Below are 68,725 nucleotides of genomic sequence, written 5' to 3' on the forward strand. Positions count from 1 at the left end.
ACGATTTGGTATCCTGGCACAACAAAGGGACGCAACTCAAACGATGAACACTGGACACGAGGAACACCACATCGAGCATCTGTAGTATCAGCAGCTCCAAGGTTTGGTCGGGACAGGCTCTCGTGAAACAAAAAACTGTTTCACATGAAGTTACACAAATATTAACGAGAAAAAAACTAAATCCTACATTTGATATAATCGGGGAACAGAGTTTGTTTGTTTGTTGATTAACGCCGCACTCATCGGTATGCAAACTATATGAAAGCGGTCTGTAAATAATCGAGTCTGGACCAGACAATCCAGTGATTGATATTGTGAACAACGATCCACGTCGATGGGGTACGATAACACGTCATCAACAAGTCACGTAGCCAGACCGTCGATCCACACGGTTGTCTCTTACGACCAGCATATGTTCTTGAGGACAAATTCTAATCTGTGATTGTTTGTTTGTTTGTTGTTTAAGGCCGCACTCAGCAATATTCCAGCTATATGACGGCGGTCTGTAAAATAATCGAGTATGGGCCAGAGAGTCCAGTGATTGACATCATGAGCATCGATACGGTGCCATTGGGATACGATGACATCCATCATTCAAGTCAGCGGGCCGGACCACCCGATCCCGTTATCAAGGGAGTCACCACGTGACCTGCCACATGTAACCGGCTCGGATTCAGGATACTGTGTCTGAGTGAGGTATCCATGGTAACATGTAGCTTGGTGGCTCCGTGAGCTTGAACTATAAAACCAGCATTAATCTGGACGGTTCACTCCCAAAACTTCTACATGCCAAAACATCTACAGAGAGTTGTCATGGCTGATTGAGTTTACCTATTGTTATAATGGTATAGCCCTCCTGTAATTAAGAAGACTCATTAGCTTCTTTACGATGTTGTTTTAGAAAGGCAAGGAAGGGTACTTTGGGAAGATTAAATAGTTACAGATGTACCTAATGAAAACAACTTATTTGGAGATAAAGAAGATTATAATAAAAAGACCCGTCACTTACAATGAAATTAGTTCCTTGATGCTGTTGGTCATCTTCTCAAACTTGGTTAAGAGACTTGAAATATAGTAATTTTAGTGCTGTATGTGACAGAGTGAGGCCAGTTGTGACATTAAATTAGTGTGTGTACTATTTATTTATACCAGTGCTTACATTAAATTAGTAAGTAGTCTAGTGCAAAAAGTGTGTGTACTATTTATTTATACCAGTGCTATATGAGTAAATTGTCTTCATTGTCTTCAAATTGTTTTGTTTTGTTGTATGTTGTACATTTAATTAATTGGACTGTTCAAATCAATGCCCAACAGGTAATAGCCAGGAGATTAGTGGTGCAGTGGACCATAAACTTTGTTGTTTTAAGCTGTAGAAGTTTTGGGAGGACACCATCTGGACTGGAACAGCTAGCTACCAAACACACAAACGAGCGCGCGCAAGCAAGTCGCTAATTGCAATAATCTTGAACGCATCGTTGAACCCCATTTCAACCTCGACCGCCTCCGTGTCCTAGTGGTAGAGCGTCCGCCCGCGTCATATCAAAAGACGTTAAAAGATGGTACTTGTTGTTACCCTGTCTAACGCTCGGCATGAAGGGGCTAAAACAAGGAGTGGTCGGCTCGGAGTCAGTATACTGCGTCTGAGTGGGGTATTCATGTTAAAATGCGGCATGGTATCTCAGTGAGCTAGCACTATAAATCGGCATCAGACCGGACTAGTACAAGCAGCCACACAAACACACACACATACATTCACGTCGCTATATAGGTGCAATCTTGGACGCGACGTTAAACCCCATTTCACCTCACCTCACCATTTCAACCTCAACTGTTACTGCCATTCCCATCACCACTCCCATCTTTCCGTAACCTACAAGAATGGTTGGCCAGGATGGCACGAGTTGGTCACGAATGTATTGCGGCACGAGGCACGGGAAAAGCGGACTGTCCCTGAACCAGCAATCAGAGTACACGAAGCGCACGTAAAATCAAGCCAAGCATTGCCTACCTCCATCTTCCAAACCTGTCCTTTTCGCTCATCACCCACTCGCCACCACCGATTATCCAGTCTAATGTACTTCATTGAATTGTTAGCTGATACGCTGGATAATTGAGGATGCATGAGAAACCCTGTCTGGAGTTATGTCCCTTTGACAACACATTTTTCACACCGCTTGACCACAAATACTTTTATTCATTGTTGAGTATTATAAATCAAGAATATGCATAACTACACTGTGAGATAGAGGGGGCGGGTGATAGAGAGTGTGTGAGATCAGAGAGAGTGGGGGAAGATAGAGAGTGTGTGTTATCAGAGAGAGAGGGGGTGGGGATAGAGAGTTGTGAGAGCACAGAGAGTGGGGGAAGATAGAGAGTGTGTGTTATCAGAGAGAAGGGGTGGGGATAGAGAGTTGTGAGAGCACAGAGAGTGGGGGAAGATAGAGAGTGTGTGAGATCAGAGAGAGGGGGTGGGGATAGAGAGTTGTGAGAGCAGAGAGAGTGGGGGAAGATAGAGAGTGTGTGAGATCAGAGAGAGGGGGTGGGGATAGAGAGTTGTGAGAGCAGAGAGAGTGGGGGAAGATAGAGAGTGTGTGAGATCAGAGAGAGGGGGTGGGGATAGAGAGTGTGTGTGATCAGAGAGAGGGATTCTAACATGATTCTAAGGTACCACGTGACCTCTTCGGACACGATCCCTTCGGCTCGAAGTATGAGCCGGTTCTGAGGTCATGGTGACTACAGACCACCTGCCTGCCTCGCACACTGTGAACAGCATGGCGTGCGTGAGCACAAGTTTGAAATCTTGTGAAAAGCAGATTTGTCATAAAGATCGTTTTACTTTACGTGCTCACAAATAAACAAATATTAGGTGAGGACTGGTGATAAGAAACAATATTTTGTTTAACAAAACTTGGAATCAGAATATTAGTTATTGTTCTGTCGTCATAATTCGCAGGATTATTTACCGAAATTCATGCATGTTCAATTACCAAACCATTCTTCGAGGCATCCAATCGGGTGGCTTGCCGATGAATATGCATGAATTGTCGCTATTTTAAACGTCCTGTAGTTAATTGCTTGGGATCAAGACTTCCTGTAGTCGGACATACAGGCACTGAAATAAACATATCCAATACAGCCCATGCAAGTCTCTAATAGTTGGCAAGTCTAGATTACGGCAGTAGCAGAAAATGAAGATTCACCTGGCTCCTTATTGTTATAATTCATTAAGATAATTTAACAGCTGTTCTTTTTCTGTAACATATTTTCACTTCAGAGACTAGATGTTAGTCTAGACTTCCAGCATCCTGAGTGGCTCTGGTGTGTCCCGCGCTGTCTGCGTTCTGACCTAGATGCCCAGTAGTGTCAAAACAGCTGTATGGCTGATGAAACAGAATGCGGGAGATTAGTGATATCGAACACCAGTAAGCCAGACCAAATAGATGCGAGCGATTTTAACTTAGCGTACCACAGTGATATTTCAACAGCCACGAATCGATCTTAAAACAGCCAAAACGAAACCTCTTCGATTTTAGATTACATTTGCAAGTCCGTGATTAACCCGCTAAAAGTTACTACAGCTGCACTTCTCATAAGAAACCTGACCTCGCACGACCTGTCAACCACAGTCAGCGCTAGCCTCGCAAATTAATACTTATTCAGTATCAAACAATGGGAATTCGCTATGACAATCACTTTCCAGAATAATATGTGAACACGGAATATCATAACCTCATCTGAAATGGAAAATAATTATTATGATTTCGTTCTTATAATCATAAACTATTGTTTGAAAGTGAACTAAAGAAACTATGTTAAATATGCTGAATAAAAATATTGTCAACGAGCGCCCGACAAAAATATTCCACCACCAAGGTGAAATCCAAGTAATTGGTTCTCGTTGCAGTGAAACAGGTGCGTCTTCGTTATACCGATTTTCCTGTCACTTCCTCGTTTTAAGAGGATGGCTGTTTGCCGGGCATGGAAGGAAGTATTCCATTCAACGTGTTTTAAAGTTCCACGTCTTCCACCACGACCACAACGGGAACGACGTTTGATGTTTGTTGTTTAACACCGCACTCAGCAATATTCCAGATATATGACGGCGGTCTGTAAATAATCGATAATAAAACAGACAATCCAGTGATTGGCATCATGAGCATCGATCCACAATTGGGATACGATGACATGCATCAACAAGGTCAGCCTGACCACCTGATCCCGATAGTCGCCTCTTACGACAAGCATAGTCAGTCGCCTCGTACGGCAAGCATGGGTTGCTGAAGACTTATTCTTCACCAGTCACAATGAGTGACTGAGTGAGTGAGTGAGTTTGATTTTACGCCGCTTTTAGCAATATTCCAGCAATATCACGGCGGGGGACACCAGAAATGGGCTTCACACATTGTACCCATGTCGGGAATCGAACCCGGGTTTTCAGCGTGACGAACCCTGACGAGCGAACGCTTTAACCACCAGACTACCCGACCGCCCCCACAATGGGAATACTCTATGACCAGTAACATTGCCGTTGATTGATCACAAATGCACGTGCATGTATACAGGGTTAAATGTAGTTACAAGGAATTACATATACATTCATAAATATATTTTGAATTTAACTATTTCAGAGATCATAAGGGTTTATATTTTCTCCCACTAAATCTTTAATAGGACTACATATAGTAACAAGTCAGGTTTGAAATAGTTTCAAATGAGTATAGCACTTTGTTGCTTTCACCGACATTTGCAAAATATAGAGACGGCAGACACCCATCCTCGTTTATACAGGGAATTATGTCTTCATTCGATTGTGACACATACCCATGACTTATTAGCCACTATGGCTTCGTTTCGGAAGTGAGAACCGAGCCGACCAGATCTCGTTTTAGCCCCTTAATGCCGTACCATATTTTAACGTCTTTTGGTATGCCGGAATCTAGCCTGTCTCACAGTCCCTGAACCATATTATTTTCCCTTCCGCGTTGCTCTTTCTGTAATGCGCAATCCCTAAAAGAAGCAAGTCTAGATTTTCCTCAGGTTCTCAATCTCTCGTCTCAGTGAGGGTCGTTTTCTTAAATGGAGTTATTTGTTTCTTTCAAAACTACGTATATATTTTCATTGACTCAGCGTTAGTCTAACGGGGATCGAACCACCGACCTTCTGTTCTCCGGACGCGGTCCGTAAACGTGACTGCGCTGAAGACAAACGTGACCTTATAAATATGTCGAGTGTCTACTTCAGCAGTTAATCATGTCAATCACCTGTGATTAAGTTGTGCATACCAGTTAAAGAAAGCCCTCGCGGTGACCTTATCACTAACTAGGCCCCGTCACTGCAGCAATAAAGCAATAATTCGTGAATCTTGACGCAGATAGAATAAAAATGTCAGCCGCTCATAAACCAGTCTCCTGTAGCTGCTCTCTTCCAACTGTAATTTGTATGTCACAGGGCCTTAACATTTGACATGACCTTTACACTGCATATCTAAGCTATTTGTCACAGAGATGCGCACATTTTAATTACCTCCAACGACATATATATGATAAAAACACGGAGTATTACACAATCAAACATATATACTTACTTCACACGTAAACCTGCTTGTACTGGGGCACTAAGCCATAACTGTGTGTTTGGATATGAGTGAGTGAGTTAAAATTTAACATCGCATCGACATTATTGTTTTAATTATTTATTTGTTAATTTATTTTTTTTTTTTTTTTTTTTTTTTTTTTCTTTAACATTTTTTATATTTTTATATATATATATTTTATTTTATTTTATTTTATTTATTTTTTTTTTTTGGGGGGGGGGGGGTGTTTAACGCCGCACTTATATCAAGTGTGGCCCAGACAATCCAGTGATTGAACAAACCACGTCGTTGGGATACGGTGACACGTCATCAACAAGTCACCTAGCCAGACCGCTCGAACCACAGCGTCGTCTCTGACGACAAGCACATTTGATGACTAATTCTAACCCAGGATCACCACGTGGAAGAGGCACACGGAGTGTGGGCTTCATTTAAATAAGTACACGTGACAGCTGAGAAACTATATCTCCACAGATACCAGTATGACATTTTGCAGCAACGTAGAACTTAAAACTAGTGACATCGGACCTTTTCACCATGCCCACAGATTAACGCTTAGTCTCTGAAATAATATAATTTCTAGACAAACAAATATAGCCATATATATATATATATATATATATATATTCAAAAAGAGCCCCAGTGAGATGGGAGATTCGGGAACCCGATAAAACTAAAAAAATCACCTAGTCCAAACCTAGACTTGCTTCATTAGGGATTTTGCATTTCAGAAAGGGCAAAGTGGAAGGGAAAATAATATGGTTCAGGGACTGTGAGACAGGCTATCACCCCAGTATATCGACGATTGAATAGACATTTGCATGTAACTTTATTGATAAAGGTTGATTTGGGGGCACCCACTTAGTCTTCAGTTTGTTTCATCTATAGTTCGTTTTTTTTATAAAAACTAAGTTATCCACCGGTGATTGGAGGGGTAATAACCTGAGCCCTTCAGAAACAAAATAGACCTGCCGTGTAAAATAAGATAAAGAAAAATTAGAGAGAGTTGAATATATTTATTTGATACAATAACCAAATATTTGATTTCTAAAAACAGTATCACTGAAGCTGTGGGAGTCTTGACTACATGACATTGCATTTCTCCTTATCGGGGGCGACACGTGCACATGTACGTCAGAATATCCGAAAGGGCCGTCTTGAATGTATACTACTTGGATGGGAAAGATATTCACAGGAGTGTGTAATTTGAATTGTTAAAGGGTCATTTCACTACCCGCCTCTAGCAGACCCTTCCCATTGAACCATGGCCTTATATCTTTTGTCGCGCCCTCTTCAGTGAACATGTTTGATTTTATTAAGATTACAGTTCTGCGTAGTAAATTATGCGTAGTAAATAAGATTGATGCTCACTTTTATCGAGAGAGTGTGAGAGGGGGGGGGGGGAGGGGGGAGGGGGGGAGGGGGGGGGGGAGGGGGTGCAGAGTTGCGCCCTTAGGGCACGCCAGAAACCTATGGTTGTGGGTTCGAATCCCGGTTCGCCCCGATTATGTTTCTAGGTTTGTCAGTACCATACCCGTGCTTGTGGGTTTCACCGAAGTGGTAAACGTCTGAGACCTGCCTCACTTCGGGCTTCCCTCCAAAATTATGCTGACACGCAGCGATATAACTGTTGAAAGTGACGTTAAACACAACTCACTCACTTTGCGTCACCCAAAAATTGTTAATAGCTAGAAACCTTATGATATACTAAAAGAAGCCTCGGTGAATAACGAAACACTACATTCTACAATAAACGTGACATAACCTCACCAGTTTAAAGTTTATCTTTGGTCTGTTTTGTGGAAAACTCGACTGTCCATATATCATCTTATCATAACAACACACAATAATAAGAGTGTGTGAGTATGGTAAACGCCGCTTTTACCCATGTCGGGAATCGAACCCGGGTCTTCGACGTGACGTGCGAACGCTTTAACCACTAGACTACCCGACCGCCCACACAAGAATAAGAGAGAACGCTTATTTGTAGTTTTATTGTTTGTTTTATCCCTATTCACTACTCATTTGTAGAGATAGGCCGAACTTTGTTGTCTCTTGGGACGACCAGTTTAACGACATGCGCGTTCCATACAGACTTGTTTACCGTACAAATGTTTACAAACAAAAGACGCAGATCTAGACCCGCCACATGTACACCTGTCATATCTTTAATGGACCACAACTTCCTCACAATGTAACACATAAGTAGCGCGCTGTCAAACTCACTTACAATCGATCTCACAAAAATGCTTCTGCGATCACGCCTAGACTTGAAGATTTTCTTGAAGCTCAAGGCGGAAACCATCGCTATATGATCCGCCATCGCTCGAGCGCTGTGTTCTGAGACCTACAGCATCACTCTCGTCCGGGCGCGTAGACTCCACTATAGCTGTCTTTATCGCCCACCGCCCCTGGGAACGAACAGGTTGTCGTTTAACCTAGAAAACATGGCAGATAATGAGTGTTATGCACATATTGGGAGTTTACGACTGACGCGGTACCTCAGCTGACGATACAGGTAGGTTAGAATATTGTGAATACACCGACAAGGTGCGCGTGAACGTGTTATTGGTAAATCCAAGTTTCCCGATCGTGAGCGTTTGAACACACACGTGCACGGTTGACACCGAGTCTAACTTGAGCCCCCTTGTGTTGATAAAGAGCCTGTGAAGGAGGTCATACTGTCAACAGTCTTCATATTTGCTGACAGGTATGTTATTGAGGGTGTAAAACTCCTGTAGATTCAGTTCGGGTGTTGCAAGAACGCCGACTGCCAAACCGGTGTTAAAGCCATTTTGATCCTTATGAAATATTAACCAGTTCACAAAGCAGTGCTCTAACACTTGTCCGCCCGGCTATATTGTTGCATGTCGTGTCATAATATAATGCCTGGCCGAAATGCACGAACTGTATCTACAGCATGCACTCAAAATGTTGTAAATCTGTGTCTTTTCTCTCTCGAAACGTTGACATGACACCGGCCGTCTGACGGCCAGGAATGTTATGTCTATAAATAGGCTTCCGGGTTGAAAACAACACGACGAGGATTTCAGACGAGATGAGCATGGTAAATCAACTCGTTAAATATGCATACGTTATAAATGCACAGTCAGTATAAATGAGTGTTTCATGGTAAAATTGGATGTAGCTCCCTAGTTGCTACATTAAAAAACAACAACATTGATAGTAGGGCAGGGGCGGGTAACGCGGGTACTCGGGTCGGGTGGGTCTTGAGTAGGACCCGGGTACCCACAGGACTACCCGAACCCGTGGTCAGTCAAGTGATATATTGTTTAAGGACAAAAATTATCCAAAACTCTGTGGTATACTATAAGTCACTAATGCTCCCATTTCTTTCTGACAATGCACCCATTCCTTCTGACTTTTATATGTTTGAATATAGATAAAACTTCATGCAGTAAACTTCATTGTGTGCATGACCGGATTATTTTACCCGTATATCTAAGTACATTTTGCCAGGGCTACGGTCATACTGTTCCAAATCGGACAGTTTGTACCTATCTCTAGATATCTACAGCGGGTACCCGGGTAGGGTCGGGTAATGGGGAGGTGGGTACCCGGATAGTAGTAAATTTGGACTCGTCCCACCCTAATTGATAGGGTTGGTTGACAGCAAAGATCATATTCTTGTCAGAAGTAGCGTTATTTCTTATTGAGGTGGAGATGTTTGATAGGGAAAAAGGCATACAATGTATTTCAATCAAAAGGCTTTCCGTGGCAATACGTCACCTAAAATGCTATAATATAATGTTTTGAGGAAAAAGAAACCAAGGTAAATGCAACTGAGATATCGTATCATAATCTAATACAATCTCCAAACTGTGCATGACTATTAACACTTTTAAATGAGCAGTCGGTATCAAATACAAATATATTCATATAAAAATACTACACACATTTAAAGTTATGTAATTAGATGTGGACAGTGTCATTTACGATTCCATGTCTTATTTCCTGTATAAATCTGGTATCAGTACAAGCGACCCGTGAAGATCCGGGGTAGAAAAGGTCTTCAGCAACCCATGCTTGTCCTAAGAGGCGACTAACGAGATCGGGTGGTCAGGTTCGATGACTTGGTTGATGCATGTCATCGTATTCCAATTGCGAAGAGTGATGCTAATGATATCAATCACTGGATTGTCTGGTCCAGACTCGATTATTTACAGACCGCCGCCACAGAGCTGGAATATTGCTGAGTGCGGCCTTAAACAACAAACAAACAAGCTGAACCACCCTAAGACATTGCTAGGTTTTTTAAACACTAGTCCAGAGGACTAGCGCAAATCGTATTTCACTTTTCCTCGGAGTTTGCAGCTAGTCAAGCTGGAAGATACTAACTTGATTTCTATGTTTACAATTTCTATCAGTTTTATTCTGCTCCCAAAGAAAGCAATTCAGAATTTAGAAATATGGCCGTCAAATATTGCTATTCAATGAGGACTAACATCAATGTTGTTTTACGTATCCCCAACACACTTTAGTAGTCTCGGAATTTCGAAGGCTGCTAAACGCTTCCTTAAAGTTGTATACATTCCGTATCATATTAGTCCAGCTTAGAGGGATTATCTTAAACTTTTAATCCAAAACGTTTAGTGTGCATGAATTAACAAACAATACAGGATATGTGTATAAGCAAGATGCATCGAGGGAGAGTATCATTTCCTTTTTTTTTTGCCCCAAAACTATATTATCTGCCCTAAGTATATAGACCAATATTTAGTTTTAAACACCATCATGTAAATTAATAACATCACTGTTCACGAATAACTGTTTGTAGCAATTTGTCTGTGTGGATGAGGTGAGGTGAAATTTGATTTAACGTCGCGTCCAAGATTATTGCACTTATATAGTGACGTGCCTGTACGTGTGTGTGTTTGTGTGGCTGCTTGTACTAGTCCGGACTGATGCCGATTTATAGTGCTAGCTCACTGAGATACCATGCCGCAGTTTAACATGAATATCCCACTCAGACACATGACTCCGAGCCGACCAGTCCTTGTTTTAGCCCCTTAATGCCGAGCGCCAGACAGGGTAACAACAAGTACCATCTTTTAACGTCTTTTTGTATGACGCGGCCGGGGATCGAACCCCGGACTTTCCGCTCTCCGGGCGGACACTCTACCACAAGACCACGGAGGCGGTCCTGTGTGGATGATGCAACGCAGATAGTAATACTAGTAGTATAAGCATGCTAATTACCCATAAGATTAGAAAATAACATTGTGCAAATATCACTTCACGCGCACCAGTGTATTGTTTCCGTCATCAGGATGGCATTGGTGATGTCATTCAAATCTGATTGTGACGTATGGTCTCAGCTGAAGGTTTTTGACGTCATTCTACAATTGTGGTTTTCTGACACGACGGTCATGATCGGTGCATGTTTCTAAAGGGGAGCTCAAGGGGATTAAGAATTTCTATAGTGGTTAAAAAAAGAGATTATTACAATCGCATGTGTGGCATGTATGACCCACGCTCTCGTTCAGGAAATACAAGAATTCTGACACTCGTTTCGTAAAATCAGTATGAAACTCATGCTTGGATAAGAGTCTAGATATCAGCCGCCACTAAGTCATGTAGTACTGGTATATACTGTGGCCTTTCAGCAACTTCGATTAAGTGATACCTTCAACGACGTCATAGATGACTTAAAACAGCCGTGTACAAAGCTTAAGGATCAGCCGTTATCCTCCCGTGTCTGGAATATTGCTAAAAGCGGCGTTAAACTACACTCACCCATAACGACAATGGATAAGAGTAGGCGAGCGAATGTTTTACTCAGCTCTACTCAACAGTGATATAACGTTAGACAACCCAGTGGTTGATAGACTGAGCAACGATGTACTCAGTCGGGTATGATAACACAGAATTTCATGTTTTAAAGACCCAATGAAATGTGTGTCAGATGGTTACAATGGGCGCGTTCAACGTACCCATGCGGGAACTGATTCGTTTATTCTGGGGGTTAATTTAGGCAGTCGTGACATGGCTCGGTTTTCTGTTGTTGTAGTCTTGTCGTCCTGGGCGCCGGTCCACAAAGCAACGGTAGCGCTAAGACGATCGTAACTACTACACGCAGAGCTCCAGATAAGCTGCGTATCTGCGTGAAATACGCATCAGAAATGCAGAAATACGCAGTAAAATATAATCCAAGCGTATCAAATACACAACGAACATTACAGATACGCTACAAAAATAAAATTTGTGCGTATCATCAAAATATTGTGAAGTAACCCTGCGTATTCGATTTGCAAATCAGCAACTTATTTTGAAATTATAAACGGGCATTCCGTCAACCTTGCCAAACTCCACGATGACAGTTACAGCATGATCATTTGCCATCACACTTTCTTGTGGAAGTATCGTGGTATTTTTCAGTCCTATAAAGCTCTCGAACCCACACGACACCAGTTTGCAGGGACTAGATGAATAGTGTTAACTTAAATACCCACTTGTGTAAAAACTTGTGGGTAACAGAAATTTGAATACGCAGATAGAATTACTGATACCCAATGATTTTAAAATGCATGGGTAAAATACCCACAACACCAAAAGCTTATCTGGAGCTCTGACACGTTATCATAGACTTACGACTGTCGTACGCCACGATCGCTTCCGGGGTAGAATAGGTCTTCAGCAACCCATGCTTGCCGTAAAAGGTGACTATGCTTGTCGTACAAGGCGACTAACGGGATCGGGTGGTCAGGCTCGCTGACTTGGTTGATGCATGTCATCGATCTCAATTGCGCGGATCGATGCTCATGATATTAATCACTGGATTGTGTGATCCAGACTCGATATTATTTACAGACCGCCGTCATAAAGCTGGAATATTGCTGAGTGCGGCGTTAAACAACAAATCAACCAACCAACCAACCAACCAACCAACGCCAGGATAGCTTTGTGGAACGGGATCCTAGTCGCAATGCCAGCTTTTTCACGTGATTTCCTTCAATCTCGATCTTATCTTCTTTCTTTATATCACGTGAGTGACAGTGGTGGTTGCCAAGGTGATGTCAAGCTACCCTCTCTCTTGTTTGGTATATGGCGTGTTACAATGGGGTATTGACATGCGAGAATATGATTTCAGATTTGTAGATATGTGAGTAGCGTCAAGGACAATATCCTTGTCACACACATACTGTATATTACATATTACAGTGTTGCGTATTCTCTGGCGTACAGGGGAGACAATACCCACTGTGAACTCCATCCCTTTTGTTATCTTGAGAAATGAGTGACGGCTACTGTAGGCTGGCGTGAAAGTTTCATGATATATTGCTGTGGTGGTATTACGTAGATTGTGATTTATATCTCGAGATGAGTCAGTTCGAATTAGGGCGTTTCAGCCTGTGTTGTTTTAATCCTCGGGGGGTGGGGGGGGGGGGGGGGGTGGGGGGTGGGGGGGGGCGGGGGGGTGGGTTGTTTGCTCGTCACGCTGAGGGCCCGGGTTTGCTTCCTCACATGGGTACAATTTGTGAAGCTTATTTCTTGTGTCACCCACCGTGGGGAAATGCTTAAAACGACGTAAAGCAATACTCACTCACTCACTCACTCACTCACTCTACAGACTGATAAAGGGAACTCTGAGATCCGCAACTAAGCACATATCGCTATTCAGATAATCCTTCAAATTCATTCTGCTTAAATCACACCAAACACAGACGCCCAACCACGGCTGACTGTGTATATTCGTGACAGAGGTCGGTGTCAAGAAATATCTTGATTTGTAATTTGGACTTATGTCCTACACATCAGTATGTATATTACATGAAATATTTGTGTCGACCATATCGAATACGTGTTTATTCAATAGCAGGCTTTGTCATGGACAACTTGAATAACATATGTTCCTAGAATTAAAGTTACATGATGAAAATATAAATTCCAAAAAGGAGCTGTGTAGTTTCATGTAACTGAGAAGGGGATGAGTATAGGCTGCTAGAACTGAGAAGGGGGTGAGTATTGGCTGCTAGAGCTGAGAAGGGGATGAGTATAGACTGCTAGAGCTGAGAAGGGGATGAGTAGACAGCTAGAGCTGAGAAGGGGATGAGTAGACAGCTAGAGCTGAGAAGGGGATGAGTATAGACTGCTAGAGCTGAGAAGGGGATGAGTAGACAGCTAGAGCTGAGAAGGGGATGAGTAGACAGCTAGAGCTGAGAAGGGGATGAGTATAGACTGTTAGAGCTGAGAAGGGGATGAGTATAGACTGTTAGAGCTGAGAAGGGGATGACCATAGACTGCTAGAGCTGAGAAGGGGGTGAGTATAGGCTGCTAGAGCTGAGCAAGGGATGAGTATAGACTACTAGAGCTGAACAGGGGATGAGTATAGACTGTTAGAGCTGAGAAGGGGGTGAGTATAGGCTGCTAGAGTTGAGAAGGGGATGAGTATAGGCTGCTAGAGCTGAGAAGGGGATGTGTATAGGCTGCTAGAGCTGAGAAAGGGATGAGTATAGGCTGCTAGAGCTGAGAAGGGGATGAGTATAGACTGTTAGAGCTGAGAAGGGGGTGAGTATAGGCTGCTAGAGCTGAGAAGGGGATGAGTATAGGCTGCTAGAGCTGAGACGGGGGTGAGTATAGGCTGCTAGAGCTGAGAAGGGGATGAGTATAGGCTGCTAGAGCTGAGACGGGGATGAGTACAGGCTGCTAGAGCTGAGACGGGGATGAGTACAGGCTGCTAGAGCTGAGAAGGGGATGAGTATAGGCTGCTAGAGCTGAGAAGGGGATAAGTATAGACTGCTAGAGCTGAGAAGGGGATGAGTATAGGCTGCTAGAGCTGAGAAGGGGATAAGTATAGACTGCTAGAGCTGAGACGGGGATGAGTACAGGCTGCTAGAGCTGAGAAGGGGATGAGTATAGGCTGCTAGAGCTGAGAAGGGGATAAGTATAGACTGCTAGAGCTGAGAAGGGGATGAGTATAGGCTGCTAGAGCTGAGAAGGGGATGAGTATAGGCTGCTAGAGCTGAGAAGGGGATGAGTAGACTGCTAGAGCTGAGAAGGGGATGAGTAGACAGCTAGAGCTGAGAAGGGGATGAGTATAGGCTGCTAGAGCTGAGAAGGGGATGAGTAGACTGCTAGAGCTGAGAAGGGGATGAGTAGACTGCTAGAGCTGAGAAGGGGATGAGTATAGGCTGCTAGAGCTGAGAAGGGGATGAGTATAGACTGCTAGAGCTGAGAAGGGGATGAGTAGACTGCTAGAGCTGAGAAGGGGATGAGTATAGGCTGCTAGAGCTGAGAAGGGGATGAGGAGACTGCTAGAGCTGAGAAGGGGATGAGTATAGACTGCTAGAGCTGAGAAGGGGATGAGTAGACTGCTAGAGCTGAGAAGGGGATGAGTAGACTGCTAGAGCTGAGAAGGGGATGAGTATAGACTGCTAGAGCTGAGAAGGGGATGAGTATAGACTGCTAGAGCTGAGAAGGGGATGAGTAGACTGCTAGAGCTGAGAAGGGGATGAGTAGACTGCTAGAGCTGAGAAGGGGATGAGTATAGACTGCTAGAGCTGAGAAGGGGATGAGTATAGACTGCTAGAGCTGAGAAGGGGATGAGTAGACTGCTAGAGCTGAGAAGGGGATGAGTATAGGCTGCTAGAGCTGAGAAGGGGATGAGTATAGGCTGCTAGAGCTGAGAAGGGGATGAGTATAGGCTGCTAGAGCTGAGAAGGGGATAAGTATAGACTGCTAGAGCTGAGAAGGGGATGAGTTTAGGCTGCTAGAGCTGAGAAGGGGATAAGTATAGACTGCTAGAGCTGAGAAGGGGATGAGTATAGGCTGCTAGAGCTGAGAAGAGGATTAGTATAGACTGCTAGAGCTGAGAAGGGGATGAGTATAGGCTGCTAGAGCTGAGAAGGGGATGAGTATAGACTGCTAGAGCTGAGAAGGGGATAAGTATAGACTGCTAGAGCTGAGAAGGGGATGAGTATAGACTGCTAGAGCTGAGAAGGGGATGAGTATAGGCTGCTAGAGCTGAGAAGGGGATGAGTATAGGCTGCTAGAGCTGAGAAGGGGATGAGTATAGACTGCTAGAACTGAGAAGGGGATGAGTATAGGCTGCTAGAGCTGAGAAGGGGATGAGTATAGGCTGCTAGAACTGAGAAGGGGATGAGTATAGACTGCTAGAGCTGAGAAGGGGATGAGTAGACTGCTAGAGCTGAGAAGGGGATGAGTATAGACTGCTAGAGCTGAGAAGGGGATGAGTATAGGCTGCTAGAGCTGAGAAGGGGATGAGTATAGGCTGCTAGAGCTGAGAAGGGGATGAGTATAGGCTGCTAGAGCTGAGAATGGGATGAGTATAGACTGCTAGAGCTGAGAAGGGGATGAGTATAGACTGCTAGAGCTGAGAAGGGGATGAGTAGACTGCTAGAGCTGAGAAGGGGATGAGTATAGACTGCTAGAGCTGAGAAGGGGATGAGTATAGGCTGCTAGAGCTGAGAAGGGGATGAGTATAGGCTGCTAGAGCTGAGAATGGGATGAGTATAGACTGCTAGAGCTGAGAAGGGGATGAGTATAGACTGCTAGAGCTGAGAAGGGGATGAGTAGACTGCTAGAGCTGAGAAGGGGATGAGTATAGACTGCTAGAGCTGAGAAGGGGATGAGTAGACTGCTAGAGCTGAGAAGGGGATGAGTATAGACTGCTAGAGCTGAGAAGGGGATGAGTAGACTGCTAGAGCTGAGAAGGGGATGAGTAGACTGCTAGAGCTGAGAAGGGGATGAGTAGACTGCTAGAGCTGAGAAGGGGATGAGTATAGGCTGCTAGAGCTGAGAAGGGGATGAGTAGACTGCTAGAGCTGAGAAGGGGATGAGTATAGACTGCTAGAGCTGAGAAGGGGATGAGTAGGCTGCTAGAGCTGAGAAGGGGATGAGTATAGACTGCTAGAGCTGAGAAGGGGATGAGTATAGGCTGCTAGAGCTGAGAAGGGGATGAGTATAGACTGCTAGAGCTGAGAAGGGGATGAGTATAGACTGCTAGAGCTGAGAAGGGGATGAGTATAGACTGCTAGAGCTGAGAAGGGGATGAGTAGGCTGCTAGAGCTGAGAAGGGGATGAATATAGACTGCTAGAGCTGAGAAGGGGATGAGTATAGGCTGCTAGAGCTGAGAAGGGGATGAGTATAGACTGCTAGAGCTGAGAAGGGGATGAGTATAGACTGCTAGAGCTGAGAAGGGGATGAGTATAGACTGCTAGAGCTGAGAAGGGGATGAGTAGGCTGCTAGAGCTGAGAAGGGGATGAGTAGGCTGCTAGAGCTGAGAAGGGGATGAGTAGGCTGCTAGAGCTGAGAAGGGGATGAGTATAGACTGCTAGAGCTGAGAAGGGGATGAATATAGACTGCTAGAGCTGAGAAGGGGATGAGTATAGGCTGCTAGAGCTGAGAAGGGGATGAGTATAGACTGCTAGAGCTGAGAAGGGGATGAGTAGGCTGCTAGAGCTGAGAAGGGGATGAGTATAGACTGCTAGAGCTGAGAAGGGGATGAGTAGGCTGCTAGAGCTGAGAAGGGGATGAGTAGGCTGCTAGAGCTGAGAAGGGGATGAGTAGGCTGCTAGAGCTGAGAAGGGGATGAGTAGACTGCTAGAGCTGAGAAGGGGATGAGTATAGACTGCTAGAGCTGAGAAGGGGATGAGTAGGCTGCTAGAGCTGAGAAGGGGATGAGTAGGCTGCTAGAGCTGAGAAGGGGATGAGTATAGGCTGCTAGAGCTGAGAAGGGGATAAGTATAGACTGCTAGAGCTGAGAAGGGGATGAGTAGGCTGCTAGAGCTGAGAAGGGGATGAGTATAGGCTGCTAGAGCTGAGAAGGGGATGAGTATAGACTGCTAGAGCTGAGAAGGGGATGAGTAGGCTGCTAGAGCTGAGAAGGGGATGAGTAGGCTGCTAGAGCTGAGAAGGGGATGAGTAGGCTGCTAGAGCTGAGACGGGGATGAGTAGACTGCTAGAGCTGAGAAGGGGATGAGTATAGACTGCTAGAGCTGAGAAGGGGATGAGTAGGCTGCTAGAGCTGAGAAGGGGATGAGTAGGCTGCTAGAGCTGAGAAGGGGATGAGTATAGGCTGCTAGAGCTGAGAAGGGGATAAGTATAGACTGCTAGAGCTGAGAAGGGGATGAGTAGGCTGCTAGAGCTGAGAAGGGGATGAGTATAGGCTGCTAGAGCTGAGAAGGGGATCACAAAGGAATGAGGTGAATGTTTTATTAAATATATTCTCACGGGTCTGTAAGAGAAAGAAAATAGAAATCATATCAATGCAAAAACAGAAACTATGTGAACACCGAACTCACAATAGATATGTGAACCCTTCTCACACACAGGAGTCCCAAAGAGGGACAGGTCAGCCGAAATTGCCTAGGCAGAAGGCGACCTCTTAAACACTTATTGCAACAACAACAACAAGAGACGACGCGGTGATGTATTGTATGGCCACCTGCAAGGCTAGATGAACGTATGCTCAAGCATTGTCCTATGCATAGATAATCAGTAACAGATTGTGTTTATGGAAACTGCATTATTCATGCCACGCAGTGTTGAATCTGATAGTGTGTTATGTTATTTCATGTTATAGCCAAACGCCCTCGGGAATTCCGAATTAGAATAGATCCCAGCAACCACATATGCAGGTCGCGGTGACTCGATGGTGGATCGGTGGTCAGGCTCAGTGGCTGCGTTGATAGCGTGTCATCTTAACACGATAATCGTTGCTCGTTGTATCAATCACTTGATTGTCTGCCCCAGACTCGATTATGTTTAGGCCACCGTGCAGTGTCTGAAACTCAGCAGAGTAAACTTAGAGCTTTATGGACCAGCACATTAAACAAAATGTAGGCCCAGTAGAAAAAATGTAGGCCCAGTGGAAAAAGTGTAGGCCCAGTGGAAAAACTGTAGGCCCAAACATTTTATCAGAAGCTTGGAGTCATACTCCTGAAATATAAATAACAAAGCACAACCCGTCAACCAGAAACTTTTACTGCTGTCACACCGAGTTCCCAGAGACTCTGTGCTGATGGGTGAAGCCTACATTTATCACGGAAATTATCAGCTTGTAAAATATCTTTACGACTACATGTCATTTGAAAGGTACAATCCTACTGTTTATAAATATGAAAGTTATGTTTATCACATTATTTAAATAATGCTTAATTAATAATTACTTTAATAAACTGCAGGCCGTAAGGTCCTGCTGAAATTTAATACTATCAGCCCGAGAATAAATCTGTCGGTCTCGGGCCTACGGGCTGTTGTCTATTGCGAACACTGCCGCCGTGATATAGCTGGTACATTCATGAGAACGGCGTTAAAGAACAAACAAATACATCCGTATTGAATCATATATTGTCATTACAATATGTTAGTCTTTTGAATATCGGTCTTTTCTATAAGATTGTGCCATGACAGAATAACTATAGTAATATGACAGAATTGGTCTTTAAAGATAGTCATCAAGTCATAGTAATAGACTGGAAGACCTGAAGTAACACGTGACTTAATTAGCCCAGAATAGAAAGCCCTCTCTTTACACCGCAACACAGTACCGCTTCTTGATTAAACGTATCTCAATTTCTTAAGTAAAAATATCTCCAAGATAAACTGTTTCGAGTACACACTGAAGCGTACCCTGTGTTTTAGCAACGTGAAGGAAACATCAATGTTTTTCATGAAATGACTGGCTTCCGTTTAATGCTTCAGTGATTCGGAGTATCATATGGTATGAATTTTGAATAATTAATTACTGATAGTCAGAATTATTATTGACTGACATCCGTAGGTTGTCATTAGGCAATACGGAACTGCTTCGCATCTTGGAATCAATATGTAACTGAATTTCGAAGTTACCCAGAGTGACTGTAATGAAACTCCGTTAACCCGGACGGTGCCGCTACCACTGAAATCATGCGGATATACAACTGTCCGGTTTAATGAAACATTAAAGGGTTTAATACATGTTCTTTATTGTTGGCGATGGGTCCAAGGTATTTATCGTTATAGAATGGAGACATATTTCAAAGCAAGCAATGATAATTTAGGCCCTAGTCGCTGCATAATCGACGCCATATTAATCGATAAAAATATTCTGTTCTTGCAGTGAATGAGATTAAATTAATCCACATGCTTTAAAATCTATCCAAAAAAAAGAAATAGTTCGCTGGACATACGGGTAGAAATGCATGTTTTGAAGCAGTTCCTGAAAAGGTATCCCGTTTTCACAAACTAAATATAAACATTATTTATGACAAGTTCCTACTTCCTCGGAGACATATTTCACATGATGATATTTTTCCCTATTTCCTATTATTAATCACACACCGAGGATACATTGTACGACATTGTAATCATTCAGCAAGACAGGACTGTATTATAGTTTTCACTTGTCATTATACACGATGACAATAAGACACGACGACAATACTTGTGAAACAATTTGATCGAAATATAAAAAGGACGAAAATATGATTATTCGAGCGATGTTTGACCAAAAAATGATACATTTTGATTACATTAATGTAATTTTGAACCATCATGCTGCAATGTCACCGCGTGACATTGCGGCCTGTAAATAGTCACTTCCGGGCCAGGCAAACTAGTGGTTGAGAGCATGAGCACCACCAGCCTCAGTTGTACATTTAATGCATAAATCTGTAATATCTCTACTGGTTTGGTGTACAAACTTGATTAATTTGGAGGATCCGGGAAGGAGATAAGCTGACTATCTAGAAGTTTCAAACATCGATTTGATACCTGTAAATTTCATTCGAAACCGTCAGCGTGAGTTTGTGAAATAAGTACTTTCAAATAAAAAAATTCGTTAGCTGTGATGCGATCATCCGCGAAATGAGTGTCTATCGTAGATTTGAGACCGCTGGCGGACCAATCAGAATGCAAGATTTTAAAACGCAGTGGTGGAACGTGAAAGACAACACATCCTTGTATATAGGAGTGTGTAAATCAAGTCAGAATTATGATATCAGATGTAAAGCAGATACGTATATGAGAGAGTGGACTAAACCATCCTCGATTATCCATTATATTATATCCTAATTCTATTATGAATGCTAGAAATAGTCGCACAAACATATATCAGTGATTAGCTAGAAAGATGCTGTGCTGAATAGGTGATACGAGAGATGAATATGGTGATGCCATTTCCGAAATACAATGGCAGCTAAGAGGTCCATGATATTTATCGCCGGACTTCTTATAATCCTACAAGTGTTAATTGATCAGTGACCGACCCAAACTTAAATTTGTCAGGCCGTTTGGTCACAGTTAACCCGATTTATACCCGTGTCGTACCTATGTGTTTTCTTACACTCTTACAAAGTACCACTCACGGGCATCCCTGGATAGAATTGGTCCCCAGCACTTTATCTGTCGTATACCCGTGACGGTCCGGGTTAGAATAGGTGTTCAGCAACACTTGTGTGTCTTAGGAGGCGAAGAAACATGTAAGAGGCGACTAACGGGATCGGGTGGTCAGACTCGCCGATTTGGTTGATGCATGTCACGTATCCCAATGGATCAATGCTCACAACATCAATCACTGGATTGTCTGGTCCAGACTCGATTATTTACAGACCGCTGTCATATGGCTGGAATATTAGCGTGTGTGGCGTTAGACAACAAACACACACTAAAGTACACAGAAAGGGTACAATGACCCAACTGCAGCTTCCGTAACAAACCACCACCACCACGTGTCGGGAAGACAGCAGCTGTGTAATCCTGCCGCTGACGCTGAATTATCCATACACTTACCATATTAGCACCATGCTACACGTGAAATATGTCGGGGGGGGGGGGCGTGGGGGGGGGGGGGGGGGGAATTCGCGTTACGACTGTAGCATTGAGCCAATTATGGAGGTTTCATTTTGTATGATCTAATTAGAAGGAATAGGTTCTCGTTTTCAGGAAGACCTTTTCGTGCAGTCTTTGATGCAGCTGTTGAAACAAGATCACATCAGCTGATTGGCTCTATCACCGTGGCAGACACATTGACACGTTTTGGACAAAATATCGGGAATCGTATTCCAGACTATGCTGTTTTCTCAACCTGACTTTGTCTCTGTGTGGGCAGATTCGTGTAGTAATCGCTAAGGGGGTCTAACTTCGAGGCATTTGGCAGCGGTAACAAGTTTTAATCAGATCACAAACACTTTTATATGTGCATGCACGTAGCTGTAATATTACATATAAGTTTTTGAATTTATTAATGTGACGTCAAACCCAATTTCACGTCACCTCATGTCTTCCCTCTGAAATGAACCTGTGGGTATGTATGCGTGTTTGTCGGTGGTAGGTTGGTGGGCGGGCGGCGGTAGGTGGGTGGATGGGTGTGTGCACAGTTGTAACTTAATGCCACACAAACTTTCAGGCTCCTTTGATGTCAGATGAGTGAGTGAGTGAGTTTGGTTTAACGCCGCTTTTAATAGTGTTCCATTTATATCACAGCTTAATGTGGGAGGAAAGCCCGAAGGGATGCAGGTCTTAGACGTTTACCACTTCGCTGAAACCCACGAGCACGGGTATGCTTCTGACAACCCTAGAAACATAATCGGGGCGAACCGGGATTCTAACCCACAATCATAGGTTTCTGGCGAGCCCAAGGGACGCAACTCTGCACAGCGAATCGCGGCGCCTTGAACGACTGGGCCACCCGTGCCCCCGGATGTCAGATGAATCCAAAGAGAACGAAGTTGTCAGTAAACCACTGAAACCTGATGAGCACCGCTACAGGTCAACTTACTCTATGGGAATTCCGGGGCAAAATGTGTTTTTTGTTTGTTTGTTTGTTTGTTTGACGCCGCTCAGTAATATTCAAGCTATATGACGGCTGCCTTTAAATAATCGAGTCTGGACCACATAGTCAAGGGATTGACATCATGAGAATCGATCTACACCTTTGGGGTACTGTTACAATAAACCACGTCAGCGAGCCTGACTACCCGATCAATTATTGTTGGCGATGGGTCCAGGGTATGTATCGCCATAGAATGAGGACATAATACAACACTCTTTGCTGATGATGTAATTCTTATATCAGATACTGTATATGGCCTCCAAAAACGCATCGATGTACTCGAACACTATTGCCAGAGTTATTTCCTAAAGGTAAATCTTGATAAGTCGAAAATAGTAGTTTTTAAGAATGGTGGTGTACTTTCTAGATCTGAGAAATGGTATTTCAGTGGTTGTCAGTTGGAATGTGTATCATCGTACACATATTTGGGAGTTGTATTTTCAAAGAATTTATCATGGTCAAAACATACTTACAATGCTGCATTACAGGCTAAACGGGTATTGTTCTCGGTTCTAAAATCCCTTTCATCACTTAAACCTATTCCACTGAAACTATTTTTTAAAATATTCGATACTAAAATTGCTCCAATTATGTTATATGGGGCTGAAATGTGGAGTTTTGAAAACTGCAAAGAAATAGAAAGTATCCATGTACTTGCTTGTAAACGTCTGCTAGGTGTTAAAACGTCTACTCCCAATCATGTTGTGCGAGGAGAGTGTGGAGGATACCCACTGTACATTTCTGCGTATAAACGCTGTATAAAATATTGGGGTAAACTTATGTCCCTACCAAATTCACGATATCCTAAGAAAAGTTATGATATGTTATTTCAGTTAGCCGCACATGGTAAAACTATTTGGGCTACAAAAGTCAAAACTCTTTTATACAGCCTTGGATTTGGATATATATAGGAGAACCAATATGTTATTTGCCCCGAATCATTTATTTCCGAATGTGAAGATCGGTTAAAATTTGCTTACGAACAGGACTGGCATTGGTCTTTAGCAAATAGTTCTAAAATGTTCCATTATACACTTTTCAAAAATTCATTTAGTCTAGAGTTGTATTTGTCTGCTATCACTATCAACAAATTTCATGTTGCACTAGCCCAGTTTCGCTGTAGCTCCCACACTCTCCATATTGAGACTGGTAGATACGTTAATACTCCACGAGAGCAGAGATTGTGCAATGGTTGCAACCAAAGATATGTCGAGAATGAATATCATTTTTTATTAATTTGTAACGCTTATGATGAACTTCGTCTTCAGTATTTACCACAGAAGTATTTTGTACATCCTACTCTTGCTAAATTCAATATGCTTATGGCGGTAAACAATGAAACTGTAATTAGAAATGTTGCAACTTTTATATACCATGCTATGAATGTTAGACTCCAAACACTAAGCCTATAAATGTTAATGATGGACCGAATATTGTACCATGAGCCGCTGGCCTACACATGTACATGAATAAAGAATTGAACACTGGACAAGCAATGATAATTTAGACCCCAGTCGCAGCATAATCTAATTCATAATAATCGATAAAAATAATTCGTTCTAAATAAATAAATGAGATTAAATTAATCCTCAGGTTCGAAAAAAAGAAATAGTTCGCTGGAAATGCATGGTTTGAAGCAGTGCCCAAAAAAATATCTCCTTTCAAATATTGCTCGAATAATCAGTATTTTCGTCCTTTTTTATATTTCGATCTGATTGTTTCACTTTGACAAGCATTAATCATGTGAAATATATATCGTCGAGGAAGTAAGAACTTGTGACAAATATATATACATCATTTACAACAATTTATGTCACAAATTCTTACTACCTCGAAGATATATATTTCAGATAATCATTTTTTTCCCCTATTTCCTATTATTAATCACACACCGAAGATACGTTGTACGACATTGTAATCAATCAGCAGGACAGGACTGTATTGGATTCTTACTTGTCATTATTCATGATGACAATGCTTGACGAAAATAGGGGCACGGGTGGCCCAGTCATCTTAGGCGCCGCGATTCGCTGTGCAGAGTTGCGTCCCTTGGGCACGCCAGAAACCTATTATTGTGGGTTCGAATCCCGGTTCGCCCGGATTATGTTTCTAGGTTTGTCAGCACCATACCCGTGCTCGTGGATTTCACCGAAGTGGTAAACGTCTGAGACCTGAATCACTTCGGGCTTTCCTCCCACATTAAGCTGACACGCCGCGATGTTACTGGAATACTGTTAAAAGCGGCGTTAAACCCAACTCACTCACTCACACTCACTTGACGAAAATATGATTATTCGAGCGATATGTGACCAAGAAATGATAAAATTGTGCTTACAATAATGTAATTTTGAGCCATCATCATAGTGCACTGTCCCCTCTATAATATGGCGTCCTGTAACTAGTTACCTCTTGGTCACGGAAACTAGTGATTGAGAGCATGAGCACCGTGAACCCAATCGAGGTACAAGGACACACATTCTAGCTGTACGTTCAATGCCTAAATCTGTAAGGATAAGGATACGGATAACTATTATTCCATACTGAAAGGCCTAAGGCCCATAGAACAATTCTGTTTTCGGGAGTGGTTACAGATCCGTTTAAGGGGTCATATTCTAATTAACATACATTATAAATGAACATTGATACATTTTTTAGAGTATCTTTATCAGTTGTTGACATGATCGATATAATTTTGTGTTGAGTGGGATGTACATAACAAGGCAGATCAATATATATTCTTCTTAGGTTGTATTTTGGACAAACAAACAGAAAATGAAACTCATCTTCAATCACAGTAATACCACATTGCTCACATATTGTCAGTTCTCTGGCTGTCTCTCTCTAAGTCTGTGAGAGCTGCATCTAAATTGTGCTAAACTTATTCTGAACCTTTTAAAATTGATATCAAACAAATAGTATTCTGGGGAAATAGTTGTCTTAAAAAACTTGTAATAATTGCATTCTTCTGAACTTAAAACATGCGATGACTATTTTTGTAAGTAAAAACGAATTTGGATTGTTGGGTACACATTGATTCTGCCAAACATACCCACAGCCGCATTCATTAAATAACGACTTTACATCATATACCCAATTGCGGATTTCATGTTTTTCACACAATAACATCATATTATAACATTTTCTAGGTAATCTATCAATAGGCATTTTAAGAATCTTGAACCAATATTTGAGAATTCTAATATGTTGAAATATGTAAAGTAGTACACGTCCACATTCACCATATACCTAGTAACCATATACCATAACACTCAATGTACAGTTTTTTACGTCAGGGAATCGTTTACAAGCATATAGATGGACCAGTTCAATAGTTCTGTATTCAGCATGACCCCAGACCTCTGCTCCATATAAACGTCAATGTGTGTTACTCTTAACGTGCGTACACCCACCCCCTCTTCCTAACATAGACACCCACCCCACGCACGTAGTCCCCAACCCCCAAGTCACTAAGTTTCAAAATAATCTGTATCGCCCTCACACTTATGTAAATTAGCAGCCTATATGACCAGGGGGTGGGCAATCGTCCCATGATCTTAATTCATATATCCAGATAACACGCCAACGCTGAGATGCACACTGCCATAGGCTACAGTATTTGAATATTTTATGGCATCGATGTTACCACCCTGTGATATTAGCCGAATACGGCTACAGCCCGTCCCACGTGAGAGTGACACACACCAATTTGCAATATATACGTTATCGTATCCGAAAAATTCGATTTGAATAATGCTGGGTAAAACACATATTGCGCATGCGTGTAAACTTACGAATGCATATACGATTGAATTCGCTCATTTGACTCATACGCGTACGTATACGAGATGGGAAATTCTTAAAAGGAGTCGGATGCGTATATTTTACGTAGAATATTGACGTATTCTTTATCGTAGGCATAGACATTGCTTGTAGGTAATGTGTTTTGAGACAAAGTATACGCAGTATGTATACGCAGGACATACGCATATAAACATACGCTAACAAGTATATGTTTTCCGCTTAATAGTTTTGGGAACACCGATCCAACTTTTTATGTTTCCCGTATATCACGTCGCGACTGTCCTAAAATATCGTCACGCCCGAAAGTAATAAAAAGTTGTTTTATATACATCCATTCGCCCGCCTGATTATAATTCTGGAAACAATAAAGGAAGTTTTCGTTTCATTAAAAAATAAAGAATACCAAAAAACAACCGCTTTCCTTGTGAGGCATTCGAAATTCTTAGGTGAATATTATGCCAGTGGTCTCAATTTTATAAGCACTGTTGCTTTCCCATCATGTAGTGAGTGAGTGAGTATGATTTTACACCTCATTAAGCAATATGTCACGGCGGGGGACACCAGAAATAGGCTTCAGGCGTGATGAGCGAACGCTTTAACCACTACGCTACACGAATGTTGAATATAAATATATTGCAATAACTGTCGACATGAATTTATGACCATATGCACCTTTTGGAAACTAGTTTTGAAATTTTAAGATAATCCAAATACTAGTTTAAATTCTCCCACGCCCACGCCCACGCCCACGCCCACGCCCACGCCCACGCCCACTGAAGCTGAGCATGGACACGAGAGACACACACAACCAGCTCTGTGTGTCACTTTTTTTTGCACAATCAGAGATCTCATTTGGCATGAAATGCACGTGCAGCACGCAATCCTACGAAAAATAACGGTTATATGTGCATCACGTGATCCAATGACGATCTCTCGTTTAACAATAGCTTTTTAGTGTACATCGACTGAAATACGATAACCCCCAAAGAGACGCACTTGCACTGTTTGTTTGTTTGTTGTTTAACGCTACACTCTGCAATATTCTGTCAAAACGGCTGTCTGTAAATAATCGTGTCTGGACCAGACAATCCAGTGATTGAATCACGAGCATCGATCCACACAATTGGGATACGATGACATGCATCAACCAAGTCAGCGAGCCTGACCACCCGATCCCGTTAGTCGCCTTTTACGGCAAGCATGGGTGCTGAAGACCTGTTCTACCCCGGATCTTCACGGGTTCACTTGCACTGATAAGGTAGTTTGAGAAAAGGAAAGAAAGTTAATATGAATAAATTTTGTTTCATATTTTAGCCTTTACCACTCTTACAACTGATCGCTCATTTGACCGACATCCGTAACGTTCCATGCATTTGCTATTTATAACGGTAAGTGTTATTAAGTTGTGATGTAAAGGAAATGACAGTTAACAGTACCCTCAATCAGTCGATGATCAATCAGCCTACTGTACTTGTGACATTTAACCTACTGTTCCCTTGACATTTACCCTACTGTTCTTGTGACATTTCCGCTCATTGATCTAAAGAAACTTTCAAATCGATGATGTTGATAAATGCGTTATGTAACTTGATGAAGAGTCTGTCCCGCAGGCAATGTGCACTTTACTCACGGCTACAAGTCATTGAAGGTACATTTTCGTTTGTTGTTTAACACCGCACAGCAATATTCCAGCTATATGGCGGCAGTCTGTAGATTATCAATTCAGGACCAGAAAATCCAGTGATGGATATTTATGAGCATCGATCCAAGCAATTGGGATACGATGACATGCATCAACCAAATCAGCGAGTCTGACCACCCGATGCCGTTAGTCGCCTCTTACGAGAAGCATAGATGCTTTTTATGGCAAGCATATGTTGTCCTAACCCGGATCTTCACGGGTCGTCACGCGGCGTTAAACCCAACTCACTCACTCACTCTATTTATCGAGAATGAGTGAATTTAGGTCTAACGCCGTTTTTAACAGTATTGCAGTTATATCACGGCGTGTCAGCTTAATGTGGGAGGAAAGCCCAAAGTGATGCAGGTCTCAGACGTTTACCGCTTCGGTGAAACCCACAAGCACGGGTAAGGTGCTGACAAACCTAGAAACATAATCGGGGCGAACTGGTATTCGATCATAGGATTCTGACGTGCCCAAGGGACACAACTCTGCACAACGAATTGTGGAGCCTTAGATGATTCGAAGCCACTGTGTCGAGAAGAAGTGTCAATGTGATTGGTATGACCGAGCTTACAGAGTTATTCTCTATCTGGGACATGTATCCTTGTATGTGTGATATCCTTGACTCTTTTAGGCTCATTAAACACAAAACATAAATACATACTTTGGGATTCCGGGTTTGAATAGGTCCCCAACAACATATGCTGGTACTGAGTGTCGACCTCATGGATCATATGGTCAGCCTCGGTGACTTGGTTGATGCATGTCATTGTGCCGACCATGCTTGTCGTAAGAGGCGACTAAAGGGGCATTCATACGGTACAACTAGTGGTATACAACTTGTTGTATGCAATAAGTTGCACAAACTGAAGTTGTATAAAACTCGGCATTCACACGGCGGCGAGTTGCATACAACTCGGGTCTCACGAGATCTCTGACAAAAAGCTTGTGATTGACTACATTATCGCTGGAATCTTGGTTGCCGAGTTAATGTTCAGACGCACTGCTTTGAAAAATCAACGCTGTGCGAGAATTGCGGTCGCGCGGTACTGGACCAACCTCTGACTTTGCAATTTAACGGACTTGTATATTATTGAAATTTTAACCCCCATCATGGAAAATTAAATGTATAACGTGACACATTCGATACGAAAACGTACTTGTTTTGTGTCGAAAACAAATTTCCCGTTACATGACGTCAAAACACGAGGGCGATGCCCACATGTACAAAGACAACAACAATTCCTAGTCATTGCAAAACTCAGTATCCGTCATGTCCGTGGTGAGCATCTGCTTTGGCTCAGGACAATATATTCTAGTATCTTTTTGTTTATGTGTATCTACAAAGTTCCCACACAGCTATCGATTTTAATAACCACATCGGTTCCTTTTCTGGGACATTGAATGATTGTCATCCAAATTGTCCTGAAGACATATTTCAGATTTTGTTATAATATAGAAGAATGAACTATAAAAATCCTGAAAGTGCCCTTTGGCCAGTTGAAATCAGATACTTTTAGCTTATTTTCCAATTTATAAGAAACGTTGAAATCGGTAACACAAAAAAGTAACAGTATATTACCAATTATATTCGGTTATAGTATGGAAAATTTCGATTAAAAGAACAGAATGTTGGGCTTATCAATACAACAGCTCCACAACCCCTCCACCCCCCAGCAACGCACTTCCAACCCCAACAGACCATGACCCACCTCCACCCATGAATCTCAAATGGTCGGCCCCTATTTTGAAACGCGCACCTGATGCAATCTTTAGCTGTCAATGTTCCGCCAATTAAACGTTAAAATCCAAATGTAAGACAAGTAGTTGTCCACACATGAGTTATACATTAATAAAAATATAACGTGGCGAATATCATACAGGTATACATTAACTTTAACTTTAGAAATGAAGTGCCTGTTTTATGTAACCTATCTATATAAATTTGCCACAATGAATATTTCACAATTCTCCAAAGGAAATATGTATATGCTGCAGTGTGTTACATTTACAAAGCATCTTATGGGAAGGATAACACGATGAATGTCTATGACCAAACAAACAGCTGATTATTATGAGTTTCATAAATTCTATGGCATTTTAGATTATATTAGTAACAGTACTGCATACATGTATCCATGGCGGCAGTCTGTAGATTATCAATTCAGGACCAGAAAATCCAGTGATGGATATTTATGAGCATCGATCCAAGCAATTGGGATACGATGACATGCATCAACCAAATCAGCGAGCCTGACCACCCGATCCCGACCACCCGATCCCGTTAGTCGCCTCTTACGATCGAGAAGCATAGTCGCTTTTTATGGCAAGCATATGTTGTCCTAACCCGGATCTTCACGGGTCGTCACGCGGCGTTAAACCCAACTCACTCACTCACTCTATTTATCGAGAATGAGTGAATTTAGGTCTAACGCCGTTTTTAACAGTATTGCAGTTATATCACGGCGTGTCAGCTTAATGTGGGAGGAAAGCCAAAAGTGATGCAGGTCTTTAACCTATCTATATAAATTTGCCACAATGGATATTTCACAATTCTCCAAAGGAAATATGTATATGCTGCAGTGTGTTACATTTACAAAGCATCTTATGGGAAGGATAACACGATGAATGTCTATGACCAAACAAACGGCTGATTATTATGAGTTTCATAAATTCTATGGCATTTTAGATTATATTAGTAACAGTACTGCATACATGTATCCATTTTGCAGCAGTGCATTATTTTGCTGGGTGAAACGATATTGAAGAGATATTCAAATTATAATTCAAGATTGAAACAGTAAACTACTTCATGAACTGAATGCGTTGTGTACTAGTTCACCCGCACCTCAAAGAAAATAACAAATATGTACAACGATGTTGATGCTGACGTATACTAATATGACATCACTACCGGTAACCTCCCGTCATAACGTAGCGATTTCACTGATAGCAGCACGCGGAATATTCGGAGTAGTTTTACCGTGATGCTGGGATCACATACATACATAAATGGGTCATGTAAGGTAAGTAATCAGAATCAATCTGAAATCAACAAGTTCTGTTTGTTTTTATGTTTCCATTCTCGCCTTGATACAACGTGGAAAGGCAGACCAGTACCTTCGTCTGTGTGCGTGATTTTGCGTCAATCATGGCGGCATGTTGAACGATTTCTGTTGACTTTTTCCAACTAAGTATCTGGACTCTAATTATTAATTCCTCAATTCTTGCAACGATTATCGACCCATGCATATTCGTAATAAACTGAGCTAATGTATGCAACAAATTGACGACCGAATCTCTCGGAATAGTAAAATGTTAAGTAAAACTAGAAGTTTGCTTTGTTTACATTTTTAAATGAGAAGGCCCACTGGTAGGTTTCAGAGCACAGGGTTTGATTTCACACTTGAATATTGCGCTTGATTTCATTTGGACCGTTTGTATTAGTGATTTAGACAAAATGTCAATTGATTCTTAATGATGTGATGAATTCAGAGATGTATGTATGGTAGCTGAGTGTGAAATACATGTGATGTGACAGGCATCTCGCCTGACGCGAAAAGAACCGTGATTTTGCAACGCTATCCAACATGGAGGTTCGGTCCAGAGTTTTTATATTTCGAAAACGAATATAGGGTTATTGGAGTCTTTTCGGAATGATGATTGGTGTTTTGACAAAGGGCAGACACCCAATGGTTTTGTAATGGAACTTCTCATGTAGCTATACGTTATTTGAATAAATAATCACATTTAGAACAGTGAATTGGTAAAATGCGAAAATGGCATTTTTTTCGTTGTACACTATTTTCAGATGTCGTTAGTGATACACATGCTTTGGCTAAATAGTTTTTAATGGCATCATATTATAGATACTTTCCCACAGAATCTAAAACTGTGACGTGTATTTGTGTGTATGATGTATTTTAAGTTTTAGAAACGTATTATGGACCTTATCTCATCTTGGTCTACACTACAGTGAACAGTTACATAGCCATCGTCGTTTCAAATAACAGCATGAACAGTTTAACCAGGAGAATTAGACCGATGCAAATCTCAAAATATATAATTTGGTACAGTGGTATTCTACGTACCTACTTTTCATAGGTCCTTTATTGAGTGGTGACACTTAGGATACCGAAAAACAGAGGTTACCGACGTGAATCGGAGTCGCCATTTTTGTTTACAAATTGACGTGAAAATGTCACGTGATTTTCATACGCGTTTTGATTGGCTGCGTTCATACAACTTGTCGCATTAAAATAGAGCATGTCCTATTTCGTACAACTCGCGTCCAACAAGTTGCATACGTCAAAAGTTGGACCGACTTGACGGTTCACACGATGCAATGTGTTGCATGCAAAAAATTGTATACAACTAGTTGTACCGTGTGAATGCCCCTTAACGGGATCGGGTGGTCAGGCTCGGTGACTTGGTTGATGCATGTCATTGTACTCCACGGTATGGATCGTTACTCACTATATCCATCACAGGATTGTCTGGTCCAGATTATTTACACACCGTCGTCACGTTGCTGGAATAATGTTGCAGAGTTACAAAACAACAACAAATACAGAAAGCATGTCATGTAGGACTACACAATGAAAAACAGTCACGAAAACGCAAGCAAATAGACATCTGAAGAAAAAAACCCAGCGTAACAATCCTGTAGATTCTGAGGTTTCTTCTGTGAAGACATAGTACTGTGTTAGGTAGAGGGATGTCGCGTATTAAACGCTCTCAGTCGAATGACCATTACGTTGGTAATTGTTGACAGTGTTTGAGAAATGATTAGAATTTTTCAAGAATTTGAAAAAAATAAAGAAAACACGTATAATGGGTTCTCTCAGAAAATGTCAAATTTATTTCACCAGCATTGCTATTTCTGCAATATTGGTGCTATATGTATGACACTACTGTTTTTAACTATTGCAGTATTAGTTATTATTGCAATAATCACATAGACGTAATAGGCATGCCCAATTTAAAAAAAATAGTACGACTCAAAAGATAAAGGGAAGAGCTGCAAATACAGTACGCAATCTTCAGAATTTCATTTTAATTTATTTAAGTTTAAAACAAATAAATTGCGTGGGGAACTAGCGAAGTCAGTCGTCCTTATAACAGGAGCAATGAAGCATGTCACGTTCTTATAACGGAGCAATGAGGCAAACCACGTACAATGTGCGGGGATTTCCTCGGGCGTGACAGCTCACTGTCTCATGTTAACGATAACACAGACAGCAGGTCCTGACTTTCGCAGTGAACGTGTTCAGTTTTCATTTGACGTCCAGGTGTATAGACTTGCTCAACGGACGAGTGCTTCGAGTGCAATTAAATTTAGAACTTAGACATCAGTTTAAGCCTCGGACGAGAAAGAAGTCACAAAAATGCCAGACATGTGATATAACTGCTTTCGTTTAAACTCTTAAGTGTTGTTCACATAAAGGAATTCGATACACGGTTCAGAAAAAAAGGTAAGTATTTCGTTGTATCAGGGAGTGGTGAGGTAGCCTAGTGGTTAAAGCGTTCGCTCGTCATACCGAAGGCCCGGGTTCGATTCCTCATATGGTTAAATCGTGTGAAGCTAAATTCTGGTCTCCCCACCACGTGATAATGCCTGTATGTTACCAAAAGCAGCATAAAACAGTACTTATTCACCTTGTGTTGCAATGGAGCTGTTAGCTGGTCGCAAGCTTACTCGTGTGTTATTTTGATCAGCTGTTCATACAAGACAATTTACCTCTGTACGACGTGGCAGCTGTAACGGGAATATAACGGAGTAAGATGATGAGTTTTAGAATCACGATCTGTGAAATGTGAAGGTGTCACGGTGCAAATCGTAGACGCTCAACACTGATACCCACGAACACGGTTGCTTTTAGCTATCATCATGATCGGGATTCGTATACTGTGAATGAATGTTGTATTACGCCGCAGTTAGTTCTTTTGAACAGTCGAGATCAGACAAACCAGTGCTTAAAATATGAAACGACCCATGCTGTACGATGAGACGCGGCCTTCCGACTCAGAAATAATAATAATAATCATAATAAGTGGTAGTATATAATAATAATAATAATAATAATAATAATAATAATAATAATAATAATAGAAAAACCAGCAATAGCATCAATAATAACAATACCTATTTATATAGCGCCTGATCGATATACTAAATATGCTCAAAACGGGGGCTACAATGGAAACAAGCTCAACAAATGAGAACATTGTGTCCACCCGATCCTCATCACACCCTGCGGCCGAGGGTCAGTACAAGTGGTAGAAATCAGGTCACTTTACGCATGATCGATCTAAATTCGACAGTCAATAGTGTTCACACTATCCAGAAGGACAGATGTTTAAATACACATTGAGGTATCGATTGTTGTGCATTAGATGAAGTCATTGTGAATTGATTTTGAAACATGTGTCTTTGAGATTCATTGAAAATATGCATTTCTAGTGTTCACTCAAAATTTGATTGCAAGTTGAAAAGATTATGGCATTTTAAAGAAAAGACAATATACGGTATATTTTGAATCGCCGTCAAGTCCTTCAGTTGGCAGATATCCCGATTTACGGATCGTGTGTACGAAGTAATGTCTCTTTATGTATCTGACGATTTGGGTGAGGTCGGAGCTGTCGTGTCCTACTATGACTCCCTTTGATCTGGGTTACAGCACGGTGTTATCCACAACCCAAATTACTCCACGTGCTGCCATTGTGTCCACACGATCCCCATTAAGTCGGCAAACACGACAAGCGTTAACTTCTGCCACCTGCGTATTCATAACACGCATTCATATACAGTACAGTACACCACCGCGCCACGGGCATAATGGCGAGCGACCTATTAGGAGCCTCGGCAAGTCTATGTGTGTAAAGAACAGATGCAATCTTGAATGGTGTCTAGTTTTGTCTCTGCCGGGCAAACGCCACGTCACTCGAAATATGTAAATATGTAATGATAGTTCCCACATTTCGCCTCCACTTGACGCACACTCGACATCCTCATCTCGGCATTTATAATTTATTGGGTAAGTCGATTCACGTTTAGAATATTGCATGTTTACAGTTAACACCTTTGCCGTGATAGGTGTTGTGGAGCGAAACGCTCCTATCTTTGTCGTTGGTTAGATTCTACACGGCTTTTATGCTTAAGAGTAGGTATATATGTATTCAATTCAGTATGGTATCTGTGCTTTGTACTGTGAACGCTGAATGTATATTTGCCATTGACAATGATAAACGTTATGTGAAAAGGCAAACGAAATGTCAATGCAATTTACATGATAATAGAGTATGACATTTGATATTTGTTGAAGAATATAATAAATACTTTCATTAAATGATGTATAATGTAAGCCTTGCACGGACTGTCGTTTTAATAAATGTGTGTAATATACGCGAAACTATTCTAGAATGACAAGTCCCTTGAAACAAGAAGAAACAAAAATATGAAGATAATTCTAATATTAATATATTATATTTCATATAATAACAGATGAATAACACTGTGCAGCAAATATCGAAATAGATATATGAAGATATTTCTAATATCAATATATTATATTTCATGTATTAATAGATGAATATATAACGCTGTACAAAAATATCGACATGTGTCGGTGATAGCTTTGCGTTACAACGAGGGACAGAGATAGTGCGCCGTATCCACGTGTTTAGTCTACGTGTGGAACGCGAAATGTTGTCATGTATGCTCGCTCAGGGAGATGCCACGATTACGTTTGGCCCTTGCTGAGCATAACTAAAGCGTGCCTCGGGTTACGGTGTTGATACTGGGCAGTTGTCACTCAATGTCGTTTGTGTTTAATTCTTGAAATTAGACCATGTGCTCTATACCACGACTACAGGTATTAGGCGAAGTTACCATCCATTACGAGACCGATTGTACAGTGAATTATTGCTTATCATTAATATTATATCATCACAGCTGGGAATTTGTATAAATAACGTACCACACATTGCGCTTTGTGAAACCACAGCTGTATTGTGTGGGCTGTCTAATTCGGGAAATATTTAATATTTCTGGAAACTATCGATGTCCGAGATATTTCTTTGTTAAATACTTAAATATGCTTTTTGTTTGTCTGTTTATTGTAACAACCGCACTCAGCAGTATTCAAGCTGCATGACGGCGGTCTGTAAATAATCGAGTCTGGACCAGACAATCCAGTGACTGACATAATGAGCATCGATCCACTCAACTGGGATACGATAACATGCATCAACCAAGTCAGCGAGCCTGACCACCCGATCCCGTTAGTCGCTCTTACGACAAGCATGGGTTGTTGAAGGGCTATTCTAACGCGCATCTTCGCGGTTGAAATGCGTATGCAAATTAAAACATAAGAAGTTCTAAGGCCAGCCTTGTTTATTTGATTGTTTATGTACAGAAAGGGCGGGCGGAGTGGGGAAAGAAACGAAGTTACAGTCATCAACCTTCCATTTTGGACACGGATCTGTCGCGATTCGTCATATTGCGTTGTTGTGAAGTTTTCAAGATAAAATAATACACACATTTGTTTAACTTTTCACATTTTATTTTTGGGGGATCCGCGGATTCTTGATCTTTTTGAAACAAATCTGTCCTTACATCGCCTATAAATAGCACTACGTTTTCAATAATGATACAGTGTATCCTTTTCCTCCGCTTCGTATCCTCCATTAAATTGTTATATTTATATCCTTTTTTATACTTCTAAAAACATATTAAGGATCTCAAAAAACGTTAAGGATCGTCCGATTCTTTAAAATTACTATTCTATCATGGCATGACAGATTAACTATAGTAATATTAAAAAATCCGGTGACCCTTCATTTATTTGAGTTACTGTAGTACTTCATGACAACGACGCTCGGCACATCTACATTAGTCCGATTCAAATTTCATGAAGCTAAAATAACCAGGTCTTTGAATGACATGTAGATGTGATACACATAAGAGAGAATATATGGATGTCAACTTCTTTGAGCACAACGTTTTGGAGTATATGATTGCTCCTTCATCAGGTGAATATGCGTCTGTGGACGTAGGTCTGTTTATGTTGACCAGTTAATCAGATTTGAATAGCTTCCACGTTATTGTAATTAGTTTTAGTTATAAAGATGATGTCCATGAAGCTGTTCTGACATTAAGTTGGGAACTGACACACTCACACCGTTCGTCTGAGCGATCAAAGCAGTTGATATTCAGATTGATTCTATCTCCTTAAAATCAAGTCTCAGTGCTCGCTAATGCTTTGTGTAGCGGTAACGAGTACTAAGATCTGATTTTAAGGAGATTTCAGATTGATTTGACAATAATCTTGTGTTAGTCAGTTTTGAGTTGTTAAATGTCGATTCTATGGTATACCATTGCTGCAAGGCAATGTAAGCTCACCTGACAAGCAGGTCGTTACACATGGTGGTTAAAATAAAGACAATTTTCTTTCTTTTATTGAACGTGAATGTTTGCATTTTTAGTTACTTTATGACAAGGCGGATTGATTTGCGATCCGTGAAGATCCGGGGTAGAATAGATCTTCAGCAACCCATGCTTGCCGTAACAGGCGACTGTGCTTGTTGTAAGAGGCGACTAACGGGATCGGTTGTCAGGCTCGCTGACTTGGTTGATACCAATTGCGTGGATCGATGCTCATGATGTCAACGACTGGATTGTCTGGTCCAGACTCGATTATTTCAGACCGCCGTCATATAGCTGGAATATTGCTGAGTGCGGCGTTAAACAACAAACCAACAAACCAACCTCATAATTTGCGGCATTTGATAGACTTAAACAAGTATTTTTTTAAATGCTTTCATTTTTCCAACAACCGAAACCAAATTAGGCCCCGCCTGCTAAATAACTGCTATTTCCTGTTTGGCTGATAATATTGCTGTCTGCAGTTATTTTTGTGTTCATCGTTAAATAGGCAGTCTGTTAAGTTATTGTTGATGTATTTGAGGAGCGTAGAGCCATAAGGGCCAATGTCATGTGGAGTCCGTTTTGAGTAAAGTAATGAAAGCAATAACTTTATACCTGCTAATGAACATTTTTTATTCCCCGATAAATTCCTAAACTTTAACACATTCTGACAGCAGACATATAAATGTTGCTATGGAACTAAACTTACGTTTTTAATCTGTGTAAGGGCGGAAAGGGTCAATGTCATTTGCATGGGATTTAACATGTGAGATTGATAAAACTTCTACTGAAAGTATAAACACATACTATTGAAGCTGTTTTAAATAATTTAAACTAATGCCTGCTTTGTTGAACTTGTTGAAACATAATAATCATGTTTCCAAACTTTCAAATCTCTTGAACAACCAGTCTCAACCACACACTGAGATGAGAGCTAAAAGGGCCAAAATCTAGCAAAGTGACGTTGGCCAATTTGGAACTTGACTTTGGCCCTTTTACAAAATTTTAAGTAGCTATATCTAAAAAAAAACCTTATCAATAAAAACATATAATAATTATTCTACAAGTAGACGAGAACTTATAGATGTTTTTTTTTATGCAATAATATTCAAAAAGGGCCAAAGTGCATTTAGGCCCCTTTTGGCTCTGAGGTCTTCATTTATTTATTAGAACTGATTTTAATTAATATTTTGTTGAGTTTATGGAGGTATAAAAACCGTCGTGTACACTCTGCGTAGACTGTTTACTATGAATGGTATTTTTGTTCTTGCTTTTTCAAGCGTCCTTTCAGTGGATGTCTGCAGACAACGTGCAAGACTTGTCATAACCACAGTCGCCATGATAGAACGCCGCAAGCAACGGACAAATGGCGTCCGGTCTCTCGAGGAAACGGGGGGCAACAGTGATTTGGAAATGGCTAAGCCAAAAGCCAATTCTGGTAGAAGACGCTACATATATTTACTCTTGATCGTGCCTATGTTGTGGTTTCTGGTTGTACTTAAAGTAGCTTTGTTTGATGCGGAGAGGGGCAGCAAACCGGCGTCTCATCACGCAGCTGGCGCCCGGGCGCCGGTTGTTATGCATGATGGTTATGTTGATGATGTAAAATATGAAGAAATCAAAAGTTGGAAGAGGGACGATGACACGAGGGATGATCACATAGGTAAGACAGTATTGTTTGTTGTTTGACGCCACACTCAACAATAGTCCAGCTACGTCTGTAAATAATCGAGTCTGGACCAGACAACCCAGTGGTTGACATCATGAGCATCGATCCACGCAACTGGGATACGATGACATGCATCACCCAAGTCAGCGAGCCTGACCTTCCGATCCCGTTAGTCGCCTCTTACGACAAGTATGGTTGCCTTATACGGCAATCAAGGGAAGCTGAAGACCTATTCTCTACCCGGATCTTCACGGATGAGGGGCGTTCGCTCGTCGCGCCGAAGACCCTGGTTCGATTCCCGACATGGGTACAATGTGTGAAGCCCAATTCTGGTGTCCCCCGCCTGATATTGCTGGAATATTGCTAAAAGCGGCGTAAAACCATACTCACTCACTTCACGGGGGAATTTATTAACGAATGGGGGAATACCATTACCAATAGCCGTAAGTGACGGCTTTTTGTTTTCACAGTCATAGTAGAAGTCAGTTACTTAATAGAGAATATCACCCTCGTGTCTTATTACAGTCGATGCAAGTTTAACAAAAAAATCGATGCTTGATGGGGAGATTAAGAACTTTATTGACATGTGTTGATATATTTGATATCAAAAGACACGAGGGTGATATCATCCACAATTATTCCTCCAACTCTTTCCGTTTGTAAACAGTAACGTGTCCCGTGTGTATTGACAACGAGATTAGTGATGTAACTGATGACGTCGCTATGATCTATGATCTGAAAGGCATTGTGATGCAATGTCTTTGTGACGGTGGGGGCACGGGTGGCCCAGTCGTCTAAGGCGCCGCGATTCGCTGTGCAGAGTTGCGTCCCTTAGGCACACCAGAAACCTATGATTGCGGGTTCGAATCCCGGTTCGCCCCAATTATGTTTCTAGGATTGTCAGCACCATACCCGTGCTTATGGGTTTCACCGATGTGGTAAACGCCTGAGGCCTGCATGCTTTCCTCCCACATTAAGCTGACACGCTGCGATATAACTGGAATACTGTTAAAAGCGGCGTTAAACCAAACTCACCCACTCACACTTTGTGACGGTATCTCCTTTGGAAGCCAGTTTTGGAAGATAAAACACGTACAGCCACAACTGAGAGTCAAAGTAGTATCAATGGACTTAAATTTGACCCATGTTTGTGGAGCACGAGATCATTGTAAACGTTCTGTGTAAAATATGTGAACACTTTAATAAGATATGTATGTTTTTCGTGATTAGGTAACACACTAATATCTTCTTCTTTTTTCTTTCAGTCAATCTTCACGCAGATGTTCCGAAGAAGAAAAGTAAAATGAAGGTTCTCCAGGCACATCCGGGTCTTGGTAGGTGACGCTTCTTCGAATGAGTGAGTGGGCGGGGTACAAGCACAAACAATGGGCAAGATGACTACGCGCTTTTCTCGAAGCGAACCCTTGCCGTGTCAAGATCATGCTTTATCCAACAGGGGGCACAGGTGGCCCAGTCGTCTAAGGCGCCGCGATTCGCTGTGCAGAGTTGCGTCCCTTGGGCTCACCAGAAACCTATAATTGTGGGTTCGAATTCCGGTTCGCCCCAATTATGTTTCTAGGTTTGTCAGCACCATACCCGTGCTCGTGGGTTTCACCGAAGTGGCAAACGTCTGTGACCTGCATCATTCCGGGCTTTCCTCCCACATTAAGCTGACACGCCGTGATATAACTGGAATACTGTTTTAAGCGGCGTTAAACCCAACTCACTCACTCACTTTATCCAACACACTACTCCATTCACGCCCATCGCAATGTTAGACTGTGTACTGACCCACCATAGTCATTTTTTTGTAATTTTTGGCAAAATGGACACTCAAATAAAATTGGGTGATCTGGGTATTTAGGCACAGCAGTGTCGTCGTTCGGGTTCGAATCTAATTCAATGTGTTTCGAGAAGGATTAACACAAGAACACATCTTGTCTGTAATAAGACACTCGTGTGATATTCTCTATTAAGTAACTGACTTCTTCTATGACTGTAAGAACAAAAAGCCGTCAGTTACTACGGTATTCCCCTATTCGTTAATAAATTCCCCCGTGAAGTGAATGAGTATGGTTTTACGTTGCTTTTAGCAATATTCAAGCAATATCAGGCGGGGGACACCAGAAATTGGCTTCACACATTGTACCCATGTCGGGAATCGAACCCGGGTCTTCGGCGTGACGAGCGAACGCTTTAACCACCAAGCTACCCGACCGACCCTCACCCGTGAAGATCCGAGTAGAGAATTTGTCTTCAGCAACCCTTGATTGCTGTTAAAGGCGACTAAGCTTGTCGTCGTAAGGGGCGACGAACGGGATCGGGTGGTCAAGCTCGCTGACTTGGTTGATGTCGTATCCCAGTTGCGTGGATCGATGCTCATGATGCCAATCACTGGATTGTCCGGTCCAAACTCGATTATTTACAAACCACCGTCATATTACTGGAATATTGCTGAGTGCGGCGTTAAAAAACAAACAAACAAACAATCATATGAAGGCGGTCAGTAAGGTACAGTCCTGTAACCAAGGTAATAACACTATGGTTAGGGGATCGAGGACACTTTACTCCTTAGGTGTAGCGAAGCCTGGCATCTAAGGGACATAACTCCCAGTATTCAACAACACATAGATGGGCGCTTGTGGACGACCACAATACTTGGCTGTTTCAAAGATATCAAATCAGAATGCAAAATCCTGTTTCACTGGAAGTGCTCTTAAAATCAGTTACTCAATCTCCCATGCAATCCGCTTCATGAAAATGCAGAGCAGGTGTTTTGAAACGAGAAGATTCTTTTCATACAGTTGGTTCTGTTGTTTTGACATAGTCGCCACTCAAATAGCATCTTTTACAGATTGTTCGGATGACTTTTTTCAGGCGAGGGCGGAGCTGCGTCTATTGTCGATGCGTCGTTGCTGAATCCCACGGAGAGGACGGCGTTTGAACTAGGAGATTCCGTCCACCACTTCAATGAGTTTGTGAGCGACAAGATCTCCCTGGTGAGATCGGTGCCGGACTTCAGGAACCCAGAGTAAGTTTTGTTTGTTTCTTTGTTGTTTAACGCCGCAGTCAGCAATATTCCAGCCACATACAGACGTCTGTAAATAATCGAGTCTGGTAAAGACAATCCAGTGATTCGCATCATGAGCATCGATCCACACAATTGTGATACGATGACACGCATCAACCAAGTCAGCGAGCCTGACCACCCGATCCCGTTAGTCGCCTCTTATGACAAGAATAGTCGCCTGTTACGGCAATCATGGGTTCCTGAAGACCTTTTCTACCCCGGATTTTCACGGGTCCCAGAGCAAGTGGTTTATAGCAGTGTCTACAGGTTCCATCGGCACCACAAGTAGTTATGCCAGATAGTTTGCGGATGTTTGGACCAAACTTCCAGGTCGAAGGGTCGAAAAGAAAAGTTTAAATATTTTTCATATTCCAAGCTTTAAAAAGAAGTCCGACCTTATGGGTAATAAACAATAGCTTCATCATTGCGTGACTGTTCCTCTAGACGATCCTCGCCATGATATATTTGGGGCAAAACACTTTCATTGGATTTACTATGGAGAAATCATAGCCATAATATATTCTGCTCCATTTTGACAAAAGTAAGTTAATTGTTGTTTTGTTTTTTGTGCCTACCCCAACCGACGGAATATTTTTTTAAAGAAGAAGGGTGCAAGTGCAGGAGACGTGCCTTGTTTTATCCCCTAAGCGCCAGGCAGGGAAACCACAAATACCATCGTGTAACGTATTTTGGTATGACGCAGCCGGGGATCGAACCCCGAAACCTTCCTCTCTTGGGGGAGACGTCCCCGTCCCATCCACTGGACCACGGAGGCGAAATTGTCTTTTGACCAAAACATTTTTTTATGGACGTCATGTGAACAATGTCTTTATTACCTGAGGCAAACTATTTTGTTGAATTTCGGAACCAATTAGAGTTTTCATTACATTCACTACATTCTTCTGCGGGGCGGTCGGGTAGCCTAATGGTTAAAGCGTTCGCTCGTCACGCCGAGGACCCGGGTTCGATTTCCGACATGGGAACAATGTGTGAAGCCCATTTCTGGTGTCCCCCGCCGTGATATTGCTGGAATATTACTAAAAGCGGCGTAAAACCATACTCACTCTCTTACATTCCCTGCAGTAGACTCCCAGCTACATGATACTCAAACGTGTGTGTTTTGTGTCGAATAAAACGGATCAGGCTCGGTGACTTGGTTTATTCCTTGCTTCCTACCCCGACGCCGTGGGATATGTTTTCAAAAAACATTATTCTCATATCTGTGTACAAAATTCATTTCATAACATATGAATGGTGACTTTGACTCTTAGATCATGACGACGTGGGTCTCCTGTTTCAACCTCGCTGTCTCCAGTAAAAACACCATTCACACGATTTGACAATAGTAGGTTACATATTAAAAGCGACAAAAACCAAGCATTTCCAAAATCATCAGAACTCTGCTAACAGAACATATTGTACAATTGAGAGCAGACTAAAATTTAGCCCGAAAATAAACGTAAGTTATCTTATTGATAAATATATATCTCGAAAATATACGATCGAATCCCAATGGAGCACAAACAGTCCCAGAAATGAATTATCTTATTTAAAAATATACGTCCACAAAATATATAATCAAATCCAATGGAGCCCAGAATAATGTTTTATTAGGGCTGAGGCAATCTAGACTTACCCAATCCTTTTAGACTTGCGTTTGATTCCTCCCTAATTTATTCTCTAGGATTTGGGTGACAGACTCGATTCCGGGCATATCATTAGCATGACTGTGTTAATGATGATGATGATGATGATGATGACGTGTACTTTGTGTTTCAGGTGTCAGGCCGCCTTCCAGTTCTACCCTAAAGACCTCCCCTCCGTATCAGTGGTCATCTGTTTTTATAACGAGGCCTGGTCAACACTACTCCGGACAGTCCACTCCGTGCTGAATAGGACCCCTGCCAACCTCTTGGAGGAGATCCTGCTGGTCGACGACGGATCAAATCTAGGTGAGTGGACAATGAAGTTAAAGGAAGCTGTCAAGCGCTCTTTTTAAGTGCTGACTTGTCCCAAATCGACTCTTACATTATTGTGCAATGTCTTTCTGTTTTGTGACCGCCTCCGTGGTCTAGTGCTAGAGCGTCCGCCCGGAAAGTAGAAGGTCCGGGGTTCGATCCCCGGCCGCGTCATACCAAAAGACGTTAAAAGATGGTACTTGTTGTTACCCTGTCTGGCGCTCGGCATTAAGGGGCTAAAACAAGGAGTGGTCAGTATACTGTGTCTGAGTGGGGTATTAATGTTAAACTGCGGCATGGTATCTCAGTGGGCTAGCACTATAAATCGGCATCCGCCCGGACTAGTACAAGCAGCCACACACACACACACGTGCATGCACATCGCTATATAAGTGCAATAATTTTAGACGCGACGTTAAAACAAATTTCACCTCACCTCACCTCTTTCTGTGTTGCTTTCTTCAGAGGACCTGGGTGAACCGCTTGACGAGTATACGGCCGCCATGCCGAAAGTGCACGTGGTCCGGACCAATAGGAGGCTGGGGCTGGTGAGAGCCCGGATGGAGGGTATCAAGTTCGCCAAGGCTCCGGTTCTTGTGTTCCTCGACTCTCACTGCGAGTGTGGCAATGGTAGGTAGCTAGAAGCAAACGCTAAATCACAACAAATTAATTTATTCCGTCTTTTTAGTCAAAAGTAAATGTTGGTATTTTTTAAGTAGCATTTTTTTGAACATCGGAAAACTACTTATTTGGTGAGTGAGTGAGTGAGTATGGTTTTACGCCGCTTTTAGCAATATTCCAGCAACATCACGGCGGGGGACACCAGAAATGGGCTTCACACATTGTACCCATGTCGGGAATCGAACCCGGGTCTTCGGCGTGATGAGCGAACGCTTTAACCACTAGGCTTCCCGACCGCCCCACTCACTTGGTAAAATCGGAGTGGTGGGATAGCTTTTTCTCGTTACGCGTGTGTGAAGTCCCTTTAATGTGTATGGTATTGCTGGAATAATAGCAACCATATTCATTCGTTAACTTAAACCTTAACCTTAAATCACAATTACCTAAGTTCTATGGAAAAGTAGATCCAGGATTCCCACGAGCAAATTATGAATATGTTGTGGTTAACATACACCAGAATAGTGGGTATATAAATGTATAACAGCCTCAAGATATCTCAGACGTTACGCTCGTGCAGCAAGGGGGCTTTCTGGAAAGTGTTATGAGTTCAGATCCCTCAATAACGGGAGCAGATTAACACAGCGGTCAAATTTTCTGTGAAGCGTTACGTCCCTTAGCCGCAGCAGCTAATCGGTTGATTCAAATTCAAGATTCGACCCGATTGGGATCGTTGACCTGTTACCCCCTGCGTGTGCTCGTGGGTCACGTAACAAATATAGACGTTGATGACTTCCAACACTGTGAGAGTGACCTCTCTCCACACCCAACCTACACACCATCGTCACTGCTTTGAATACACTTTGTCCCCCCAATCACCAGACCGCCTCCGTGGTCTAGTTGATAGAAGGTCTGCCGGAGGGTGGTTCGATCCTCGGCCATGTCATGTCAAAAAGCGTTTAAACATGGTACTTGTTGTTACCCTGTCTGGCGCTCGGCATTAAGGGGCTAAAACAGGGACTGGTCAGTTCTGACACACACAAACACAAACACACATGTGCATGCAGGTGGTTATGTAAGTGCAATGATAAAAAGATATCAGTGCAACGTAATCCATGTTTAAAAATCGTGAAAAAAACCTATAAAATTTACGATTCGAACAGCTGCCTACACGATTCAGTCATACTTTTTCTTCCACAGGGTGGTTGGAGCCTCTGTTAGTGCCCATCCAAGACAACCCCTCTACCGTTGTCACCCCCACCATCGACGTCATCGACAAGGACGACTTCCGCATCAACAACGCCGACAACAACATAGGCGGCTTCAGTGCAGAGTCTATGACGTTCAACTGGATCTCAGTCCCGCCAAGGATCAATCGCTACAGGACCACAATGGCAGATCCGTTTGTGTACGTTGCCCTTCATTGGTTCCGGTTAGAATAGGTCTTCGTAATTACGATTGTCGTAAGAGGCGATTGGTTGGTTGGTTTGTTGTTTAACACCTCACTCAGCAATATTCCAGCTATATGACGGCTGTCTGTCAATAATAGAGCCTTGACCAGACAATCCAATGACTGATATCACGAGCATCGATCCACTCAATTGGGATTGATGACATGCATCAACCATGTCAGCGAGCCTGACCACCCGATCCCGTTAGACAAGCATAGTCGCCTTTTACGGCAAGCATGGGTTGCTGAAGACCTATTCTACCCCGGATCTTCACGGGTCGTAAGAGGCGATTGCATGGATCGATCGATGGTTTTGTTGATTGCGTCTCATGGGACCATGACGACTTGGAACGTTGTTAATTTTATCAGTCACTGGTTTGTCTGGTCCAGACTCGATTATATACAGGCCGTCGTCACACAGAAAAGTAGTGCTATCTCCATGTACAGCTCCTAGTGTACTCTCCCAGACCCTAGAGAATAAATTAAGAAAGTCTAGAATGATTGAGCAAGTCCAGATTGCCTCAGTTCCTGAAATTAAGCATTGTTCTGTCAGAGCTTGGGTACACGGGTGGCCCAGTCATATAAGGCGCCCATTCGTGACCAACTCGTGTTATTCTGGGACAAGCCGAATAGCGACTCGTGTCCCTCTCATGGCCATTCTTGCGACCGGGTTCTGTCTTAGCGCAAACGGGCATACCTAAAACAATCTCGTTGCCAAATGGTTAACATATATTTCCCCATATATTATATATATTTCAAATGCAATTTAAAGCACATCGGGTCATGCGGAATTATACAGTATGAGTGAACACATGTAACTGTGTCTTGGGTATATTTTTAGATGCAAGACATATGTAAAATCAAAAATTATTTCTGAGGGATTCTTTGACGAAGAACTTGAAATCATGCGCGCATTCTGATTGGTTTGTCGTATTTTCGCACATAACATTCATCGATAGGGGGGACGAGTCTTCTTGCAGGTTACGGAAAGAGGCGAGTGGTGACGAATGATAAGGCGCCGCGATTCGCCGTGCAGAGTTGCGTCCCTTGGGCACGCCAGAAACCTATGATTGTGGGTTCGAATTCCGGTTGGCCCCGATTATGTTTCTAGGTTTGTCAGCACCATACCCGTGCTCGTGGGTTTTACCGAAGTGGTAAACGTCTAAGACCTGCATCACTTCGGGATTTCCTCCCACATTAAGCTGACACGCCGTGATCTTACTGAAATGATGTTAAAAGCGGCGTTAAACCCAACTCACTCACTCACTCACTATGACGTGGAGTGATATCTCGGGTAGCCCTTATTGTGTTGATCGTTTATAAGTGGCTTGTTGAACAATTTAATATTCAATCATTATGGGAAACCAAAGAACAAGTTCTGGTTTTGGTTTACCGGTCTTTATCATAGCTCACGGAATATTAGTGAAATATAGATGACCGTTTGTTTCGCCCACAGCTCCCCGACATTGGCCGGTGGACTGTTCGCCATCAACAAGGAATACTTCAGCAGTATAGGGCTGTATGACACAGGCCTGGAGGTGTGGGGAGGGGAGAACCTTGAGCTGTCACTCAAGGTAACATTCAGTTGGGGTGACGGTGTGGGGAGGGGACAGGATAAAACGATGGTGTCTCTCAATATATTCATCAGTGTGGAAATCATTAAGTGTGGAAGTCATTAAGAAGAGAACTGGCTAGTCTGTCTAACGGACCTTAGAGAATAAATTCAAAAAGGAACCCAACGCAAGTCTAGAATGATGTGGCCTTTCCAGATGCCTCAGTCCTGAAATTAACCATTGTCCTGGCTCCATTTGGATTGTATTTTATACTTTTTAGATAAATATTTTAGATGACAATAAGAAAATAACTATATTTCTTGGACAAAATGTTAGTCTAAGAACTATCAACAATCGCTGTTTGAGCATGTTATATCTGTTAATCGGTGTAAAATGTTATTACAAAATATGCTCCCCCTCCTCAGCTGTGGATGTGCGGCGGCAAGATCCTCATCAGCCCATGCTCCAGGGTGGGCCACATCTTTCGCCTCAAGTCCCCGTATGTCAACGTAGGGGACACGTTCCTGTCCAAGAACGCGGCGCGCGTGGCGGAAGTGTGGCTGGATGAGTACAAGTGGTTCCACTTCAAGAGCAACCCCTTCTCACCCGTATGTGATTCTTTTCTTTTGTCTCTTTAGATGATGTAACACCACCAATTTTTAAGTCGTGCGCAAGCAGCACCACAACAACAAATGTGTATTTCCCTGCTGCTGCCATTTGTCAGAGATTCGTAGAAGGCTTTACAGGAGGAATCCCCTGAAAAATTGGTTTACTAGTCCCAGACGAATTTTGCAATTCCGCGATCGCGGAAAGATGTTCAGAAAAACTCATCGCAGAATTTTTAAAATATCGCCTTATTTAATCAAAAATACAACACATTTTCATTATCTTCAAGCTTTTCAATCAAATTTGGAACTCGAATGATGCCCAAACATTTAACATGTGATTCAAACATAAAACATATGAATCGTACAATAAAACGAAATTTGAAATTAATATTTCCCACTTTTATACGTTCTGGTGGTATTATGACCACATTAACTATGCATAGGTCTAACCGTAAATAAATATCAGCGACACTTTGCATATTTATTTGCATAATTATATGTCTCTCTGATCCAACTGTTAACTGTTAAAATTGACATTTTGGGGATTACTTCGTTTCAGATTTGAATTCGAGTTTTTGAAAAATGAGTTTGTATTTATCTTTAAAGGGAGAAATAGGTTACAGCAGAATTTTGTAATTTCAGCCGCAGAATTTTGATAATTTTACCCAAAAATTCGTCTGGACTGGTTCACTACCAACACAACGGTGAGGTGCAATACATCTCGGTTTTATCGAATGGGATGAATTATGACGTTGTATTTGACAGTGATGGTGTTGTACAGATAAAACCCGTTATGCTCCACGTGACACTGTTGTATGCCCACAGGCCGACTTCGGGGACATCACCGGGGCCAAGGAGCTACGTAGTAAACTCAAGTGTAAGCACTTTGACTGGTATCTGGAGAATATCTACCCCGAGCTGTTCATTTCCGGGTCCGGAGACCACTTCGGGCAGGTAAGAAAAAATAGCATGTACCCACTGGTGCCTACGGAAGCCTTTTAGGGCCATTTGCTTTTTTATTTTTTTAGATACTATCTTGAAATTTCAAGATACTAAGTTGAAATTTCAAGATATAATAGTTGAAATTTCAAGATATAGAAGTTGAAATTTCAAGATACTAAGTTGAAATTTCAAGATAATGAAGTTGAAATTTCAAGATAGTATCGAATTTTTATTTTTTTAAATGGCCCTAAAAGGCTTCCGTAGGTACCCAAGCGCCTTCACTTCGTCGCCTTCCTCACGCGTATCTCACTGACACACGAGCGCCACCTGACGGCACTACGAAGGTGATTTGTACTCTAGGTCTTAGCACTGGAAGTCGTAGCTGTACACCCATAAGGATATTATTTTTCCTTTATAACCTACGAGACCACCTAGAATGGATGGGTCTATACAAAATATGTTTATGTGCGTATAGCTACGAATGCTCCACGAGGCCAGCACCGCCATATTGTTCTCAAGATGGCGGACTCCATACGTTTACTACAGAAATGGGCTATGGGGTAGCCTAGCCTAGTGGTTACAGCGTTCGCCGAAGACCTGGATTCGATTCCCCACATGGGTACAATGTGTGAAGCGCATTTCTGATGTCCCCCGCCGTGTTATTGTTGTAATATTGCTAAGAGCGGCGTAAACCTGTACTCACTCACTCACTCCCTATAGAAATGGGGCTTGCGTCTAGTTGCGTCTTGTTGCGTCTAGTTGACACTTCTGGACATTAATCGCTGTTAAATTCCTGAACTGTCCAGTAAAGCTGTCCCGTTTGGTACACGGACATTCTATAATTGGTAGGCTCCCAATCTCATTAAAATCAGACCTTAGTACTCGCTACCGCTAAACAAAGATCTGAAGACATCCCATTAGAGGTCACGTCAGAGCGACCTTTCATCAGACCAATCAGAGCGTCGCTTACCAGATTATGAAAGTGACTCTCGGAATATGATTTCTAATCATGCAACCTTGATAACTTTATTCCGAACGATAGTTACGAGTCTAACGACTGAATCTATACAACCTAACCTATCTATTAGCCATTCCAGAATGTTCTTTTGTTCAGGTTTCAAATTCGTAATCGAGAATGTCAAAATATGTTTAGAAGCGTAGTCACCAATTTGAAATTAGTGCCGTAAAGCACGAGAAAGCTGCCTCCTGATTGATCATTCCATTGGTCGGTCAAAGTTCGCGCAAGGTCGGTCTGACGTGACCCGTAATAGGATGTCCTCAGATCTTTGTTTAGCGGTAGCGAGAACTAAGATCTGATTTTAATGAGATTGGGTAGGCTCCCGATGCCCGGTGGAGTCCCATTCAAGATTGGCTTCGCTGTAAGGCCATCACCATCACCGTATGGTTTACCGGTCCACTCTGGATTCGGAATTACAACTACTACAGAAAATATCTAAGGTAACGTTGTTACCGTTTGAGGAAGTTAACTAATAAGAAAATTTAATAATTTTCCACGATTAGCGTGACTGAACACAGCATTTTCATATACCAATGAGACGCCGTCCCCTACCAAGACTTACCACAACATTCCAATGCTATATGACTTGTAGTCGGCATCTCTACCTATACAGTCAAGTCTCGTTAATCCGACACTCGGCTTTATCCTACGCTAATGATGGGAACCGATTAAATCAGTGCTATTTAGACCCGTTAATCCGACAGTCTCGCATACCGACTCCGACACACCTAATTTGCAACGAATTACCGAAATCACTCATTAATCAGTCTCGTTATTCCGACACAATCATCAGTTATAGATTTCTGTAGCAAGGGGACATGGGTGGCCCAGTCGTCTAAGGCGCCGCGATTCGCTGTGCAGAGTTGCGTCCCTTGGGCGCGCCAGAAACCTATGATTGAATCCCGGTTCGCCCCGATTATGTTTCTAGGTTTGTCAGCACGCCACCGTACCCTTACTCGTGGGTTTCACCGAAGTGGTAAACGTCTGAGACCTGCATCACTTCGGGCTTTCCTCCCACATTAAGCTGACACGCCGCGATCTAACTGTAATGCTGTTAAAAGCGGCGTTAAACCCAACTCACTCCCTGACACACACTATGCAGGTTACTATTTTTCTATAAGTCCAAATAATAATTCATTAATTTGGCGTAGCTTTGTGTATTGTCGTTGACCAAAAAGAAAAGTGTGTAATGTGGTGGATCCAATGTGTTTGTCAACTGATATGCTTTTTGCTGCAGATTTCTCATGTAGGAACGGGACTGTGTCTGTCGGCTCCTGGCTGGGAGCAGCCGTTAGCTATGTTCACTTGTGACGCTGGGGTAAGTCTGACGTCACTTCCGTCGATTATTAAAATTTTAAATCATAAATGATTTAGTTTTTCCTCCAGCTTACAAATGAATGAAACATCGCAATCTTTCTGAATGCAGACAATTTGGGAATCTGACAAAATGCTGGAGATTCGCCATAACATTTACTGCGTGGACTTTTATCCCGGCGTGCACCACGCGCCCTCCACCTCCGCGTGCAAGTCGGAGCAGACGACACAGGTGTGGACGTTCAAAAAGGTATGTGCCCTGATCGCAGCCATGGAAGTGAGTTGTTTATTTGTGTCAATTAATCCAGACTGGATTATTTACAGGCCCCAGACATAAAGCTGCAATATTGCACAAATACACACACGCATACAGAAACATACACCAACTGCAGCTTCCGTTACAGCGTAACTCCACCACCTAGCTCCACAAGTTGGGAAGACAGCAGCTGTGTAATCCCACGGAAACGCCATTCTTCACACGCCTGTCATATAGCTGGATTATTGCTGAACAAAACAAAATACAAAATGTCATGTGACAATATGCAATAACAATACGAAATGTTATGCTTCAGACACTATCTGCTAGACCCGTGAAGATCCAGGGTAGAATAGGTCTTCAGCAACCCATGCTTGCCGTAAAAGGAGACTATGCTTATCGTAAATGGCGACTAACGGGATCGGGTGTTCAGGCTCGCTGACTTGGTTGATGCATGTCATCGATCCCAATTGCGTGGATCGATGCTCATGATATCAATCACTGGATTGTCTGGTCCAGACTCGATTATTTACCAACTGCCGTCATATAGCTGGAATATTGCTGATTGCGGCGTTAAACAACAAATCAACAACAACAACAACTATCTGTTATCATTCTTGCTGATCTTAAACTCTCTCACAAGAATGATAATTACTTTGATAATTGTTTAATTGCAAGAGAAGAGTTACTAAAAACATTTAGAAATGTCGGTTTTCGGACGACAGTTTAAAACAATTGATAATTTAGAAAGTGGTGGGTTTGTCAGCACCATACCTGTACTCGTGGGTTTCAACTCACTCCTTCACTCCACTCAAGCTGACAGACAAGGACACTGAATTGCTGTGCAATGTCATTCAGGAACAAGGGGCGGATCCAGGATTTAAAAAATAAGGAGGGGGGTCCCCTTGGGCCATTTGTCCACCCAAAAAAATTCACAAACACAATATGCAATCCATTATTTATTTTTCTTTTATTTCATTTTTTTAATATTATATTATTTTTTTTTTTCAATGACGCCTTTCCCTCCCTTTTAAATATCTGCATTTAAAAGGGATGGGGTGGGGGATAGTTGGTGGGGGGTGGGTGAGGTAGGCCTAGAACCGCCCTCTGGATCCGGCACTGGATACAATAGGCTGGATAATCGAGGGTGCCCTCTCTCTCTCCAACAGGTTGAAGGTCAGATCCTGCACCAGATGACCAACACATGTCTGACTGTGAAGGATGCCAAGAGTATCACACTGGAGACTTGCGTCCCTGGGGATGTCTCACAGAAATGGAGTTGGCCTACGAATCCCCATTTCCAGTTTAACAGAACAGCTGCTGACGAAATGGCGAAAGAGGCAGGCTGGTGAAGCACTCGGCACACATCGGTAGAGTCCGGGAATGGTCAATAACGTCACAAATAGAAAGCATTTACAAATGTTTGTTTTTATTTTTTTCAGAGACCGTGTGTGATCTCTGGTATACAGCTAGAAAGTGCTGATACTGTTATAACAAATGTTCCGTCACTCCTGGCTTCAGGGGTACTATTCGTTGCTACTCGCGTCTTTCCGGAGTCATTCCGCATGGCCCGGAATGACACAAGTAGACACGAATGTGTATGAAAAGCCTCGGGAAGTACTGCTCCGGGGTGGCATGTAAGGCCAGTTAGATAAATATTATCTGTCTATTTTTAAATCTGAGTGGGTAGGGAGTGGGTACTATTTTTAATTAGGTTACATTCCAATACAACTAAGAAGGAAGAGCCATGACCACAGCTAGTTCCTATGCGAATGTCATGTACTGGAGTGACATGGCTCAATAAACAAATCGTAATGTTTTGCAAAAGTGACATTTGATTTGAAAAGTGCTTAAAAATATAAGTACCAGAACCGGGTGGGTCATGAAAAAACATGCAATTTATTTTAACAGGCTAACTTTGCGAAGATGTCTGGCATATTTCAAGACTCTCAGTATCCATATGACAGCACTACCTTCAGATCAAACACTAGTGGCCGAAACTATATTTTTGTAGTTCACTAAATCTAAACATTTGCATTTAAAATTGTATTGATTCTAAATTCCATTTTGCTGCAAATACTGTGTATGTGTACAGATGTTACCGTTTGGGTAGAGGGGTGGAGCAGAGTTCTCCTTGTGACAATATTTTGATAAAAAATCAGTGAGGGTAAATGGGGTGTGGGTGGAGGACGGGGCTGGACCCCCAGCTCCTACGGGTCTGCATAATGAGACACTTCAATGTGGGCATAGATAAAAACCAAATCACATGTGATATAATCACGCAATAACGACCAAGAGTAGAATAGAGACAGCACGATATAACGACCATACAATAACGACCAAGAGTACAATAGACACAGCACCACAATATACTAATGTCCAAGAGTACAATAGAGACAGCACGACCTTACAATAACGACCAAGAGTACAATAGAGACAGCACCACAATATACTAACGACCAAGAGTACAATAGACACAGCACCACAATATACTAACGTCCAAGAGTACAATAGAGAAAGCACGACCTTACAATAACGACCAAGAGTACAATAGAGACAGCACCACAATATACTAACGACCAAGAGTACAATAGACACAGCACCACAATATACTAACGTCCAAGAGTACAATAGAGAAAGCACGACCTTACAATAACGACCAAGAGTACAATAGAGACAGCACCACAATATACTTACGACCAAGAGTACAATAGAGACAGCACGACCATACAATAACGACCAAGAGTACAATAGAGACAGCACCACAATATACTAACGACCAAGAGTACAATAGACACAGCACCACAATATACTAACGTCCAAGAGTACAATAGAGACAGCACGACCATACAATAACGACCAAGAGTACAATAGAGACAGCACCACAATATACTAACGACCAAGAGTACAATAGATACAGCACCACAATATACTTACGACCAAGAGTACAATAGAGACAGCACGACCATACAATAACGACCAAGAGTACAATAGAGACAGCACGACCATACAATAACGACCAAGAGTACAATAGAGACAGCACGACCATACAATAACGACCAAGAGTACAATAGAGACAGCACGACCATACAATAACGACCAAGAGTACAATAGAGACAGCACGACCATACAATAACGACCAAAAGTACAATAGAGACAGCGCGACCATACAATAACGACCAAGAGTACAATAGAGACAGCACGACCATACAATAACGACCAAGAGTACAATAGAGACAGCACGACCATACAATAACGACCAAGAGTACAATAGAGACAGCACGACCATACAATAACGACCAAGAGTACAATAGAGAGAGCACTGTAGTCCTCATCAATCCGGCGGATATAGGAATCTGAAGGTGACGACAGTCTCTCGGTAATAACTGTCTCACAAAGACTTCAGACTTTAATTACTTTAACGTAACGCAAATAAAACCACGGTAGGGATCATGAAAAATACTTTATCTTACTAGAATATTTATTCGTATGACTGAGAAGCCTTAAGCCGTGAGCGTTTTGGGGTGTGTAGTGAGCATGTTGATGGGGTCAAGACGAGTGTGTATTTGAGGTGTTTCATGAACAGGTCTGGAAGAGGGTATCTGCATCAAATGGGAGGAAGGAGAGATTGATTTTAATCAAAATTATTTAGGAACTTTATCCTTTACATTATGATTTGTATGTTACACTGGAATGTATCTCTATAGAGCAGACGTTTTTTGTTTATAGATTTTTTATTTGATAAAATCAGGTCAGTTGATAAAATAAGTATAAACAAAAGATTCAAATTTCAAATCAATATTTTTTATTTTTTCAAAATGTTAAGTAGGCCGGGAAAAAGTTGGGGGTGAGAGGAATAGGGAGAGAAACAACTACGAATAGCTTGGCTAATTCAAATAAATTACTATTTTTTTTATCTTTATTTTTTTTTTTTATCTTTATTTTTTTTTTTATTTTTTTTTTTTTTTTAAATTTATTTTTTATTATTATTTATATTTATTTTTTTTATTTTATTTTTTTTGTTAAAAAAAATTGGGGGGGAGGGTGCTATTTTTTTATGGATCGATATGTATGCTATCGATGTTTTCAAAAGCACGTTTTTTGTGAGTGAAAAGAGGTATCAAATGAATATTTGTTCACTGTACATGTTCATGTACAGATGTAGTCTGTTGTTTATGTGTAACACTGACTCCACCAGAACCCTACCCAAGGATTCTTCTACATTTGACCTTTGATTAAATGCTCTCAACTGGGGAGATCCATACTGATGCACATTCCAGCGTGAACCGCCGTGTCAACACCAATCAGCTGCTAAGGCCAGACTTTTTTTCTTCTTTTTTTGGGGGGAAGGGGGGGGGGGGGGTGTTGGATATTTGGCCCAAAACTGTAGGTCGTTAGGACACAAAAAAAAGAGAAAATTCAAATTCAAGTATTTTTTCTCTCAAAATGTTATGTATGTAGGAAAATAAAGTTGGTGCAGGGGTAATAGAGAACGAGACCACAAAAATAGTCTTGTCTGCATTAGCGCCACTAAATGAGTTCCTTTTGAAAATCAGCATTTTTAGTTATTTCTGGTTGTTTTTCGTGGATGGAAAAACAGTGCTCTGCGTTATTATTTTCAAATTTCAGGGGTCTGTTCAGAGTTGACGGATTCATAAACCAAGTTTTAAAAAAGTCTGGCCTAATCCACAATGCTCAAATATCTACCCCATGCAGCGTCAACATTCCAGTGTCAGAATTGTATGCTAGTCCCTGATCCATGTCTAGCAAATGGTACAGTGGGCTTGTTGAATGAAGAAACACTGTTTATACAGTACCTGTAATCACGGCATTGATGGTTGCATCGAAGAAAATATCCCTTTGATTGCATTTAACTCCTGTCATTCCCTTTTTACACCAAGCCGAGAATGTTAGTGATTTGCTTTCCTCGATTATCAAGTGTAGTATATCTCCATTTTATTATGATTAAAGTCATGCTGTAATACACTGGATAATCGAGGCTGTGTCATTGCAAGAAAGTGAGAAATCTTAACATGACACGAGCCTCTTCGGAAATAAGTTAACATGTTTTAGTTATGAAGACGAGACGCATACGTATTGATATACAATTTTTATTTATAACATTGATGAGAAACCTATTCACAGATATCATATTCCTTCTATTTATACTTTGAATATGTTATCTTTGAATTGGAAAGTCGTTTATCAAATTAAAATGCTCACTGATATGTCCTATTATATTCCGATATTAAGTGGAAATACCCCGTTATAAGAACATTTGGAACCGACTTATATTTCGTTATTTGAATATTTTCTTTGTTACAGACGTGTCACACTGAGATGTTTTCATGCTAGTCAGCATATATTGCTTGTTGATGTCGTTAGTATAGAGGGTGCGTTAAAACGAGGCCTTGTAAGGGACTTTCATTTTGGTATTCAAAGGGAGAGCCGGTCGAAAATCAAGGGAGGTAATCCTAGCACACTTTTTGTGGTGGGCCTTAGAAGAAATTGAGACCTGAGACAATATTGAATATTTAAACATGAAGACCTTTTCAATACTAATTGTGACGTCACGGAATTATTCTTGAATTTTATTTAAATTGGTAATTCTTGAAAGACAACCAACAGGTACGTGTTACTTATACACATGCGGATTTCATACTGTTTTAGTATTCGTGCATGCTAAGAAAGTCGGCCAAAGCTCTCCACTCGAACTGTAAGTGACTGGTCCCGAATTGTTTTTGGTGCATTCTTTTTCATTATCATCATCACCATTGACGTGAGGTATCCTCGTTATATGGAGGAAGTGTTTAGAGACATATGATTTCGTTATTGATTTAAACATATTTTATTGATATGTCAATCTGTATTGGGGGAAAAGCACCTCTTGCTTACTGGACACTCTACGGAGAAACATCACATATATAATCACCATCAATAACATATAAATAGAAAATGTATTAAGAAATGTAGCACAAGAAAAAGAGAAAATATTTTTTAAAAACTATTGGAGCCTTGCAATAATATATTTACAGTCTCCTCTAAAAATAACTTCATTTACACTTTCTGAAAAGTTTATATCATTAAACAATGTACTGATTCAATTTTAAAGCTTACATCACCTTTTGAGAATTCAGAGGTTAATTGAGAACGGAATGTGGTATACCTAGGACATTCAAGAATATAATGAAAAGCATTTTCACTTTTTGAACCCAAATCGTATGGTTGGGTGTCTCTAGGATTTACACGAAAGAGACTGTTTCAGCGAGTCGTTATTTATTTATTCGTTTTTGAGATGTAGTTATGAGTACATTGTTTTCATGATTCATAAACCCTATGAGGCTGCGAGGAATTGTATATATGGTACGTAGTAAAGTCAATCATGTGTTTCAGTTAGAGCAGGTGATGTCAAAACGACGTCGTGCACAAGACAGATGTTTTTTTTTATTTGTGTCTCAATCGAGGGTACAAGGGGACTCCCAAAGAGAAAGTTAATCAAAAGGAATCGTTTTGTTTTAATGTAGCTTAGCTGAATTGAGTTCATTTCAGTGGAACCTCTTTTATACGATTAACCTTTCTTTAAAATTCGTACCTTTGAGCCAGTTTCCAGGAAAAAGTGGAATAATGTATCCCGTTACATTGGCGAATAGTCCAGACTGACAAGGTCCCAACTAAACGAGGTTCCACTGTGCAATATACACCTGTGTGACCAAATAAAGGTTTATTGTTTGTTGCAGGTAACTTGAATTAAGTGTTCTTTGTGCCATAGTGACATCTAAAATGGTTCTGGTATCTGGGGGACGGCGGGGTAGCACAGTGGTTAAAGCGTTCGTTCGTCACGCCGAAGGCCCCACATGGGTACAATGTGTGAAACCCATTTCAGATCTCCCCCGCCGTGATATTGCTAAAAGCGGCGTAAAATCATTCTCACTCCGATCCACAAAGCCATCGTATCGCTCAGGTGATCATACTCCCATACTACCGTAGCGCTACGATCGCCTTGTGGAATGGGGCCCTGATTATCTCATCCTATTTTTAATGCACAGTGTTGGAGAAGTGACAGAGTCTCTGGAAGCAAAAAATAATCTCTTCATGAGCTGATACAATTGTCGGAGGTTTTCTGTACCTGTTAACATATGGCTGTGGCATTGAATGGTCGTTCTACATGTTCATTACTTTTTATAATAATTTAACAACGGATTATAAGACCCAGGTTATTCGTGACTTGTATGTTATTTCTGTGAGGGAAATGTGTTGTTGGGAAAGTAGTATTGTTAGAGTGAATGGCGTGCATAGTCTTTATGCAAGCTGAAATAAATTATTTTTCACAGATTGGACTTTGTCATCTGTCAGTTTGTTTGTTTGTTGTTTAACGCTGCACTCAGCAATATTCCAGCTATATGACAGGGGTCTGTAAATAATCAAGTCTTGACCACGCAATCCAGTGATTGTCATGCGCATTGGTCTACGCTTTTGGGATACGATGACATGCATCAGCCATGTCAGCGAGCCTGGCCACCCGATCCCGTTAGTTGCCCCTTACGACAAGCATGGGTTGTTAAAGACCTATTTTAACCCGGATCCCCACGGGCTTAATCTATAAGTGCCACTACATGTCACACACGACTGTACAGAGATGTTCAGATGCTTTACAACTACAAATATGTTATGCATTTTCTAGCCAAACTCGGACAGGTGCATATTCCCGAGGCAAGGGAGATAACTGGCAATAATTGTGGAAACTGGATTTTTATTGTCGATTAACTCCCTTGCCTTTGGAAGCTGGAGCAGGTGTGTCCCAGTGAAATTAGTTGGGCAGAGTTGCGTGCGTGAAACCTATGATCATGGTTGGTTGCTTTGTTGTTTTACGCCGCACTCAGTAATATTCCAGCTATATGATGGCGGACTGTAAATAAGTCTTAACCAGTCAATCCAGTGATTGACATCATTAGCATCGATTCACACAATTGGGATCGATGACATGCTTCAATCAAGTCAGCCAGCCCGACCACCCAATCCTGTTAGTCGCCTCTTACGACAAGCATAGTCGACCCTTTACGGCAAGAAAAGGTTGCTGAGGTTCGAGTCCCGGAGGTAAATGTTCAGGCCTGCATCAAGTTAGGCTTCCTCTTTCCCTCTGTTGTAGGCAACACATTTTTTCAAAGTTAACATCTTTCGGTAGAAACTAACAATTTTAGTCCACTAGTCCTTATAATAACATATAGCAAAACCCTTAAAACGGCAAACTTCTACAAGTCTGTATGATTCCTTAACTATTGGGCAGTTTGGCAAGGACTATAGGACTAGTGCCTCACTACGGAGTTCCCCTGCGAATCGAACACCGTGAATGGTATGGCATATGACAGAATATGCTGCAAAACTAAAATTTTATTTGAAAACTTTTCTAAAAGGTGTTTATGACTTAAACAAAGTTATTAGAGGTGGGCTGGTCATGAGAGACATTTTTTTTCAACAAGTATGATGAATAATTTTAGTCACCATCCATGATGGTCATGTCTCTATGCCAGCAATATCTCTGAACCAGCATAGGTTGCCTGGACAGATTGTAAACAGGAATGCCCAGGGAATCACCTCTCACAACCAGCATAGGTTGCCTGGACAGATTGTAAACAGGAATGCCCAGGGAATCACCTCTCACAACCAGCATAGGTTGCCTGGACAGATTGTAAACAGGAATGCCCAGGGAATCACCTCTCACAACCAGCATAGGTTGCCTGGACAGATTGTTAACAGGAATGCCCAGGGATTCACCTCTCACAACCAGCATAGGTTACCTGGACAGATTGTAACCAGGAATTCCCAGGGAATCACATCTTACAACCAGCATAGGTTGCCTGGACAGATTGTTAACAGGAATTCCCAGGGAATCACCTCTCACAACCAGCATAGGTTGCCGGGACAGATTGTTAACAGGAATTCCCAGGGAATCACCTCTCACAACCAGCATAGGTTGCCTGGACAGATTGTAACCAGGAATTCCTGGGGAATCACCTCTCACAACCAGCATAGGTTGCCTGGACAGATTGTAACCATGAATTCCCAGAGAATCACCTCAAACAACCAGCATAGGTTGCCTGGACAGATTGTAACCATGAATTCCCAGGGAATCACCTCTCACAACCAGCATAGGTTGCCTGGACAGATTGTAACCAGGAATTCCCAGGGAATCACCTCTCACAACCAGCATAGGTTGCCGGGACAGATTGTAACCAGGAATTCCCAGGGAATCACCTCTCACAACCAGCCTAGGTTGTTTGGAGTTTATTCTGACCAGGAATCACTTCTTACAACCAGCAAAGGTTGCCTTGGAACTATTCTAACCAGGAATATCAACAGGGTTGCCTCTTACAACCAGCATAGGAATCAACCTGGTATTAATAGGGGTTTCTCCAAGAACTGTTTCACATCTCTGCTTCCTGATCTGGCACCTCTCTCAGCAAAGAAATCCTGTACCTCATCATAGTTGAACTGTGTGGGTATGGCGATGTAAAACCTAGATCCACATAAACACAAAAAAACTCCTTTTTTTAACAACTTTTAATACATGTGATCTGACATGAGGAATGCATGAATAAAGCAAGTTGTTAGCCAGTACCAACTATTCCACTATACCACACTATAGGTAACTACCACACATGCAATAGAACATCAAATATAAACATATTAATGGCTGGGCTCAATAGGCCTCCACAAAACATCCTTCTAAACCTTTAAGCTATAAAGTGCAAACAAATACAGCTATTCTTAACCTGAAGCTGGGCCTGGGGGTGGCTGGTTGGTCGGTATTGGTTGTCCCCACGCCCCTCACCACAGTAACCCACAGAGTTAGATATGTGAAACATGCTGATCACCTATATTGGATCAGGATATTCACACTAACTCGATAACCCTGTTCAATCTGCCAGTTACTTCTGACCAAAATTAATAAATGAAAAATATTTCCATAAATGGGTACATGAGCCAGAGTCTTGTCCTTGAAGTATCTCAGCAGGAGTAATAGGTTAGCACATGGAGTCGGATGTCCCATGATGTACAGTTTGAGAATGAGTTGGGTCAGTAATATCAAAGAGTGCCAGCTTTTTGTTGAGTAATGCCCAAGTAATGCTGGCCAAAGCTGTTAACCACTTATCAGTGGTCGAAATAAATATAAGTCTGCAAGTCCGAGACAGTAAAATTCAGAAAGGACTTGCGACATTTCCTTGTGGACTACCACTTTCATCATTACGTAGATGGCAACTCTGCAGCAAATCCTTTTGGGAGGGACTAGCGAAAAATATATTTATCTGTAACCCTGCTTTTATCATTGAGCACATTGCTGAACCACTTGGGATTCAAACACATGATCAGCAGATCCAGGTACTGCTAAGGAATGTAACTCTTCACATCAAATTGTGACCTTAGACAAATGTGGGCCTGAAGAACTCCTGTGACAACTACAGCTAGTTCTATTATCAAAGGAGTATCTTAAAAAAAATATCGCTGCTTGTATACATGTACAAAAAAATTGCATTTCAATTTTTTGGAATCGGCAGATTTGTAAACCAACCTTTTCTGACCTTAAATCTGACATAAAGGACATGTGGCATGCCTACTAACACTAACACCAAGAACAAACATAAAAGAGTAAACATCTTGATAGGAAAAAAACCATTCTATCTCTTGTATAATCTGTAATGAGGTGCCAATCTAATGGGACTGCTACCACGACGACCGACTAGATAAAGAAATGGCTGACAAGCATTGCAAGAGAGCAGGATTTCATAACACTGGCACATTGAAAACAACTGCATTGAACATGCCAATACATTAACAATCATACAAAACAACCAAAGCATAAATCTGTGAGTGTAAATTGGTGTGGTTTTCTAATACTAATTCATGAAATATATATATTTAAAAAATAGTCAAGACAATACACTGTATGTAAAAATTGTCAAAAAAAATAGCAAGTAGTTGGTGGAATACATGTTTTTGATCAAAACAACAAAAAATGACATTGAACATGGACCAATACAGGATGTACTCCGATATAAACAACCTCAAAGATTAGGGAATATTTGGATCAAAAGGTCAACATGACCCCTCACAAATTGTTTGTCCACTGATATTGTCCATCACATTGCTTTGCAGTCAAGGTACATCATCATCAACATTTCACAGCTTTCATCCATCACCTGTAAATACATACAACCAGAATGTGTGGAGTCAAGTATTGAAACGAAGTTGAGTTTAACTCACGAAAGTGAATTGAGCTCTACACTGTGCATGAATTTTGTGCGAACCCTTTCGTTGCTTGATACTGTTTGTTTGTTGTTTAACGCTGCACTCAGCAATAATCCAGCTATATGATGGCGGTCTGTAAATAATCGAGTCTGGACCAGACAATCCAGTGATTGACGTCATGAGCATTGATCAATGCAATTTGGATACAATGACATGCATCAACCAAGTCAGCGAGCATGACCACCCGATCATATCGCCTCTTACGACAAGCATAGTCAACTTAAACTGCAAGCATAGGTTGCTCAAGACCTACTCTACCCCAGATCTTCACGGGTCTCTTGATACTGAAGCATGTGTCAAGAAGCTGTAGCATGCTACACAAGGGTGAGTGAGTGAGTGTATGGTTTTGTGTCGTTTTAGCAACATTCCAGCAATATGACGACAGGACACCAGAAATAGGCTTCTCACATTGAACCCATATGGGGAATCAAACCCGGGTCTTTGGCGTCATGAGCGAAAGCTTTAACTTTAACCACTTGGCTACCCCACCACCCATTGCACAAGAGTGAGTGAGTTGGGTTTAATGCCACATGGAACAGTATTCCATTTATATCACTGCATGTCAGTTTACACTGGAAGGAAAGCCCGAAGTGGTGCAGGTCTCAGACGTTTACCACTTGGGTGAAACCCATGGGTATCGTGCTGATGTTGCACAAGAAACATTGCAGTTTGTGTGATGTGATGTTAGGGCTCATTGGTTCCCATATCACTTGAACCAGGCCGTTATTCAAACATTGCGACTACACTGCGTACCAGCTGTATGTATTTACGGATGACGGAGGAACATGGTGCAAACAACCCATGAAGTATTGACAATAAGGTCCACCAGCGATATCACAAGCTGAAAATACTGACACCAAGCTTACACAACATATGCAAGAAGTCAAGATAAAAGCGTAACCAGTTTGCTACCAAATCCTCACACACATTTTCTTATCCCAAGTCAAGGCTCAAAATGTCTCACATAATTACCTCACTTGACAAACCAGTTAGCAGTGAGTGAGTGAGTGAGTGAGTACGGTTTTCCGCCGCTTTTAGCAATATTCCAGCAACATTAAGGTGGGGAACACCAGAAATGGGCTTCACACATTGTACCCACAAACCAGTTAGCATGTGTTTTGAACACCTCAGAGTTTAGCCATCTCTATTACACCATGACTGAACAAACTGGTTGATATGTCTGTAGATCTAATCCAAGCAGAGACTTACCAACACATACGCTTGTTTCAAATACGAGATTTTTCGTCTTGATGACCATGGATAATTTCACCAGACAGTTTCAAGTTCATACATGGTACACAATAGCAAAGTCACATACAAAAATAGTAAAACATGAAAATCATTGTGGAAAATTGCTTCTCAAGATGTATCTGATTATAAAATAGGCACAAAGGTCACAAGATTGAATTGCAGCACTTGACGACAGTGAGCTGGTGATTAGCACTTCAAAGAGAAACAACTGCTTTTCTTTTGAGCCCCTGAACACATCTGACCTATTGAGAAACAACTTTGTTCAAAACAACCTAAGACCAATCTCATTAAAATCAGATCTTAGTTCCCGCAACCGCTAAACAAAGATCTGGACATCCCATTACGGATCAGACCGACCTTGCCTTACTTTTGACTGACCAATGGAATGACTGACAAGAAGTCTACATTAGCCAATCAGAAGGCAGCTTTCTCATGCTTTACGGCACTAGTTTCAAATTGGCGACTACGCTTTGAAACATATTTTGACAAATTCTCTATCAAAAATGTGAAACCTGAACAAAAGAACATTCTGGAATGGCTAATAGATGGTCTAGATTGTATGGATTCAGTCGTTATGCCATACCTATTGTTCGGAATATCCATGTTTAGAAATCACATTTAGACTGTCACTTTCATGATCTGTTAAGCAACGCTCTGATTGGTCGGATGAAAGGTTGTTCTGACGTGATCCCTAATGGGATGTCCTCAGATCTTTGCTTACTGGTAGCAAGAACTAAGATCTGATTTTAATGAGATTGCCCTAACACCAGATGTCTATCCAAGCTCGGGAAGACTGCCTAGGAATTTGTTGGAGATTTTAAAGTAATAGCTCCATATAGGTGTGAACCAATGAGTCACTTGGGCATAAACGAATGATAAAGCACTGACGAGGGATGATCATTATAAACATGTCTATCATTGTGAACGTCTATCAGTACAACACCTGGTCAAGCAGGGTATCGATGCAAACTAAGGCTAGTTCACCTTGTCATCAATGTATTGCCATTGCCCATGGACACAAAGCATCAACAGTTTCGTCAATTGCTACCCCTTAATGAACACACAGGGAGGCCTACATTAGTTTTACTGCTTGAACTGGGGAGGGTGACATCTAGCACTAATCAAGCTCCACATTATAAAACAAATGCTGATACGGACATTATATAACACTGGTTAGGCCAGACTTTTTGTTTGTTTGGATGGTTGATGGATTTTTGCCCAAATAGTCCAGTCTGTAGGTCGAATTATTTTTACAAAAATTCCAATTTCGAAAATTTCTTCAAAATATTAAGTAGATAGGGAAAAGAAGTTGGGTGAGAGGTATAGGGAAAAGTGGGGGGTCAGTGGGATATTAAAACACTGGTTTTCATTTTTTTTTCTTTTTTCACATTTCATGTTTTTGGAGTGGGCATATTCTTAAACCAAGTTATAAAAAAATCTGGCCTTACATATGAAATAGAAGTCAACCATTACAGAATACATTGCCACTTGTGAGCATGAAGGACAGATGGACATAACTGACTTAGAAAAGTGTGAAAGACAATTGAGAGAGGGACATGCAATTACATTTTGTGGACTTGGAAATGCTACAGTGAACAAATAAATTGTAAGATTGACACGAAGCCACTAATACCAGGTTCAGATTGCAGGGGATAATAAAACAAACAATTAACTGAAAAGCAGTTTGTAATGTTTACATCTTAAGAATCTTTAGGAAACTGACAGGTCAGAAAACAGATTATACTATAAATATGCAGAAATAATCTGACCACATTCAATAATTCATCCAAATCATAAACACCACACCCCTTGACATGAATGACAGGTTAGACTGTATTTAAGCAAATAATATGTTAAAAAGATCTTGCGTCACATCAATTTCAAGATCAGATTTTCATAAATTTCTGAATTCAGAAAATATTTATCTTGGTGTATATATTTTAAATAAAGTAAATACATAGAAGATTAAGCACGTTTTGATTATCCTAATAGGAGACAGCCCCCCAGGAACAAACACAATCTCATTGAATCAGATCCTAGTTCTCACTACCGCTAAACCAAGCTTGAGATTAGAACAAACTCAAAAGTGTCAGTGCCTAAACACCATGTTATGTCTAGGGTTCAGATGGGAGTGTACATAAACTATACATTTCAGGGAGAAGATAATTAAGTAGAACAGCATCACCTAATCATATCACAAACTGACAAGCGGAATGATTGAGACTACGGATCACCATCCTAAGATTCTTTAGTTATGAGTACATCATTTACAGACTTACAAACTTTCTTCCAGATCAAATTAACCATAACATCCCATTATTAATAAAACATGCAAATACAGAGATTTACGTGACAAATGCGTTCTGCAAGGTTCCTTTATATCAGGAAATACTTAAAATAATTATTTCTAGACTTTTAGAGAACTGAGTACAAATTGCTCCACTTTTACAAAATATTCAAACATAAGCAGCTTGATGAACACTAGGATGGTTTTCAGTCATTGAAACTACATGGAAATCCACCCTGTGTCTTCAGCGTAGAGAGCAAACGCTTCAACCACTGTGCCACCAGACATCCCAGTCAAAGTGTGTGAGTGAGTTGGGTTTAACGCCGCTTTTAACAGTATTCCAGTTATATCACGGCGTGTCAGCTTAATGTGGGAGGAAAGCCCGAAGTGATGCAGGTCACAGACGTTTACCACTTCAGTGAAACCAACAAGCACTGGTATGATGCTGACAAACCTAGAAACATAATCCGGGCAAACCGGGATTCGAACCCACAATGCTAGGTTTCTGGCGTGCCCAAGGGACGCCACTGTGCACAGCGAATTGCGGCACCATAGATGACTGGGCCACAGGTGCCCCCTCCCAGTCTAAGAACTCTTTAAGTCAGATCTGTGTTTAGGTAAACACAAGCATCTTTGCCAAAAAGTGGCTACAAGAATGGTCCGTGACAAAATGTCTACATACGGTACAATATGTTTGGTCTTTTATATACTAATCAACAACTAATTGACCAATTGTTAACTTATTGTCAGAGCAGAGTCATATTATTCTCAAAAGACGGGATAGGGGTCAAATATCGGTAAATCTGACAAAAGTGACATAAAAATAACAGATTTAACCATCATTTGAGAAGACAATTTCTGTACCAGCAATATCAGATCTGAAGCAACATGGTCAACAAGAATCATATACTATTGATAGATGTTGACACCACCCCGCAGAACATAGTTACAGTACATAGTAACAGTACTTGTAACAGTTGTTGGTCTTGACAGGCAGCAGCTGTAATATCAAGGCAATACCAAAACATGTAAAAAAAAGTTGAATACGAATACTGACAATGGTTCACATCATGAAACACACTGATCAGATTCATTTCGTCGACACTTTTATCAAAAACAGGCAAAAAAGCATTTGCACTGTGTTCATAAACGCAAAAGAAGTAAAGGACCACCTGATTCTATCATATTTCTATAATTAATCTGTATAAGGACAGCAGATTAACTAATAATTTAAAAGAATTGTGCCATCCTTAACTTCTTTTGAGTTGTGTAATTGGTCTGCCGACACCTTTACTTTGAAAGCCATCAGAATTAGGTGAAATTATTCATCCTGCAACAGTTACCATGGTTACTGTAATGATACGTATGGTGTATAACGGTCACCGCGAACACATTAACATGTGATGATATACAAGTGCTGAGTGTGCAGTATTATAGTGACAGTCGGCTGCCACAAAGATACATGATAAGATACACGGCACATAGCAATGTGAACAATATTCCAACCAGTGCGTACGTGTTTCGCAAGCACTGTTACAATTTGAAGTAGAAAATAGAATTTACCATGCTTAAAAAGTCTCATTATATCAATTCATACGATACTAGGTAATTGTTCTACCGATGTCAATCAGATCTCCAACAAGTTTCTGGATTTGCATGGTACTAAGTATAACAAGAAAGGAACAACAAAAGCCATTGACTCAACAAACACAGGACCAAATATTTAGATTCATCATCTAAATGGTCAAAGTCTTAAATACAAATTTGGGTAGAAAATAAGCAGTTTGTATGTTTTCTGGACAATTCTCTCCCTCAAAGACACATGTCATGGTTGGTATTATCTTAAAATAACATGAATATTTGACCCCGTCTTACCAAACACAGCATTATGATAAAAATACAGCACTGTGATAAATACACCACGAACAAGGTGTCACATGGTTTCAGCATGCCACAAACAAGGTGTCACATGGTTTCAGCATGCCACAAACAAGGTGTCACATGGTTTCAGCATACCACAAACAAGGTGTCACATGGTTTCAGCATGCCACGAACAAGGTGTCACATGGTTTCAGCATACCACAAACAAGGTGTCACATGGTTTCAGCATGCCACAAACAAGGTG

At 41.5% G+C, this 68,725-nt stretch overlaps 1 protein-coding gene across 3 annotated transcripts; it reads left to right on the forward strand.

Annotated features, from left to right (window-relative positions):
• The first annotated feature begins 7,996 nt into the window (after positions 1-7,996).
• Positions 7,997-55,636, forward strand: LOC139464398 (polypeptide N-acetylgalactosaminyltransferase 1-like). Of its 3 annotated transcripts, XM_071245926.1 has the most exons (14): positions 7,997-8,111; positions 8,255-8,303; positions 38,583-38,965; positions 40,237-40,305; positions 41,849-42,002; positions 43,821-43,993; positions 44,465-44,629; positions 45,818-46,025; positions 47,524-47,641; positions 48,046-48,228; positions 49,054-49,182; positions 51,426-51,506; positions 51,615-51,752; positions 52,928-55,636. In XM_071245926.1, the coding sequence occupies exons 3-14, from the start codon at positions 38,641-38,643 to the stop codon at positions 53,108-53,110; spliced, it is 1,926 nt and encodes a 641-aa protein (XP_071102027.1). In that variant the 5' UTR covers positions 7,997-8,111; positions 8,255-8,303; positions 38,583-38,640; the 3' UTR covers positions 53,111-55,636. The 3 variants fall into 3 exon arrangements, with proteins under 3 accessions (XP_071102027.1, XP_071102026.1, XP_071102028.1); XM_071245925.1 differs by lacking the exon at positions 8,255-8,303; XM_071245927.1 differs by lacking the exons at positions 7,997-8,111; positions 8,255-8,303 and adding an exon at positions 34,877-34,912.
• Positions 55,637-68,725: the final 13,089 nt, after the last annotated feature.

Source organism: Haliotis cracherodii, unplaced genomic scaffold (assembly GCF_022045235.1).
Source record: "Haliotis cracherodii isolate W230 unplaced genomic scaffold, xgHalCrac1.p SCAF_17, whole genome shotgun sequence".
In the NCBI taxonomy this organism is placed as follows: domain Eukaryota; kingdom Metazoa; phylum Mollusca; class Gastropoda; order Lepetellida; family Haliotidae; genus Haliotis; species Haliotis cracherodii.

Excerpts from the sequence above, each read along its gene's own strand:
- LOC139464398 (XM_071245926.1), top strand. The coding sequence starts at position 38,641 with ATGATAGAACGCCGCAAGCAACGGACAAATGGCGTCCGGTCTCTCGAG. Across the intron at positions 46,026-47,523 it reads ACAATGGCAGATCCGTTTGT|CTCCCCGACATTGGCCGGTG; the intron begins GTACGTTGCCCT and ends TTTCGCCCACAG. Across the intron at positions 51,507-51,614 it reads TGTTCACTTGTGACGCTGGG|ACAATTTGGGAATCTGACAA; the intron begins GTAAGTCTGACG and ends TTCTGAATGCAG.